This window comes from Pinus tabuliformis, chromosome 2_1, assembly GCF_031772625.1.
Source record: "Pinus tabuliformis cultivar Carrire ecotype Pingquan chromosome 2_1, CPIR1, whole genome shotgun sequence".
Lineage (NCBI taxonomy): Eukaryota > Viridiplantae > Streptophyta > Pinopsida > Pinales > Pinaceae > Pinus > Pinus tabuliformis.
In genome coordinates, this window is record NC_142299.1 from 472,977,900 (window position 1) to 473,049,988 (window position 72,089).

Consider the following 72,089-nt stretch of genomic DNA (forward strand, 5'->3'; position numbering starts at 1 on the left):
TAGTAAATAATACCCCTAATTTGACTACATATTGGAAAATACCTCTAAAAATCACATTATTTAACCCCCTACCAATATGAACCCAATATACCTTCCCAATTTAAAAAACTCCTACTTTCACTAGATATTGTAGGCATCCATTTTTTCATTAACATTTTTTATACCACTTTTTATTTTTCCATTAACTTTGAGCTTCATTATTTATACCTGCCAATATAAAAATCCTTTACCCCCTATATATCCCCCAATATATTATGTCATTTTTTCCTCAATATATATCCCCCAATATGAACCCATGTGGTATGGTATTGCTTCCCCAGTGAAACCCCCGTGTCCAACCTACACTATGGGCTAATTGTAATGGATGTATATGCAATGTATAGGTCTCCTCCTGCTTGGTAATTTTGAAGGTTGTTAGCTTATATTTTGTAAATAGTGGGAAGGATATTTGGAAAATTTGGTCATGTTAGTGAATTGTATAAGACATGCTTCAAATCAGGCGAGGGTTTTAACCTTGTTTATTTAAATAAAGTTATGCAGTTTTTCCTTTTTTTTTATGACAGAAAACATAAATTCTCTATTTGAATTTCTCACTCAAAAGAAAAGGAGAATAGAGAGTGGGATTTATGAAAATCCTAGTGGGTGCTCAACCAAATAGTCTTGTTGATGCATATTTATGGAATAGATCTAGTTAATCGTCAACTTCTTTAACATTTTTGACCACTTTTGAAGTCCCTTAGTTGTGAAACATGTAACAATACTAGATAACACTCATATTATTACAATTGCAACCCAATCTTGGAGAACATATTAACAAGAATGAAACAATTATTGATTTTTTTCCTTTTCAAGTTTTATATTTGATAACTTCTTTTCTGAGATTTATCAATGTTCAAGAATATGGGTATTTGTCATTCTATTGAGTTATAATTTCCAATGTTTCTTTCCTTACATTATTCCCTTGATTTACTATGTTTGATTATAGTGAAAATATGATATTTGAAATTAATGTAGCTATAAATTATGGATGCTTCATTTCTTATTTGTAAATAGGAAGAAAGGGTAGCTAGAATTTTTTATATAAATTCCTTATGCATCATAAGAGTAATGGATAATCATGCTTTCCATGAACAAGAATGAAATTTAAACAAAATAAGGAAAGACAAGGCATGCTAGATTTGGAGGAAATGTATACTCATTGTTTGTAGGGATTAAGAAATCGATTCAATTCCTACAAAGGTGTGATAGAATAGAACCCAAATCTAGGAGGGTATGTATAAAAGCTTCCTCTCAAATCTACCTTTTCATCGTCACAATACTATATAGAAAAAAAATATGAAAACTTCTCTTACCAACACTCAAGGTGATGTAGATAAGTTTGGTTATCATTTCCTAAAATTTCTAATGACTAACCATTTTTTGAAAAATATAATATCCACACAAGTACATACAGTTGGCATCTACACATATGTTATTATTCAATACTACCATGGATGAAACAACAATGACCAACATAAGGGCCACCTTCATTAAACCCTCGCTAAATCATTCACTAGAGTCCTACTTCAGTCGCTATAAGAAACACATTGTTTGGAGGAATCCTTTCATGATCTTTTGTAAATGTAGGTTATACATGTAAGGGACATGAATAAAGTGTGACAAACACAATAAATTCAACATAACCTACAATTCCAAAAGATATATGAATTAAGTAACCACTAGAAAAATCAATGATTGCACACTAAAATAGGAAGCATCCACCCCATAATTTGAAATATCGCATTTATATGAAAATGTGAGTCAAAGTGGCACAAAATTCATGCATGTGTTGACATCTTGCTTCCATGCTAATAGCCAACATTTAGGACTAGACTTATGCCTATTGTGAAAATAAACGTGTAGCCTTAGGAAAAAGAGGCTCAATAACTATGTCTCCACTCCTCCATTCTTAAAATGGTGGACTATTTTACGGAGAAAAAAAATTGTTTAATGATAAATTTTTAGCCAAGTCCATGATGTTTCTTCCCTAAAGGATGTAATTATATCACCAAATGATATTTTATAGGTTCAAGTGAGAAAGCATATTAAAAACGCTTCAAATGCATATAGTGTCATAAATGTAGATTGAACAACCCATTTCTTCTTCACGTTGCTTCCATGTAGACAATTTCGATATTTTCCTATGTCAAACTAGAACCTTAGTAATGGTAATGGCCATCACCACTTGCAATTGAATTTCTAATGTAAAATAGAAATACATACTCTATTACTAACATCCTCAATAATTGGTCCAAAATAAGTTGGAAATCCACAGTGTTAACCAACCAACCAACATAAGGATGCAAAGTTGTTAGATACCTAATAAATTTAATGACATAAATGACCAAGAAATAAGAAAGTCTTACCACACCAAAAATAGAAGAAAAACCAACACAAGGATGAACATCAAGATGATGAATCTATGTATAATAAAGGTCTAGTACTAGTTTATGTCTTCATAGTAGTAGCTATAAATAGTTCACTTAGTGTACATGTGATCCAACATGATTCATTCTCTCTCTACAAGATTATGATGTAATCCATTTTTCAAATTTAGAAAAAAACATGTCAAAGACTTTCAATTTGCATACATTCAAAGTGCACATTCTTCAAAGGAAAAAATGTGAACTAGACCAAATTCACATTGATATATATGAGAATGCCTTGAAAGTATCTCTAAATATGGTAGAACTCAAATTCAAAAAGAATAACTTTAAAAAAAGTCAACAAACCTTAATTGAGCAAAATAAGGCTAAGTTCAATGCTATGTAAACTAAGAAACAACAATTTAATAAAATATTTACTTTTATACCTCAATTACAACTTAGGTTGAATATAAATGGAATCTAAAGGAAAATATAAAAATTCAGAAACATATTCTCATGACAACTAAGAATTGAGAAAAACATATGCGTGAAATCTATTTTATGCTTAAAATGAGAAGAATCATATGTGCAAAATCTATTTTATACGTAAAATCATTCATTTTTGTTGGGAGACAATGAAAAGTAACATAACATCTTTATAAAAGAAATTACGTCAATTACCTTGTAATTTTGAGTGACTATCTATGTTATGAATGCATCCACCTCTAGATGTCCTAAATGCAAATAAAAGAAAATTAAAGTAATATATGCTATAAAACCAAAGAGAACAAACCATGTGTCTTTCCTCTCTGTTTTTGATAGCTTAGCACTAGACTTATGACTAAGAAGATTATTCTCAAGTTTCACATTGAAATGTATTATGCATTCATGACCTTCTTTATACAAAATTGTCATACCATGGGCTCCATAACTTGAAATACTATTAACATTTATGAAGAAGGGCCAACCGTCCATAGAGTGGCTCAACATGTATTCCTAAATGAGCAAGTGGTGGTATTTATTCCTTGTAGAATAAAAAAAGGTATGAAATGCTCGTGATCAAAATTTTCATGCCATATGGAAATGCAAGCACTCCTCATAAGTATCACCATAGATTGATTCAATGACGAAAAATTGAAGGCTTCTTATCATGCTTCTTTCTCATCAAATAATTGTCATCTTATCATGCTTCTTTTTCATCAAATAATCTCCTTTGACAAGAAAAATTTTAAGGGCTAACTTTCACCATTTGACTAACGTCCATTTTTTCCCAAAATTTTTTTACCAATTCCATTTTTTATTATAAACGATTTGCCTAAATTCTATAAGATATAATTATTTTTCTTCAGAAACCACTAAATTTTCTTTTAAAAATATATATAATTTTTTTAAATTATTAATCTTACAAAATTATACAAACATTTTATAAATGAGATATTAAAAATGAATTAAATTAACTAAATTTTTTAAATGAGATATTAAAAATGAATTAAATTAACTAAATTTTTTAAATGTATAGGTAATCATGGATACTTGAAATTTTTTAGCTCCTTTGATATAATAATAAAAACCATGTTTAAAGTAACCAATGCATTAATATCTAATTCTAATTATTTTGTAGTTTCAATTTTTAAAAAACTATTAACAGTGTTGGCACACATAGCACCTAAGAATTTTGTAGTTGTATTTGTCATGATTTGTGACTTGGCATACATAGTGTTTTTTTGTTTGTTTGGGGACATAAAATGCTAAAGAGCTTTCAAGACGATGCCTTGAACCCTTTAAATAACCATCCAACAACACCACTCTTCAAAAATGACAAAATCCCACCAAGGACATTATATCATAAACCACGTAATGGTCATTGTCCATTGTCTCATGAATATTAATGAGGGGCCAAAGGTTCCCTAAAAAAAAAGAGGAAAGGGCAAGGATGAGCACTATGTTTAGCACATTAAAGGGAGTGCATCGAATACCCATGAATGTGGTTTCAGTGCATTTTCTCATTGAGGCAAGGAGATCGACCATTAATCGTGCCAATCCTATCTTTTTGTGTATACCTAATACACATTATAATATACACTTCAAATAATGTGATGATGTACATTATAGAAAACATTATCATTAGTTTGAGAGATATCCAACTATTGGGTGGTGATGCACATGAGATTTTGACTTTTTTGGAACATGTTATGCCAATGAGATTTTGATTTTTTGGAACATGATGTATTTCCATGATTAGATTTATGTAAACTATTTTTTTTAATAGAAATTTTGGTGATTTTTTTTTATATTGAAAAATACATTTAATTATAAATAATTGATTTATAACTTGATACTTATTTTTATAAAAAAAAGATCAAATGTACGTATTAAAAGGTCATTTACTTGTACTTTTAGTTTGGACAATTATGATGATGACAATTAACATATACTAAGACTAATGTGGTCTATCGGATCTTAAGATAAGAGATGAATTGAGACTATTTAATACTTTACTTCTATGATCAAGAAAAAGAGAAAAAAGTGTTCCTATATCATTATAGTTTTGTTGGCTTAACAAGTCAAGAAGGTTGGTAGTGTGGCAAATATTTTGGAAATGAGAATGGATGTGAGTAAAAGTCGGACAATCCAAGATAAAGTGTTTTTCATGTTTAACCCTCTTAGTATCACAAAGGTGACGGGTTCTTTCATCCCAAGGCATTTTGGGAATAGACCAATGCCCGATTTCACTTCAAAGCTCATGATAATTAGTTCTAATCTTCACAATGTTCATTTTCTTCTTAACATTGGTCACAACATAAAAATAATCTTGGTTAGCAAGAATGGAGTTAGTCACCTCCTTATAATACCTTAGCTTCCTTTTCCGCTCCAACTCCTTATCATCCCATGACTTATATAATGCATATGTATAATATGTGCTATGCACTAACCTAAACACCTTTTTTATTTTTAACATTCTTCCTCTTAATTAATATACATGTATGTTGTTTAGTGCAATTTCCAAATTTTCTATATTAATCGAAATAATAATAATTAAACTCGAAATATCTATATAAAAAGATAATTATCTAAAAAATAATTTTTCTATTAAATAAAATTCATTAAATAAAAAATTAAAATAAATTATTTAAATAATTTAATATTATTTTTATTAATATATTATTTTCTACTCAAAATATAAATTAATTACTTAACATAATTTAATTCATATGAGATTACATATTCATATTCATCAAATCCCTTAAGAAAGATGGAAGATAAAAGTCAATTCTAAAGTTTCACTAACCAAATTTCACACCAATGTAATAACAACATTCTATTAGTAAACAATGTAATAACAACATTCTATTAGTAAACAAATTATTTTCTAATTGACCCTAACCTAAATACAACTTAATTAAAAATAAAAAACAAATAATTAACACTTATAATATTTATATATATATAACTAATACAACTAAATGCATCCAATAATAATAAAGGTTTTTTCAACTATAAGAATATAAAACGGAAAATTGCATGGGCTGTCCTTCCAAAGGTTATCTATTGGCAGATATGGCTAGAACGTAACAGAAGAATCTTCAGAAATACAAAGCAGAACCACAAGGCCTTAGAAATCAAGATCAAATGCCACATAAAGGAGTGCTTGACTGATATAAAAGACGACTCCAATCTCAGCCAACAGGACATCACTTGGGGATCAATTCTAGAACTACAATTTCAACCAGCAGTTAGAAATGCCCCTACCATTAAAGACTGGAAAATAAGGAAATTTAAAACTGACTTTCAATACTGGATGAAAATGCAAGCAAGGCACTCTCTTTTCTTTGATGGGGCAGCAAAGGGAAATCCGGGCAAAGCTGGTGAAGGAGGTGTTATTGTGAATAAGACTGGATGAAAATGCAAGCAAGACACTCTCTTTTTTTTGATGGGGCAGCAAAGGGAAATCCGGGCAAAGCTGGTGCAGGAGGTGTTGTTGTAAATCCAATTGGGGAAAAAATCCATTCCTATGCTTGGGGACTTGGATATTCTTCCAGCATTCAAGCGGAGGCCTTGGCCCTCTTTCAAGGCCTCAAGATCCTCAAAGAATTAAACATAAAAGAAGCTAATGTTATAGGTGACTCCCAGATCATTATAAATGCAATGGCTTCCAATTCCCCAGCTCTGGATCTTAAACTAGCAAGGCTGATAACTAGAATCAAAGGCTTGGAAAGCACTTTTCAGACCCTGAATTACTTCCATGTGCTGAGAAATCATAATAAAGAGGCGGACAATGAAGCCAACAAAGTTGCCCTCCTCTCTACAGACGAAGAAGAATCATGGGAACCCATTCCATAAGCTGACTGCTGCCATGTTTTACTGCTTGCTACTAAATAAATTTGTTTGTATTTTCAAGTGGGGGAAAATCTCCAAAATCGATTCCATGGATTTCTTATCAAGGAAGAAATCTTCAAGCTTCCGCTGCATCCTCACTCTTAGCAGTGAGAGGCAACAGGATAAAGAAATCTCCAATGTAATCAGAATTTCGACATTCATGCCAAGATGAATATAAACATCCCATAACCGTTTCTGTAGAAAATATATATATATATATATATATATATATATATATATATATATATATAAATAAAACAGAAAATTAAAATGAAATTAATGCAATCCAAAAAGCACTTACCTCATAAAGCTATTTTAAAAATATATATACTCTCCCCGAAAAAAAAAAATTAACATATCCTTAAATTTTATATTTGCCTTAATTACTATAAAAATATTTAACCAAAACAAGACAAGACTTTCCTTTCAAAATGTCTATAAAGTAACACAATTTGATTTTAATTTTAACTCTGATCTTTTCCCAAAAAAATATTTTATTAAAACCAGACAAGGCTTTCGGTTCAAAATATCCACTGAATGCGTATAAAGTAACACAATTTGATTTTATTTTATTTTTTCCTTCATGTATTTTTATTATTTATATTTAAAATAATTTAAATACAATAAAATAAAATAAGTTGAAAAATAATTTTTATTTATTTATTTTATTATTATTATTTATCTTTAAAAAATAATGATATATTAATTTAATAATATAAATAAAATAATATAATTCAAATATATATATATATATATATATATATATATATATTAATTTAATAATATAACTAAATTAATATAATTAAAATTTATTTTTTCATGAATTATGAATTAATCATTTTGAATGATATGATTTTATTTAATATCGATGAATTAACTTATATTTGTAAAGAACAATTAACCACGATTATGTTAGGTTTTGCTACCTTTAAAAAGAGAGAAAAAAATGAAATATTCCTCTTAAAAAAAAGATTAAATTGCTATGAAAATAACGTTGATTATGTATTAGACTATGTCGAGATGGCACTTGAAAATTCAACTTTAATAATAATAATATGAAATATTGAGTTTTTTAAAATATAATTTAGGTTGATATTATGAAATATTGATTTTTCTTAAATATAATTTAGGTTGATATTGTACAATGATAATATGGAATATTAGGTTTCTGGCTAATACTATTTAGATTAACATTGTGTTGAGAAACGTGAAGACATAACTAAAACATTATTTATTTAATTAAGATATCATTTCTTTAAATATAAAGAAATAGAGTAATTACTTTTAACTTAGAGACATTTTTTAATGGTAAAAGTTTGCTCTCTAAACACTTTAATTTTTTTTAATGTAAAGTGATTTTCCATAAATAAAACTCATGAATCAACTTACAAACACAAATCCCACCATCATTAAATAATTAAATTATCATAAATTGTACCACTTTTAAATAAAAATTAATAAAAATTTTATGGTTTTTTAATAAAAAATTAAAATATTTAAGCAAAATATTTTTAACCATTCAACCTGTTTTTAAGGCCCTAGTTTAGCTAGGCTTCCAATTTTATGAGAAAATCATTGAAATTCTGACAAGATTTTGATAAAATTTGGTAGAATTCTTTGTAAATCCAGGTGACAGCTGTCAAACTTACAGATTTTGGGTTTTTGTTGGTGAATCCATTTGCACCATTAAAACACGATTGGTTCTTACTGCTAGATTTTTTGCAAAAAAAATGCAGGATGTTAGCCATATTTGATCCTTGGGCAAATTTGCTGCCTCTTTAGACAAATCGGTTTTTAAGTGCATTGTTTCACTATTATATATTTTTTATGTAAACAACCTGGTTTTTAAGTAATATTTCACTATTATATGTTTTATTGGTTGGAATCTAACCAACCAAATTTTGGTCAAATTGTAATTTTCTGTTTTCTAAAATACTTATTTTGATTAGAGAAAAATCTTAAAAATTTAAAATTAAAAAAACTTTCCACTTAAACTTGTAATTCTAATAAATTTCTACTAAATTCTAGACAATTTAGACCCAAAATAATTATATATATACTTTAAAAAAATAAAAATAAATAAATAAACAAATTTCACCCCAAAAAAAATGCCAAAAACTTTAAAACTTCTATCCAGGAAAGTACAGCGTTTTCTTAAGGTGACCATCAAGCGATTTATTTGCGTGTACAGCCTGTGCACATTCACGCACTCAACTAAAGAAAAGATGCACACAATCTTCTTCTTCAGGGTTGAGGGTAGGATAGCATCGGTAATCGAATTTTCAACGCGGTTTTGAAACCCCACACGCTTTCAATTAAAAATAAGGTGCAGGTGGACCCCACACGCATGGCGCCGGTCATAACATTATTTAGGATTAAAGTGGAGGTAGATGGAAGGTGGACCCACACGCATGGCGTCGGTCATAGCGTTGGTTAGTGGATGCAGATGGACCCCACACGCATTCACATGCTCAAGCCCACCTCAATCTTTGTCGCAGGTCTCCATTTGTCTCTTAAAATACCACTCAAAATAAGAGAGATTTGAGCATGAGTATATCATTGGGATTATGTAACACTTAATAATAAATTTCGACGTTACCGGGGATGGTTTATTTCCACCATAAATAACTTCCAGATTTGACTCTTTCTTATAACATTTCACTTAAAAACTTAATATTTTTGTCGATTAAAGTAATAACATACTTTGTATTCGAGATGTTCAATGTTTATTAGTAGCCACTAAAGCAATTATTCTAATAACGAGTATTGTTGTGCAATTTATATGAGAAGATTTTTCCCTATATTTTTATTTATTTATTTATTAATTATATATATATATATATATATATATATATATATATATATTAATTTAAAATTAATTTAATATGTATTTATTTTTTTAATAATTTTTTAATAAAAATTAAAGTATTAAATGTTCTTGTTTTATGCAACTTGAGTATGATAGATGCTTATGTTTGTGGTTAAGTAATGAATCATTAATTAATTAATTTAGGTGGAATACGTATGAAATTGTTATTAAAATTTTTGAAGATTTTATTTTAAGTTAGGAAATTTATCTATTTAGGTGGATACCTATGAAATTGTTATTAAAAATTTTCAAGATTTTATTTTTAGTTAGGAATTTTTTCACCATAGTCACTCTTCAATTGGATATACGCGATGTTCTTGTGTAATAAATGAATGGTCATTACTCGTCAGTTATTGCTAATGCATCATTGTTTCATAAACATGTACATAAAGTTTTAGTTATCTTTATTATTTGTGTAATAAATGAATGGTCATTACTGGTGAGTTATTGCTAATGTATCACTCTTCCATAAACACGTACATAAAGTTTTAGTTATCTTTATTATTTTTGTTGTGAAAGAAATGTTTGTAGAAGAAATCAAGAGTTCAAAATATAATTTTACTTACGGTTTTAATTGTTGTGTGGCAAATCGATAAAGAATCTCCATAAATGTTAAGGATCGTAAGATTAAGTTATATAATAAGTCTTTGTTGAGTATTTTTTTTTCTTTGAAATTTTTTTCACCTCTACCTTGATTGTAATTTGGATTAGTTAATCAATATTTTTTTCACCTCTACCTTGAAGGATAAAAAATGACATTTTTCTTATAAAATTGTACTTAGTACAATTTATGCAACAATATAAAATAAACAAATGCCTATATTTATGGTAAATTTTGCCCAAAATCTAACAAAGATTTTTTGGAATCACAAGTTTGAGTTGTGTAGTCTACAAAATCAAAGTGTCCCAAACGGTTTTCAAAGTATTGAATCCATTTATACATTCAAAAATACATTTTAAATATTGAAAATCATAACCTTACCAAAAATTATATTGTTTAATCCCAATGAATAAATTATATTGTTTAATCCCAATGAATAAAAATCAAAACATAGAACCATTAGACTATGCCATAAACAAAACCATAGAATATTCTTTGTCATTATTTGTATTTCACTTATTCTTATTAGATATGCCATTAATCTTAATTAATTTTTGTCCTGAAAATGTCTTCTACATACAATCGATTTCCTTTTTAATAAGGATTATGTCAAACTTAAAACAAAGTTGGTAAAAATTGGTCTAAAATTATTTTAGGTACTCTCGTAACATATAGAACAACCTAAGCGAACACATAATGTCCAAACTGGTTAACCAATACATAGTTAGTATAAAAAACACATTATTTTGTTTATTTCTTAACTATGGTGAATCGGTAATTCATTGGAGTAAACTTAACACATAATGTCCAAACTTGTTAACCAATACATAGTTAGTATAAAAAACACATTATTTTGTTTCTTTTTTAACTATGGTGAATCAGTAATTCATTGGAGTAATATGACTTAAAATATCAATATGCACAATATCTGTATCTATTCATTAAAATAAGATTACATATATACAGAGTGTTGTCTCAAGATAGGGAGACTATTTTGGACACACAATGTGTTGGTTGAGGAAATCTCTCAACCACACACCAAACTAAGAAATGGATCCTAACTACTAGGAACAGAGTCCTTTACTTAGTGAGAATCACAACTAGAGACAAGTAGGAATTAGATATTCCAACACTCCCCCTTAATGAGTACTTATCTCCATATCAATCCGCAAAATCTAATTGTGGTCAAATATACCAAAAAAGAATACGTTGATGTCCATATAAAGGAGCAACCATCCACTGGAATGCATGGTTACTAACCGGTGCAACCGCCAGTCTTGTAGGATGTCCTTCGCATACATGGTTCTTCCAACCATTATAACTGCACACCTGTACTTGTACATGTAAATCCCCCTCCATCAGTGTTAACCTGGGTTTTGTCGGATTACCTGTAACCATGCTTTGGGTTTTAACGGATCACCCTCAACCATGCCACCAAGGGCTCTCAACTAGCACGGCTCAACTCAGCCACCAAGGCTCAACACAGCCACAAAGGCTCTTCATGTTAAAATGATACCATGTTAAAATGAGATACCACTAGGGCACTCCAGCCACCATGGGCCACAAACCTGCCGCTAAGGCACTCCAGCCACTCTGGGCCACAAACCTGCCACTAAGGCACTCCAGCCACTTTGGGCCACAAGCCTACCACTAAGACACTCCAGCCACTCTCGGCCAAGGGTTTTGTCAGTGAACCCTAAACCATGTTTACAGGAATCTCTGTCCCACTTCACTGTTACATGTGGTTTCTGGCTTACCACAAACTGACACTGCGAATACAAAGTGGTTTTTAGATCACCACGAACTATATGGGGATACACATGCCTTACAAGGCTTACATTTCACACTCCAACTTTGGAGTTACCAGGTACACAGTTTACAAAGACCACTACAAAACACACTAGACTTGCTTACTTAATAAAATGTGACTCATAAAATAACACGCTAGTGAGTCTATTCCAGAAACTCACACTAACTCACACAAACTTTAACCTAGTTGTCCATCATCTTTCAATCTTTGATGCAACTCCTCTAATGCCATCTTCATTGTCATGTCTTCATTATATTTGGTTGCTAAGCATTCCTGCAAATAAATTTGTCTATTGTTGGAATGGCCAATTCCAACATAGACATAAACTCGTAATAATAGTTGACCAGACTAAATGTCACAACAACAAAGTGTACCATTCTCTTGACCAGATTTACATTAATAACATGACCCATTCAAATTTAAATTCAAAGCTTTGAAGCCTTTCAATAGCTCCAATTCCACCACTCTAAATTTTGATGCTTCTACGAGAATGCATAAATGTTAGTAAGATTGGAGCCACTGCTGCACTGAGGTGTTTTAATGTGTGACCACTACTGACGTAATGATTAAATCTGTAAAGCTTCTTATCTGCTACTTCTGCAATTTCGGTAAAGAGCTTGAATTTGAACTGTCAAATCTACAATGCGCTGCCGAATCATCATAGCCATAGCCAATAAAAGCTCCACCTTTACGACAAAGAAGTTTCGTTCTCATACGCCAAAGACGCCAGGAATAGGGAGCACATTTAACCTCGTCAACCTGAGTGAACCTGCTTACATCAATGGACAAGAAAGAAATGATGCCTTTCTTAATGGCCTTGAGTACGTTGAACCAATATTTGAAATAGGGAGCACATTTAACCTCGTCAACCTGAGCGAACCTGCTTACATCAATGGACAAGAAAGAAATGATGCCTTTCTTAATGGCCTTGAGTACGTTGAACCAATATTTGATGTCATGCGGTTTGATGAGCTCAAATTCGAAGGATATCCGCAAGACCCACAACTGTAAGTACCATCAGTCTGTGACATAGTGCAACAGTCATGAGTCCATAACTTGATAACCACTATCAGCGGGAATGAGATCCGCCACAGCCGAGTCTCTTTCCACCCAATCGCACTATTCAACCAAGATTGTCCGCTCCTTGCGCCTCCCTACCACGTGAATATGCCTATGCCATGTTACATCTGTGAAGATCTTAATGATCCCCTTTATGTGATCCGATCATAACTCCTTACCTGCTTCTCAAAATTGACATTAACAACCTCTCGCAAAGCAGGCCCATTCAACGCTCCGCATCTCTTTCATGTCTGTACGGTCAGATCAAGCAGTTCAACTGTTTGATCTCGGAACCCTGAATCGATCTCCGGCGGAATGGATTCGTCGAAGGAGTTGTGAAATAGAAATAAGATTTCGAGTTTTTTTTTCTAACATCCCTGACTAGCACGACTCTCACGCTGGCTTCATTCCATCAGCGCTGAATAATCAATGCAGGGACGAACATGCCATTAGAACTTGCAGAGGCACGAATAGGCCACTCATTGGAGCTGTGGGCAGATCCAAGATCAGTCACGACAACTGCTCCAAGATCCAACTAATCGATACAATGTTCCACGCACAACGTTACACTCCCTCGACTCGATTGACAAACTAAAAATTAAATCAAAATATTCTCTGTTATTTCTCTCAGCCCAGGGCAGGCCAAGCCCACGAGTAACCAAGCCCTCAGGGCTCTGATACCAACTTAAAATATCAATATGCACAATATCTGTATCTATTCATTAAAATAAGATTACATATATACAAAGTGTCGTCTGAAGATAGAGACACTATTTTGGACACACAATCTGTTGGTTGAGGAAATCTCTCAACCACACACCAAACTAGGAAATGGATCCTAACTACTAGGAACAAACTCCTTTACTTAGTGAGAATCACAACTAGAGACAAGTAGGAATTAGATATTCCAACAATCTGGGGGAAGCCCAAGATCAAGCTTAACAGTTGCCACTATAACACCAACAGTATATCCAATAGCTCATAAGTTAATTATACCAAAAATTTATAACTTAACAAAAATTAAGACTCCAGACAAATTAAAAAAAACCTTATAAAGAAAACATATTCTAAAAGAAACTTCAAACTCTAAGAAATAGAATAGAAAAATCCGAAACCTCGGGAATTTATATGAAAATACATAACCAAATTGTAATATGACATAAAAATCTTCCATCGAAGTTCTTTATTCTTGGTTACTTGGCAACTCTTCTTGAAACAATCCTTGATAAAATACATATCAAGAAACCCGACCTCATCCACTAATCACTCTAGTAGTGGTATATCCAGTACCAACAAACTTGAACCAATAATACATTGTTCCTACAAGAGGAACAAGAGTAACTATACGTTTTGGACGAGAAATCCACACCTTTTTCAATTGCTGCAATTAAGTGGTGAAGGTAGCTATCAAAATGGGAATGAAGTTCAACGGCCAATAATACATACAACTCCTTGGTGAGTCCAGCCAAGCTAATCGAAGCATATATTTGTGTGTTATGGTGATGAAGAAACACTAATTTTCTTCTTTAATTTTCATGAAAATGCATAGAAAATAATATTTAATTATTTAAAAAAAATAGGTTTACTTACGGGTTCAACTAACTTTATTTGATGTTTCATTGCTTTGTGTGATTAAGAAATAGTTTGTTATGATGTTGAAATAGTTGTAACTTAGAGAATAAGAGGTTTGGTGAATAGGTGTGAGAGGCATAAGATAAAGTAAAATGATTTAGGATGGATCATAACGCTTCATGATTTTTAATGTTTTAATTCATTTTTATTTAATTTAATATTTTTAAATTGAGTTAAATATTTAAAAATAATAATTTAATTTAATTTATTGATTTTCAAATAATTTTTAATAAAATTATTTCTCAGTTAAATTTTTTAAATTATTTTCACAATTAAAAAAATAATTTATAAAATAAGTTTTTATAAATTATAGTGTTGTTAGTTTAGAAATTTTTGTTTCGTGACATTGTAGTTTAAAGAATACATTTCAAAGACATTATAGTTGATGTCTATTTTTGTAGTTACTTAGATACATATATTTGTTACTCTTTTAATATTTTTAAGTCCATGTCAACTTATTATACATGGTTTTCTCAGGATTTGTTATAAATTAGTATATTATAGAAAAAATAACAATTTTTTTTACAAGGGTGGGTTTGAAAATCAAATTCATCTAAGTTTTGAAATATTGAACATGTATTAGTAAGGGAAAATGACATCACTAGAAAACTCATAATGACTTTCATGTTTTCTAAAGGTCGGTTTAGGGATGTTTTATTGGCACAATTTGTTTTTAAGATATCCAAAACAAAGGTCCAACTAGGTAAATAACTTTGCTCCTTACAATTCATCTAATAGTTCGTAAATCACTCGAATAGGAAACTTATCTTTAATAGTCATTTTGTTGAGCTATCTATAAATCTAGAAACATAGGCCATGAGCCTTCCTTTTCTAAAAACTTGATCACTAGTAAAAAGTAAACACTTTGGCTAGGTTGAATGAAACCTTTTAACATTTGTTGAATTATATACACAATCTCACTCTTTTATGCATATGGGAACCTGTAAGGGCTAATTTGTATTTAATGAAGTTATGGGTACTACTAGAATCAATTAATACTAGAATCTCTTTCTTTATGATATATCCTCCTATCTTGAGAGTTTGAGAAGTGTTGATGCTTGCAAACACATAAAAAGATATGGTTCGAGTAGTTTCTTCTAATTCTAGATCTTGTGATGGTTTCAATTATTTATCTTTTTCATCTTCAAACTATGTAGAATAATTTCCTCTCACAAATTTATGCCCCTTACTATATTTTTTGTCACAATCTAAATAAAATCTCTCTATAGGAGAGGGAACATAATGTTCTTTATAGTTATTATTGCTTACCCTATTAGTAGCCATATTTTTACTTTCAGCTTTCCTTTCCATACTAAAAGAATGCTCCATGAGTTTAGGTTCTAAGAAGTACACCCCAAGTTGAATGTTGCCCTTTAAAGCTCCTATAAAGTGATCTAACAAATTTTCCTCTAGAATGTTCTTTACTCTGATGTTCGACTTTTGAAATTGCTAAATATGTGCTATAATTGGACCTCTTTGTTGGATATTTATCAACTATCTCAAGAATGTGTTGCTCTTAATATCCCCATGGTGTGTTAACAATATTTGTAAAAGTGGATCAAGAGAGAATAAAATATTCATTTCATTCACAAAGCTATTAATATTAGATAGACTGATCAAGTTATAAACAAAAGGATGAAATAGTTACCTTTTGTAAAGTAGGTAGTTGGTTACCTTTTGTAAAGTTGGAACTTTGTGTAGATCAAAGAATTGATCCATCTAGAATATCCATGTAACAATATCTTTACCATCAAACTTCCTCGTATATGTCTTGGGAATTAATTAGTTCCTTAGTCTTGAGTAGAATCTCGAATAATGCATATCATGCATCACAAATTTTCAATTAAAAAAATAGATCTTCTAATTGAAAACTAAGATAATTTCAAGTTAACATACCTAGAAAAATTGTAGTTTGTAGATTTTATTGTTTGCCAAAGTCCCTCATGAAAGGCCTCTAAAATTTTGGCCCTTGTGAGGTTAAAATTTTGATTTGTAGTAACCTAATACTTGTTCTTTGCAATTCCATAAGATGGGTGGAGATAAATTTACGGTAACTTCCCCAAAACTTATATTTTTAACCCTTTTCAAGAGAGAAAACTTATCCGAACCACCATGTGTGCTATTTTTCATATCAACTCCAGAAACTTGTACCCAAAAGTTATGTCATGTATTATTTTCAAACAATTTAGTGGCACTAATTTTAAACATTTAGGGCTTTAGATATGACAATTTTACCAAGAACACTTATTTGAGACTAGTTTCAAGACTAGTCCAAAACCCTAATTTCCACAACTTGTATGTCTAAAAGCAAAGTCAACTATATCCTAAAAATTTTACCATAGGTACTCGATAGGTCTCCTTAGTCTCCCCAAACTTTAAATATTTGAAACATCCTCGAGAAAATTCATAGAAACAATTCCTAGATGGCTCATTTGGGACTAAATTTAAGGTTAGTAAAAAACCCTAATTTCCATAGGTTATATCTTCAAAAATATAGAAATATTGAACTTGACATTTTGAAAACAAATGCTTTTCGTTAGGGGAAATTTCAAGTCTAAAATGTGTCTCCTAAGGAAAATAATAAAATAATAGTTAAATAATACACTAAGAGTTATTAAATTTCAAAGGAAGGAAATAAAAATACCTCTTTATATTTCAGTTTTTACTAAGTTATCTCCTTATAGGTTTACTCTAATTTCAAGTGTAGGACCTTGTTGGATGTGGAATTAAATTTTGCTTCTAATGGCTATCACTTTGCATATTTTTGTAGACCCACAATGAGTTAAATTAGAAATACATGAAAACAATCCTTCTTGAAATGTGTTTCTAGTTTTTCTCACAGTGAGTTTAACAAAAGTATACATAGTGGGTAGTTAGTCGATGCATAATTAAATTCCATCTCTAACAAAAGCCTGCATTTGAAATTTGAGTAAACCTATAAGGAGGTAAGTTGAAAATACAATTAAAAGAAGTAATTTATTCATTTTCCTAGAAAATGCATCTTGAATCCTATTGGTTCTTTTAAAGTTGATTTTGATAATATAAATTTTGTTTTGAGCCCAATTTTTTACCCCAAAGCTCTTTTAATGTTATGTCTTCTTAGGCTCCCAAAAATTTCCTAGTCTGAACTATCCTAAAAGAATGTTATAGTGAAAACACCAAGATGATTCATTTGAAGGAGCCAAACCCAAGGATTGTATGCTTTGAAACCAAATGGAGTGCACCAAACACTCAAATAGCATAAAAAGAGAAATATGAGTAAGTCCACGCCTTGAGAATGAGAAATAATAATGAATGTGAATCTTTTTTGAGGGAAATCCCCCTTTAACAATAGAAGAAATTTACAAGATGGGATGATTTCTAAAACTAGGTCTCCTTGGTATATATACGAGACAAAAGTTACAATTACAATTGAAGAGTATGGCTAACAATACTAATATAAAAATAGAATGCAATAAATCAATATCTAGAGCCTAAAAAAATAAAAGTTAAAAAAGAAAGAAGATGGACTTCACTAGCCATTGTAAGCAACAATAACATTTTCCCTTTCTCCAATAGTTAATAAATAATAAAAGAAAATATTGGAAACTCTCTACAATAGTGTTAATATCCATATTGTTTAAGCCATTGATCTTGAATCTGAAAGATAAACCAATAGTGTGCATTCTAAAATAGTTGGAATTCCTAGAAATCTAAAAAAAACCAACATTCAATGTGATTTCACTAGGTTCTTTATTTCTTCTATATGTGCAAATTATAACATGCTCAAGATGTCTAGTCCAATCTTAGTCTTCACATGGGAATTTGGATAGCAATTCCTCTCACTCTTAACAAAAAAACACCCATCTTCCTTTGGGGTGCAAGAATATATAAGAGAATAACTTAACCACTAATTTTTCTTTTAAAAATATATATAAATTTTACCAATTCCATTTTTTAATATAAACGATTTGTGTAAATTCTATAAGATATAATTATTTTTCTTCAAAAACCACTAATTTTTCTTTTAAAAATATATATAAATTTTTTTAATCATTAATCTTACAAAATTATTACAAACATTTTATAAATGAGATATTAAAAAAGAATTAAATTCACTAAAAATTTTAAATTTATAGGTAATCATGGATACTTGAAATTTTTTTAGCTCCTTTGATATAATAATAAAAACCATGTTTAAAGTAACCAATGCATTAATATCTAATTCTAATTATTTTGAAATCTCAATTTTTAAAAAACTATTAACATTGTTGGCACACATAGCACCTAAGAATTTTGTAGTTGTACGTGTCATGATTTGTGACTTGGCATACATAGTGTTTTTTGTTTGTTTGGGGACATAAAATGCTAAAGAGCTTTCAAGACGACGCCTTAAACCCCTTATATAACCATCCAAAAACACCGCTCTTCAAAAATGACAAAATCCCACCAAGGACATTATATCATAAACCACATAAGGGTCATCGCCCATTGTCTCATGAATATTAATGAGGGGCCAAAGGTTCCCTAACAAAAAGAGGAAAGGGCAAGGATGAGCACTATGTTTAGCACATTAAAGGGAGTGCATCGAATACCCATGAATATGGTTTCAATGCATTTTCTCATTGAGGCAAGGAGATCGACCAGTAATCGTGCCAATCCTATCTCTTTGTGTATAGCTAATACACATTATAATATACACTTAACTACAAATAATGTGATGATGTACATTATAGTAAACATTATCATCAGTTTGAGAGATATCCAACTATTGGGTGGTGATGCACATGAGATTTTGACTTTTTTGGAACATGTTATGCACATGAGATTTTGATTTTTTGGAACATAATGTATTTCCATGATTAGATTTTTGTAAACTATTTTTTTAATAGAAATTTTGGTGATTTTTTCTTTTTATTGAAAAATACATTTAATTATAAATAATTGATTTATAACTTGATACTTATTTTTATAAAAAAGATAAAATGTGCGTATTAAAAGGTCATTTACTTGTATTTTTAGTTTGGACAATTATGATGATGACAATTAACATATACTAAGACTAATGTGGTCTATCAAATTTTAAGATAAGAGATGAATTGAGGCTATTTAATATTTTACTTCTATGATCAAGAAAAAGAGAAAGAAGTGTTCCTATATCACTATAGTTTTGTTGGCTTAACAAGTCAAGAAGGTTGGTAGTGTGGCAATTTTTTTGGAAATGAGAATGGATGTGAGTAAAAGTGGGACAATCCAAGATAAAGTGTTTTTCATGTTTAACCCTCTTAGTATCACAAAGGTGACGGGTTATTTCATCCCAAGGCATTGTGGGAATAGACCAACGCTTGATTTCACTTCAAAGCTCATGATAATTAGTTCTAATCTTCACAATGTTCATTTTCTTCTTAACACTGGTCAGAACATAAAAATAATCGTGGTTAGCAAGAATGGAGTTAGTCACTTCCTTATAATACCTTAGCTTCCTTTTCCCCTCCAACTCCTTATCATCCCATAACTTATATAATGCATATGTATAATATGTGTTATGCACTAACCTAAACACCTTTTTATTTTTAACATTTTTCCTCTTAATTTAATATACATGTATGTTGCTTAATGCAATTTCCAAATTTTCTATATTAATCTAAATAATAATAATTAAACTCGAAATATCTATATAAAAATATAGTTAAATATATATTTATGTAAAAAATAATTTTTCTCTTAAATAAAATTCATTAAATAGAAAATTAAAATAAATTATTTAAATAATTTAATATTATTTTTATTAATATATTATTTTTTACTGAGATTGATCTCGCTGGCATTTCCGTTTCTCATCCTGCTAGCACAATCGTGCTGCCGCGATTGGACAGCACCCTGGCCGTGTGCAGATCTATCTCTGGGCGGGAGGTGCAGCTGCGGATTGACAGTTCCATGACCGTGGGCAGATCTGACTCGGTGCGGAAGGTCTGCTTGCGTTCCAATCCTGCGGCATCCTGTTCTCCCGAAGCGAGAACCTCGTCCTCTTCGCGTGGTCAAAGCATCGAGGCTTCGGTTCAACCTCTATACCCCAGCGCTGATGTTCAAACCCGTGGTCAAAGCATGGAGGATTCGGTTCAACCTCTGTGCCCCAGCGCTGGTGTTCAAACCGTTATCAGTCTACCGCATAAGGATATCTATGTTAATAATTTTATTAATAACGAATTTAATAATAAAAATAATAACTTATTTAACCATTTAAACAATAATAATATATATATATTTTTCTTCGTAAATACTAATTCTATTAAAAAAGGTGAAAAATTATATACAATGAGGTCAAGACCTCAGAGGAGGCCGAGGCCATTCCTCAACCAGAAACTCAGAGACATTACAGTTCAGGCCTTCAACCAAATTTACAGTACAGACTTCAAAATTTTGACTTTGGGCTCTGACATACTGAAATATTTTACCAGGACTGAAATCGTCATGCCCTTCATTGACCCAAAAAGCAAAAAAGCAACTAGCATAGCCATGTTTATAACAAAGAGTAGAACCTATATTGGCTGTTGCCACTGCCTGTAGCATGAGAATGAACCAGACACAGACATCTAACTTCAGAATCAAAGACACAAAACCAAAATTGCATAGCATATAGGCTAGAAGGCCACCCGGCAGATAGGAGACATGATTAATCTGCATGTTTTGGTGAAGCTGGCGTATCCTCGTTCACCTGGCTGGTAGAAGCTACCCAGGTCACGAAACCGTCTTCATCATATGCCGGTGCGCCTCCATCAGGAGTAGTTACCAGATTTAAAATACCAACTGCCCTTTGAGACGGCCCGCAGGCCAGAATATCACTCTGAGTCGGATCCACTGGCTGCTGAGGCGCTTCCGAAACAGGGGCATCCTCTTGCATGTGATCCGCATGGAACACCATCCCTGTCAAGTCCCCTTGAAGAACACTATCTTCCTGAGAGTGGGTGGAGATAGATGGAGTCGAGCTGAGCTGGTTGCTCTCCTCCTCAGAGACAATTATGGTAATACTTGCTGTCAAAACAGGCCTGTTGAGCCGACTTTGAAAGGTAAACCTGGAGGTCTGGAATGAATTGTTCGGGATAGGCCTAGCTTGATCCAGAGGCGGAGAAGAAGGGGGAGCTGAGGCGATAGGGGCAACATTCTGTGGAGCAGGGCGAGAAGGGCGACCTCTGTTCCCTGTATGGCTACCTCGACGTGGGATTCCTCGGCTGCGAGGCATAGTCAGAGAGGCAAATGTGCCGGGAGAGCGACTGAGGCAAAGCAGGCCAGAAACAGTAGGAGCGCGGAAAGTTTCAGGGAGCTTCCAAATCCAAGCTAACAGCCAGACTCGAAAGACCAAGCAGGGGTGCTGAAGCGGCTCTGCTTCATAATAAAAAGAGCCAGTAGCTGAGACAGGGGCATTGAGCGGATCCATGCCAATAAGCCAACTTGTTTGCAGTGCAGCCATGCTCGCATTAATGCCAGACCATATTCGAGACTGCTCGATATTAATTTCATCTGCCCTTAACTTAATTCGCCATCCTACGACGCGTATCCTACGGACCATCCGCCTGCCATCCGTCAGGCCAGATGTCTGATTTGTGCGGTTTGTCATTGATAATTGTTAATGCCACCCGCATCCGGGTGTGTATTCTTCATCTGAGATTTGTCCTGAGTGACAATTTCCTGGAATTTGGCGATTTGGTCCTCGGAGGCTAAGCTGGCGATAGTTCCTTCAAAGTAGCCTCCCTCAGCTTCCACTCCGAGATTGGCAAGAAAGTCAGCGAGCTTATTTCCTTCCCTTCTGGTGTGTTTGCATGAGATTGCTTGGTGCTGAGAAAGCCAGTTATTTATTAGCTCAAGCCTTTGGGCCATTCTCCAACTATTGCTGACTTTGTGAATGGGTGAACCATGCAGGAGATTTATGATCATTCTAATTATAATTTGCGAATCCCCTTCTATAATGAGTGGAAAAAATCTTCTTTCATGGGCTAGTTTGAGACCTCTCCATAATCCCTCCAGTTCTGCTGAGTTGTTGGTATCCCAGCCTATCGAGCCCATAAAGATGCATTGAGGATTGCCATTATGATCTCTGAAGACTCCCCCATACCCTGCTTTCCCTGGATTTCCTTTTGAGGCCCCATCAAAGTTAAGCTGGAACATGTTAATGGGCGGCGGAATCCAATTGCTTGATTCCTTTTCCTGCATTGTGGGGTTCTTTTTGTTGATTGTCTTTTGGTTTATCTGGATCCTCCAATTATCCCAGACTGTTTTTTCCTGAGGTAATGTGGGGAGGTCTTCTGAGTACCATTCTCTAATTGATAGAGACTCCATGATATTCTGATGAAGTTTAGTCCAAATTTGCTCTAGAGGCATAGTTTGATCCTTGAAAACTCTTCTATTGCGCTCTTTCCAGATGTTCCACATCAGTAAGCCAGGTATAATATGCCACAGAGTGTTAAGGAGATTACTTTGAAATGGCTTTTGATTCCAGTTGCGAATAGTGGCTTTGAGATCTCCTTGCACTCTGCCTTCTCTTTGACAGCGGAAAGCGACCTTCTCCCAAAGTTTTCTTCCAGTTTGACATGTCTGCATAAGATGTATGGTTGTTTCCTCCTCTTGCCTGCATATGAGACATATAGATGGGCCCGAGAAGCTTCTTTTCCTGAGATTATCCCAAGTTAGAATTTTATTGTGACAAAGGAGCCATAAAAAGGTAGAGACCTTCGGCCAGTTGGAAGTGTGCCAAATTTTATCCCATAAAGTGTCTTTGTTTAGCTGATCTTGGACTATTATCTTATACGCTTCCTTTGTGGTGAATATTCCTTTCTCTTCATAACCCCATCTTAGAATGTCCGATTCTTCTGAGACAGTTATTTGCCTCTTTTGTAATTCTGTATTGAGATGTTGCTGAGTTTGTTCAGAGCTGTTCAATAAAATTTGATTTGCATTTTTCCATTGCCTATGTTCTTGAGTTGTAGATGAGCTCCAAAATTGACTGACCTTGGCTAACTGATTGATCTCCTGCTCTGGTATTGGATGATCTTGGAGTATGTCTCTTATTTTTGGTAATTGCTGCCAGGAGTCTTCCCAAAATCGAGCAGTTGTTCCACTCTTAACTTCCCAGAAACTGTGCTCTTGTATGAGACTTCTGTGTTGTATAGCCGAATTCCAGATTACCGATCCCGTGCTTAGCTCCGTCATTCGTATTCTTTCTTCCATGGGACAATTGCTTGCATATTTAGCTGTCCAGAGAGAGGCCCATGGAGTGTTAGGATGGGCTAGCCATCTCCACCAGATTTTTGCGCCCATTGCTCTGTTGCTATGCTCAGGATCTCTTAGCCCAATACCCCCTGCTTTCTTAGGAAGACATACTTTATCCCATTTAACTAGAGCCCATTTTCGATTGTGGCCTGAGCTTCCCCATAAAAAGTTGCGCTGGAGATTCTTAATTTCTTTGAGTACCCATTTTGGGGCAGCAAGGATGGAGAAGAGATACAAGGGCATGGAATGAAGGACAACCTTGATAAGAACAAGTCTGCTAGCCATATTCAGAGCTCGGTAGGTCCATAGGGAGAGTCGAATCTCCAGTTTTTCCAACAGTTGCTTCCAAGAAGAGTGTTTGAGAGCTGAGGCCATTAAAGGGGCTCCAAGGTATTTGGAGGGCAAGGAGGCAGTCGTGAATCCCAGAATTCGGCCGATAGCTTTTTGGGTGGGAACAGGGGTGTTAAAGAAAAAAATTTGGGATTTACAATAATATTATTATTAATAATAATGTATGTAATAATAATAATAACGATTTTAATAATATAAATTACTATTTATTTAACCATGTTAATAATAGTTTGTTTATCGATAATAATGTGTTTAATAATAGTAATTTATATAATACGTATAATAATATTAATAATAATTATGATTCGAATACTCATAAAAATAAGGACATTAATAATGGTAACAATTTATTTAACAATTTTAACAACAACAATAATTCATGTAGAGACTTTAATAACAATAATGTATTTAATAGTGATAATGGCGTTAATAATAATAGTAATAATGATATTCTTAGTAATAATATTAATGATAATAGTAATAATAGCATAGTAGGAAATAGTAATGATAATATTAATGATAGTAAGGCAAATAACTCTTATTTGGTGGATAATAAAATAGTAAATAATGTTAACAATTGTTTAAATCCTTGTTCTAGTTTAATTCCCCCTCCTTCTCGTGGTAACAATAAATTTATTAACCTTTCTAGTTTCGTTTTCCCCCTGCTGTTTTTAAAGTCTTGGGGAAAGGTTTAAATTTTGCCTTAGCCCCTAAGAGGATTCTTGTTGACGATATCATCTGTGATGTTGAGTTTGGGATCAGAGGTTTACCTGATAAGATTAAGGACACTATCAGGCAAGATTGTGCGGTGGTCTTAAGAAAGGCCAAACCCCCTCGGAAGAACCTCAGCAATGATGAACTCATTGCCCTTAGATCCTTAAACCAGAACAATGATATCGTAGTTCTGAGAGCTGACAAAGGAGGGGCTACGGTCATCCTTAACAAGGATGATTACCGCAAGAAGATGTTGGATCATCTTTACAATAGTGGCAGTTATAAAAAATTGCCCAAGAACCCTCTTAAGAAGATTTCCAGGACGGTGGCTCTCGCTATCAAGTCTAGTAGCTCTGCGAGTTCGCTTTACCATAAGCTCATTGAGAGCAGTCCAATTACCCCTAGGATTTATGGGCTGCCTAAGATTCATAAAGAAGGGACCCCCCTGAGGCCTATTGTCAACACCATTGGTGGTCCGACCTACCTTCTAGCCAAGTTCCTTGCCCTTAAGCTCAAACCCCTGGTTGGCCATATAGAGTCCTTCGTAAAAGACTCTGCTTCCTTCGTTAAAGAGCTTAAGGACATAAAGCTTGACCCAAAAGACATTCTCGTGAGCTTTGATGTGGTCTCCCTCTATACTTGTATCCCTATAAAGGAAGCCATGGCAGTGATCTATTGCCTAACAGATCCTGACACTATGCATCTTGTTGAAATCTGTCTCACTTCCACCTTCTTCTGTTTTGAGGGTGAGTTCTTTGAACAAACCTGTGGTGTTGCCATGGGCTCTTCCCTATCCCCTATTGTTGTGAATCTTTTTATGGAAGATTTCGAAACCAGACCTCAACTCTTCTCCTTCCTAAGCTATGGAAAAGGTATGTGGATGACACTAATGTCATCTGGTCCCATGGCTCGAAGGAGTTTGATCTCTTCTTCAACCACCTCAACTGTTAGTCCTCTGCCATTAAGTTCACTATGGAAAAAGAGGTCAATGGTTGCCTCCCTTTCTTGGATATTCTTATATCGAGGAATAGTGACGGTTCTCTCTCCCACTCAGTATTCTGGAAGAAAACGCATACTGAGCAGTATCTTCATGCAGATTCCCATCATTTCCCTGCTCAAAAGTTGGGTGTTCTTAACACCCTCGCTACTCGAGCCCTGAGGATTTCTGATAGGGAGAGCTTCGATAAGGAGAAATCCCATCTCCTTAATGTCTTTATGGAGAATGGCTATAGTAGGCACCTAGGTCAGAAGGCGTTCCTAAAAGCCTCTAAGATCTCGTTAATAAAAAAAGAACCTAAAGATCGCCGGCTAGGGGTCCATCTTCCCTATGTCCAGGGAACCACTGACAAGATTGCTCGGATTCTTAAGAAGTATGATATTCCCTCAACCTTCAGGCCCCTCAACACTATTCGCAAATCCCTCCGATCAGTGAAAGATCCCATTGATCCTAAAGATATGAAGGGTGTCTACTTGATCCCTTGTTCTTGTGGGACCCCCTATATCGGGGAAACGAGGCGCTCCATCCATCAAAGGATTAGCGAACATGCAGCGGACCTAAGACATGGAAGAACCAAGTCTTCAGCGTTAGCAGAGCATGCAGAGAAGACCAAGCATCAAGTGTGTATTGAGGAGGCCAAGGTTATTGCCAGGGTTGCTCAGTTCCATCACCGTAAATTCAGGGAAGCTATTGAAATTGAAAGAAGGCCGAGCAATCTCAATAGAGATGACGGCTGGAAGATCAGTAGCTGCTGGATCCCGGCCCTTTCCTCCTAGTCTTACCTTTTCTAGCTTTCGTTGGTTCCCCCTTTATTTCGCTGTTTTTTTCCTCGGAGCCTTGTCTTTTCCTTCCTCCTAGTGTTACTCCTTATATATATATATATATATATATATATATATATATATATATATATATATATATATATATATATATATATATATATATATATATTTGGTATATGTCGCTCGCTTGATTTATTTATTTATTCAATTTTAAATTTTTATTAGTATTATGAATTTATTTATTTATTTATGTATTTATTTATTTATTTTTGAATATGACGCTCGCTTGATTCATTCATTAATTTATTTATTCAATTTTTAATTTTTATTAGTATTATTATTATTATTATGATTTTTTTTTAATAGTCTTTTTTTTAAATGTATTATTTATTTTATTTTATTTTTTAATTAAACTTTATATAATATTATTTTTATGTATATTCCAATTTGTATTTTTAAATTATTTTCTCGTTCCAATAAGTTTCTAACTAACCTTTGTACATATTTCTTTCTATATATATATATATATATATATATACACACACACACTTTAAGTCCCATTTAAATAAGGAATTATAATTTTTAATTATTAAACAATACCTTTTTAACTAACCTTTAACAACTTTTAAATTAATTTATATTTATATATTCACATTTCCATTAAATCTTGACTCTGGTCCTAAAGTCAAAATTAGCCGTTACTCAAGATAGCTGTCCGTTGGAGTCTCTGCTCATACTATTTAACTTGCTAAGCTGGATTTGTTTCTTCAACTTGTCCTGACGATGAACCACACTTGTTGGTTCAAAACGCGTCGACAAATGATTTATCTTGTGATTTACCCCGAAAAAATTCTCTTAAACTTGATATGGATCACATAAGCCTCAATTCAACAAGTAAATTAATTAGTTTATATAATTTAATTCATACGAGATCACATATTCATATTCATCAAATCCCTTAAGAAAGATTGAAGATAAAAGTCAATTCTAAAGTTGCACTAACAAAATTTCACAGCAATGTAATAACAACATCCTATTAGTAAACAAATTATTTTCTAATTGACTCTAACCTAAATACAACTTAATTAAAAATCAAAAACAAATAATTAACACTTATAATATTTATATATAAAAAAACTAATACAAATAAACGCATCCAATAATAATAAAGGTTTTTTCAACGTATAAGAACATAAAACGGAAAATTAAAATGAAATTAATGCAATCCAAAAAACACTTACCTCATAAAGTTATTTTAAAAATATATATACTCTCCCCGAAAAAAAATATTAACATCTCCCCGAAAAAAATATTAACATATCTTTAAATTTTATATTTGCCTTAATTACCTTAAAAATATTTAACCAAAACAAGACAAGACTTTCCGTTCAAAATGTCTATAAAGTAACACAATTTGATTTTAATTTTAACTCTGATCTTTTCCCAAAGAAATATTCTATTAAAACAAGACAAGGCTTTCGGTTCAAAATGTCCAGTGCATGCGTATAAAGTAACATAATTTGATTTTATTTTTTCCTCCATATATTTTTATTATTTATGTTTAAAATAAATAAATAAAATAAAATAAGTTGAAAATTAATTTTTATTTATTTATTTTATTATTATTATTTATTTTCATGAATTATGAATTAATCATTTTAAATGATATGATTTTATTTAATAATGATGAATTAACTTATATTTGTAAAGAACAATTAACCACGATTATCTTAGGTTTTGCTATCTTTAAAAAGAGAGGAAAAAATGAAATATTCCTCTTAAAAAAAGGGTTAAATTGCTATGAAAATAGCGTTTATTATGTATTAGACTATGTATAGATGCCACTTGAAAACTCAACTTTAATAATAATAATATGGAATATTGAGTTTTTTGTAAATATAATTTAGGTTGATATTGTACAATGATAATATAGAATATTAAATTTCTGGCTAATACTATTTAGATTGACATTGTGTTGAGAAACGTGAAGACATAACTAAAACATTATTAATTTAATTAAGATATCATTTCTTTAAATATAAAGAAATAGAATAATTACTTTAATTTAGAGACATCTTTTAATAGTGAAAGTCTGCTTTCTTATAAACACTAATAAATTTTTTTAATGTAAAGTGATTTTCCATAAATAAGACTCATGAATCAACTTACAAACACAAATCTCACCATCATTAAATAATTAAATTATCATAAATTTTACTATTTTTAAATAAAAAATTAATAAAATTTTTATGGTTTTTTAATAAAAAATTAAAATATTTAAGTAAAATATTTTTAACCATTCAACCCGTTTTTAAGGCCTTAGTTTAGCTAGGCTTCAAATTTTCAGAGACAATCATTGAAATTCTGACAAGATTTTGATAAAATTTGATTGAATTCTTTGTAAATCCAGGTTACAGCTGTCAAACTTAAAGATTTTGGGCGTTTCATGGGTTTTTGGTGGTGCTGAATCCATTTCCACCATTAAAACACGATTGGTTCTTACTGCTAGATTTTTTGCAAAAAAAAAATGCAGGATGTCAGCCATATTTGGTCCTTGGGCAAATTTGCCGCCTCCTTAGACAAATCCGTTTTTAAGTGCATTGTTTCACTATTATATGTTTTCTCTGTAGACAACCTGGTTTTTAAGTAATGTTTCACTATTATATGTTTTATTGGTTGGAATCTAACAAACCAAATTTTGGTCAAATTGTAATTTTCTGTTTTTTAAAATACTTGTTTTGACTAGAGAAAAATCTTAAAAATTTAGAATTGAAGAGACTTTCCACTTAAACTTGTAATTCTAATAAATTCCTACTAAATTCTAGACAAATTAGACAAAAATAAATAAATAAATACGCTTTTGACTTTTCTTTAAAAAACAAATTTTGACCCAAAAAAATAGGAGTAGTCTACCTAGGCGGTAGAATGGCCCGTTTTCCGTCACCGGCCGGAAAATCGTCCGGCTCCGGCCACCGGCAATCCCTCCGCCCTCAGCCACCCTCCCTAGCTCTGCCACCCTCCTTCTCGGCCACCCTCCCCTGACAATCCTGACATTCCCTGACAAAATATCCGATGGGGGCCGGCAATCCTGACATCGCGTCCGAGCTGGAGAGTTATTGCCATTGGAAATTCGAAATTACGATCCCGCGGGCTGCTCACTCACCTTCCTCCTCGACTCGGCGCCTCCCGCTCTGCAATTCCTAAACTCTGCAGCTCGCCAAACTCTGCAGCTCGCCACCCAGGTACAATTCGGATGAACCTCCGACTCTGAAAACCCCACACCAGCTACATTACTGGTATTGTTATTGCTGATCGAAGACGGGTGAATCAGAAGAAGTAGCGGATTGAAATCTAATCGATTACAGAATGGAAGACGCGAGTGGAAGAAGGATATTAGTTGCAGTGGACGAAAGCGAAGAGAGCATGTATGCTTTAAAGTGGGCTGTTGATTATCTACATCTTGATTCCACCGACACTCTCATCTTGTGCCATTCCAAGCGCCTTCTCGGAGCTTATGAAGGGCTCGGAGGTCCTGGTATGTAAGGAATTGTTCTAATTATTTAGTTATTTTATGATTTTGTTTGTGAACAGAGTAATTCTTTTGTATTTCTAGCGTTACCTAGATTCTGCTTGTGCCGGTTTGCCCCTTTCTGCAATTTCACTTTCTTCTGTGGCTGTGGCGCGGGCAACTGCTGGCTTTCAAAGTGCCTCGTTGCTTAATGTAGCGAGGGTTTGGTTGATTTATTTAAGCACCTCTTGGCTGACGCTAGATTGATCAGAGAAAGAGGATCAAAGCCAACCTGGTTCAATTCATTTAAATACTTGTTAGGGTTTATACCTTGACTATGATTCATCATAGGATTTTTATCTTATCCATGTTAAGGTGTTAGTTTCATTTTTTTGGTTGCTAATATGCCTGGCTGATAATACCACAAAGGAATCCCCTGGGATTTTGATCTCGTGCTTGCAGTGAACAGTTCCAAGCTCACCAACTAAACTATTTAGTAATATTAACTTCTAAACATTATATAATAAAAAATTTGTTAGTCAAACTCTAAGAGTGATAGAGGACCAATCTTCAAACAGGGAAAGTGTTACAGTGTTGTATTCAGTTAATTAACATTTCTACTCATTTTACTGGAAAGTGTTCTCTTCAATTAATTAACCTTTCTACTTATTTTACTGAAATTTATGTGATTATTGTATTCATTTTTAATATCTGTTCTAGTTTTCTACCTACATGAAAACTTTGATGTAACCAATTTCTGTAGTGTTTTCATTGTTGCGAACTTCTCAACCATGTTCTCAATCATGTTCCTGTTCCCATTCGTATAAACGGCTGCCATGGTGTCAATGAGAAAAACAATCAAATATTTCCTTATAAGAATAACCCCACCCTAAACCGGGTCAACTCCTGCAAATTCCTCTTTACAGACTCTACACTAAGCAGAGTTACGGTAACTTCATGGTGAATGTAATGTTAACTTGCCTCATTTATAAGGGTAAAAGAGTGGGTTTAGTTCTTATTAAGTTTTAGGTTTAAATTTGATGGGAAAGAATCGAAGATGTAAATTATTTTTGGGGTTAAACTATTTAGGAGTATCTATCCCAACTTTACTGGTAATGAAATCCTCTGATGATAACATCCTACTGTGAGTAAATAGTTCTTCATTCCATAGATAACTGACCTGAAACTAAACTCAAAATAATGAAAAAAAAAGGCAAGCAAAAACACTTTACTCATTTATTTAAATGCATCTGGAAGCTAGAAAATTGTCATCTAAGGCCAGGAATGATAAATAAATGCATCTGGAAGCTACAGAAAATTGTCATCTAAGGCCAGGAATGATTCTTTTGGTTCTACAGTTATATTCGTGTTGTTCTTATTATTTTATTCATTGTTTTGTGACTGTGATGAGAGCAGGCTTTGTACTTACACCGGAAGTTGTAATAGCTTTGGAGAAACATCAAGACCATGTTGCCGAGGCCGTCATGCAGAAGGCGAGGGATATCTGCAGCGGGACTCCGGTGCGTTTTCTGTACATTTTATATCAATTTAATGGGTTCTTAAGAAAAAAAACATAAAGGAGGGTATGCAATCATTGCAGTGAAAGATTAATTTGAAGAAAATACTATGGAAGAAAGCATCCAAGGTTAAAGGTGTTCTGGTCATTGTGTTTTGCAGGCGAAAGTGGAGGAGAAGATTGTAAAAGGAGATGCGAGAGATGCACTGTGTGATGCAGTGAAGAAGGTGGGGGCAGATTTTCTCGTCATTGGCAGCCATGGTTATGGCACTTTCAAAAGGCATGTCTGCAAACACCATCAAGTTATTATCAGCTACTGTTTGTTTGCAAAGCTAGGGGATCTTGGTGGTGCATGGTAGGGGATTTTGGGTGGAAAGTGTTCAATAAGATTTGATGTTTTTTACTGGGTTCAATTTCCATAAATGATAGGTTTCAAGTCATTTAAATTTTGAAGAAATTTGATTCTTTTCTAGATTAGTAAAAAGTGACAAATTAGATTTCCTTGTGTAATTAGATTAGGAGAGTGCAATTCTTGTGTATGGATAGCTGTTTTTGTTTTTGATTTTTTACAAGTGGGGAGCTGTTTTTTAATATGTATGTTTTCTCCTTTTGTTCTTTATGTTTTCATGGTGGATCCTTGATGTTCTAATTATAAGGTGTTTTGGGAGCATGATTGCAGAGCATTTTTGGGAAGCGTCAGCGACTATTGTGCCCACCATGCAAAGTGTGCTGTAATGATCATAAAGAAGCCTCACAGCTGATCTGCAATTTAGCTCCTGGAACACTCTGTTTTGGCTCTGCTTTGGAGAGTATAAACCATCCAAGGCATTTTGATGGTCTCCCTGTAAAGAATAAATCGGTTATCTCTTTTTCTTTCGTTATTTCAAGGCTTTGGACAGAGACCATAATTTCATTTTCGAATCCAATACCAGATTTTCTTCAAATAATAACAGGGTTTTGTAATTACACCTACATGCTTCGTTTTTCATTCAGTGTGACATTGGGCTGTTTGTATCATCGTCAGCTGCTAATGGGATTTTCTTCAGAATCCTTTATCCCTAACTCTTGTAGTTGTCCAGGTCAGAAAAACAAGACAAGCCCAATTATGGGTTTTGTAACATCAATAGAAAACTCTTCAATTATGTATCTCCCCACCAATAATAAAATCGTGCAATTTTTAGATAAAGAATAACATAATGACCAAATGTGCAGTTTTCATATTCATAAAGAAAAAAGAAATCCTTATTTGTCATAGAAGATGATCCATGCAACTAGATTAACACAAGCAAATTCCATGCCATGACTACTTTTGAGAAAAATATCAACCTATTTGTGACTACTACTAAAAATATTTCAAAATATTTTGTGGAAGATAAATCCCTACCATCCATGGAATAATTATTGATAATTAAATTTAAATTTGGAAGCCCTATTCCAAAACAAACATGCCTATAGACATAATTAATGGGTAACAAAATGAATTTTCAAATTACCTTTCCATTATATATATATATATATATATATATATAATTTCATAAAATTAATCACTATATTGTATCATATATTAAATAAATATCTCAAATTTCACATTCTTGCATTTATATTTTATTTTTCGTTATTTTTAATTTTGACAAGAAAATTAACCACAAGATAACTTTACATATTATGACGTTCATATTTCCTCTTATTTTATATTTACATTTTATTTTCATATTTCCTTGCTTTCCATTTTTAATAAGGGAATCTAATTTTATTTAATTAATCTCTTTTGAAACAAATTAAAATACTTTTAATATATATATATATATATATAAGAGTTGCAATCAAACTATTTAATATATTAATACATAATTTTTTAAACAAATTCCCTGAAAATTATAAAGTTCTTAAAGATTTCAACAAAATTATTATATTCTAGAATTAATTTTAGGGTTTTAGCAATAGAGGCCATTTGATTTATACATAACTTAATATATTGTCTTATCAAAACACCATCTTACAAAACATATGAATTTGAAAGATTATTGGATCTATATCTATGGAGGGTATTTTGTTTGCTTCCAACCTTTGACAAGAGATTGGTTCAAATATGCTTCCATCACTAAGAGATTGGTTCAAATGTGCTTCCTTGTCACTATTATTTGGTCAATTCCAATAAAACCAATAAAACTAATAAAGGGATTTTCTCTCCTCCCAAGGCTGATGCACTTCAAACATTTGGTGGATGGTTGAGTTTTGACTTCATCCTTCTTTTTGCTTGGTTTTTTCCTTTATCTAGCTTTCAGGCCGACTCTGTTGTATTGCTGGATTTATTTCCATTCACTGATGTTTTTGACATTGTTTCTTCAAGATATGTCACGCAGGACCATGCTAGTCCATCCATTTCACCTTCTCAGCGACTCCTTGATAATTTTTTGACATTTTGATTCTTGATCGCCCTCGGCACACCTTTCCAATTCGTGGACATTTTTATAATGGAGGATGATATTGGGCTCACAATTCATAGAAACAAGACTATGTAACTCCTCTTTAATCTAATTAATGAAGGATGTCTGTTTTTTTTCTTTCGAAAAAAAAAACTTCATTAATTCCTCATATCCCAACTCTTGTTTCAATTCTAGAAATTCTAACATCGAACACTCATTTTCTCTTCAACTACCTTTAATGTCTCAATGCCACTGTCCTTCCTAATTTCCAACTACTTTTAAACTTTTCAATATATGTCGTTGTGTTAATTTTGTCTTTGCATCGTCTACAGGACGCCTTATTTTGTCTCGCACTAATCTTTCTTCCGTCCCTCTCATTTCCTCTCATACAAAGAAAGTCATTCTTGGACTTTATCACAATAACTTGCACTTTTGTGAATTCCTTTACAAAAGTTAAAATTTTCACAAACCACTTGAAAAACTACAAAAAAAACTATAGCATCTCAAATTTCATGCCTTTTAGAAACTTCATATCCAACGAAGTAGAACAACAAAGAATGTAGGAGAATTGAGCTCCAAATTGTTATATGCATAAAACCACAAACTTTCAACCATATCATCTTACTAAAATAAGATGACAAAATTAAAATGAATTCAAACTGGTCACAATGTATATGAGAATATATAGAGACTCTAAATTATTAATATCTCATTAACCATCTTCCACCAATTAAGCTTTTGCAAAAACAAAAAACTCACAATGTACAAAGTAAAACAACAAATAATGTTAAGAAAGTTCAGTTCCAAATTGCTACATGTATAAAATCATATGCTTTAGACCATGTCACTTACCGAAATTAAAATATATTCTTCTGATTCACCCGTCTTCGATCAGCAATAACAATACCAGTAATGTAGCTGGTGTGGGGTTTTCAGAGTCGGAGGTTCATCCGAATTGTACCTGGGTGGCGAGCTGCAGAGTTTGACGAGCTGCAGAGTTTAGGAATTGCAGAGCGGGAGGCGCCGAGTCGAGGAGGAAGGTGAGTGAGCAGCCCGCGGGATCGTAATTTCGAATTTCCAATGGCAATAACTCTCCAGCTCGGACGCGATGTCAGGATTGCCGGCCCCCATCGCATATTTTGTCAGGGAATGTCAGGATTGTCAGGGGAGGGTGGCCGAGAAGAAGGGTGGCGGAGCTAGGGAAGGTGGCTGAGGGCGGAGGGATTACCGGTGGCCGGAGCCGGACGATTTTCCGACCGGTGACAGAAAACGGACCATTCTACCACCTAAATAGACTACTCCAAAAAAATATGCCAAAAACTTTAAAACTTCTATCCAGGAAAGTACAACGTTTTCTTAAGGTAACCATCAAGCGATTTATTTGCGTGTACATCCTGTGCACAATCACGCGCTCAACACAATCTTCTTCTTCAGGGTTGAGGGTAGGATACATCGGTAATCGAATTTTCAACGCGGTTTGGAAACCCCCACACGCTTTCAATTAAAAATAAGGTGCAGGTGGACCCCACACGCATGGCGCCGGTTATAACATTATTTAATTTAGGGTTAAAGTGGAGGTAGATGGAAGGTGGACCCACACGCATGGCGTCGGTCAGAGTGTTAGGTTAGTGGACCCAACACGCATTCAGATGCTGAAGCACACCTCAATCTTTGTCGCAGGTCTCCATTTGTCTCTTACCAGAAGACACGATGGGAAACGTTTCAGACCTTTCAACCTCCAAAATACCACTCAAAAAAATAAGAGATTTTTATTTAAAGATAAGAGAGTTTTGACCATTAGTATATCATTCGGATTATGTTTACCGGGGATGGTTTATTTCCACCATAAATAACTTCCAGATTTAACTCTTTCTCATAACATTTCACTTAAAAACTTAATATTTTTGTCGATTAAAGTAATAAGATACTTTGTATTCGAGATGTTCAATGTTTATTAGTAGCCACTAAAGCAATTACTCTAATAACGAGTATTGTTGTGTAATTTATATGAGACGATTTTTCCCGATATTTTTATTTATTTATTATTATATATATATATATATATATATATATATATATATATATATTAATTTAATATGTATTTTTTTTTAATAATTTTTTAATAAAAATTAAAGTATTAAATGCTCTTGTTTTATGTAACTTGAGTATGATAGATGCTTATGTTTGTGGTTAAGTAATGAATCATTAATTAATTAATTTAAGTGGAATATGTATGAAATTGTTATTAAAAATTTTCACATTTTATTTTAAGTTAGGAAATTTATCTATTTAGGTGGATACCTATGAAATTGTTATTAAAATTTTTCAAGATTTTATTTTAAGTTAGGAATTTTTTCACCATAGTCACTCTTCAATTAGAGATACGAGATGTTTTTGTGTAATAGATGAATGGTCATCACTGGTGAGTTATTGCTAATATATCATTATTCTATAAACATGTATATAAAGTTTTAGTTATCTCTATTATTTGTGTAATAGATTAATGGTCATTACTGGTAACTTATTGCTAATGTATCACTCTTCCATAAACATGTACATAAAGTTTTATTTATCTTTATTATTTTTGTTTTGAAAGAAAAAAATATTTGTAGAAGAAATCAAGAGTTCAAAATATAATTTTACTTACGGTTTTAATGGTTGTGTGGCAAATCGATAGAGAATCTCCATAAATGTTAGGGATCTTAAGATTAAGTTGTATAATAAGTCTTTGTTGAGTATTTTTTTTATCTTTGCAATTTTTTTCACCTTTACTTTGATTGTAATTTGGATTAGTTAATCAATAGAAAGAATTGAGTTTGAGTTGAGTCAACCTTGGTAGATTTATAGAGTGAGGTATCAATGTTGAAGGATAAAAAATGACATTTTTCTTATAAAATTGTACTAAGTACAATTTACGCAACAATATAAAATAAACAAATGCATACTCTAACTTTTCTATATTTTGGTCTTTTTCTGGGTATATTTATGGTAAATTTTGCCCGAAATCCAACAAAGGTTTTTTGGAATCACAAGTTTGAGTTGTGTAGTCTACAAAATCCAAGTGTCCCAAGCGGTTTTCTAAGTGTTGAATCCATTTATACATTCAAAAATACATTTTAAATATTGAAAATCATAACCTTACCAAAAATTATATTGTTTAATCCCAATGAATAAAAATCAAAACATAGAACCATTAGACTATGTCATAAACAAAACCATAGAATATTCTTTGCCATTATTTGTATTTCACTTATTCTATTCTTATTAGATATGCCATTAATCTTAATTAATTTTTGTCTTGAATATGTCTTCTACATACAATTGATTTCCTTTTTAATTAGGATTATGTCAAACTTAAAACAAAGTTGGTAAAAATTGGTCTAAAATTATTTTAGGTACTCTGGTAACATATAGAACAACCTAAGCGAACACATCATGTCCAAACTTGTTAACCAATACATAGTTAGTATAGAAAACACATTATTTTGTTTCTTTTTTAACTATGGTGAATCGGTAATTTATTGGAGTAATCTGGGTGAAGCCCAAAATCAAACTTAGCAGTTGCCACTATAACACCAAAAATATATCCAATAGCTTGTAAGTTAATTATACCAAAAATTTATGACTTAACAAGAATTGAGACTCCAAAAATAAAATAAAATAAACTTATAAAAAAACATATTTAAAAAAAACTTCAAACGCTAAGAAATAGAAAAATCCAAGATTTCATATGAAAATACATAACCAAATTCTAATATGACCGAAAAATCTTCCATCGCAAGTTCTTTATACTAACTTTATTTGATGTTTCATTGCTTTGTGTGATTAAGAAATAGTTGGTTATGATGTTGAAATAGTTGTAACTTAGAGAATAAGAGGTTTGGTGAATAGGCATGAGAGGCATAAGATAAAGTAAAATGATTTAGGATGGATCCTAACGCTTTATAATTTTTAATGTTTTAATTCATTTTTATTTAATTTAATATTTTTAAATTGAGTTAAACATTTAAAAATAATAATTTAATTTAATTTGTTGATTTTCAAATAATTTTTAATAAATTTATTTTTGAGTTAAAATTTTTAAATTATTTTCACAATTCAAAAGGAATAATTTATAAAATAAACTTTTATAAATTATAGTGTTGTTAGTTTAAATTTTTTTGTTTAATGACATTGTAGTTTAAAGAATACATTTCAAAGATATTATAGTTGATGTCTATTTTTGTAGTTACTTAGATGCATATATTTGTTACTCTTTTAATATTTTTAAGTCCATGTCAATCTATTATACATGGTCTTCTCAGGATTTGTTATAAATTAGTATATTATAAAAAAAATAACAATATTTTTTATAAGGGTGGGTTTGAAAATCAAAATCATCAAGTTTTGAAATATTGAAGATGCATTAGTAAGGGAAAATGACATCACTAGAAAACTCATAATGACTTTCATGTTTTTCTAAAGGTTGGTTTAGGGATGTTTTATTGGCACAATTTGTTTTTAAGATATCCAAAACAAATGTCCAAATAGGTAAATAAGTTTGCTCCTTACAATTCATCTAATAGTTCATAAATCACTCGAATAGGAAACTTATCTTTAGTAGTCATTTTGTTGAGCTATCTATAAATCTAGAAACATAGGCCATGAACCTTCCTTTTTTAAAAACTTGATCACTAGTAAAAAGTAAACACTTTGGCTAGGTTGAATGAAACCTTTTGACATTTGTTGAATTGTATACACAATCTCACTCTTTTATGCATATGGGAACCTCTAAGGGCTAATTTGTATTTAATGAAGTTATGGGTACTACTAGAATCAATTAATACTAGAACCTCTTTCTTTATGATATATCCTCATATCTTGAGAGTTTGAGAAGTGTTGATGCTTGCAAACACATAAAAAGATATGGTTGGAGTAGTTTCTTCTAATTCTAGATCTTGTGATGGTTTCAGTTATTTATCTTTTTCATCTTCAAACTATGTAGAATAATTTCCTCTCACAAATTTATGCCCCTTACTATATTTGTTGTCACAATTTAAATAAAATCTCTCTATAGGAGAGGGAACATAATGTTCTTTATAGTTATTATTGATTACCCTTTTAGTAGCCATATTTTTACTTTCAGCTTTACTTTCCACACTAAAAGAATGCTCCATGAATTTAGGTTCTAAGAAGTACACCCCAAGTTGAATGTTGCCCTTTAAAGTTCCTATAAAGTGATCTAACAAATTGTCCTCTAGAATGTTCTTTACTCTGATGTTCGACTTTTGAAATTGCTAAATATGTGCTATAATTGGACCTCTTTGTTGGATATTTATCAACTATCTCAAGAATGTGTTGCTCTTAATATCCCCATGGTGTGTTATCAATATTTGTAAAAGTGGATCAAGAGAGAATAAAATATTTTTTTCATTCACAAAGCTATTGATATTAGATAGATTGATCAAGTTATAAACAAAAGGATGAAATAGTTACCTTTTGTAAAGTAGGAAGTTGGTTACCTTTTGTAAAGTTGGAACTTGGTGTAGATCAAAGAATTGATCCATCTAGAATATCCATGTAACAATATCTTTACCACCAAACTTCCTTGTATATTTCTTGGGAATTAATTAGTTCCTTAGTCTTGAGTAGAATCTTGAATAATGCATATCTTGCATCACAATTTTTCAATTAAAAAAATAGATCTTCTAATTGAAAACTAAGATAATTTCAAGTTAACATACCTAGAAAAATTGTAGTTTGTAGATTGTATTGTTTGCCAAAGTCCCTCCTGAAAGGCCTCTAAAATTTTGGCCCTTGTGAGGTTAAAATTTTGATTTGTAGTAACCTAATACTTGTTCTTTGCAATTCCATAAGATGGGTGGAGGTAAATTTCCAGTAACTTCCCCAAAAATTATATTTTTAACCCTTTTCAAGAGAGAAAACTTATTCAATCCACCATGTGTGTTATTTTTCATATCAACTCCAGAAACTTGTACCCAAAAGTTATTTCATGTATTATTTTCAAACAATTTAGTGGCACTAATTTTAAACATTTAGGGCTTTAGATATGACAATTCTACCAAGAACACTTATTTGAGACTAGTTTCAAGACTAGTCCAAAACCCTAATTTCCACAACTTGTATGTCTAAAAGCAAAGTGAACTATATCCTAAACGTTTTACCATAGGTACTCGATAGGTCTCCTTAGTCTCCCCAAGCCTTAAATATTTGAACCATCCTCGAGAAAATTCATAGAAACAATTCCTAGATGGTTCATTTGGAACTAAATTCAAGGTTAGTAAAAAAACCCTAATTTCCATAGGATAGATCTTCAAAAATATATAAATATTGAACTTGACATTTTGAAAACAAATGCTTTTCGTTAGGGGAAATTTCAAGTCTAAAATGTGCCTCCTAAGGAAAATAATAAAATAATAGTTAAATAATACACTAAGAGTTATTAAATTTCAAAGGAAGGAAATAAAACTACCTCTTTATATTTCATTTTTTACTAAGTTATCTCCTCATAGGTTTACTCTAATTTCAAGTGTAGGACCTTGTTGGATGTGGAATTAAATTTTGCTTCTAATGACTATCACTTTGCATATTTTTTGTAGACCCACAATGAGATAAATTAGAAATACATGAAAACAATCCTTTTCGAAATGTGTTTCTAGTTTTTCTCACTGTGAGTTTAACAAAAGTATACATAGTGGGTAGTTAGTGGATGCAGAATTAAATTCCATCTCTAACGAAAGCCTACATTTGAAATTTGAGTAAACTTATAAGGAGATAAGTTGAAAATACAATTAAAAAAAGTAGTTTACTTCATTTTCCTAAAAAATGCATCTTGAATCCTATTGGCTCTTTTAAAGTTGATTTTGATAATATAAATTTTGTTTTGAGCCCAATTTTTTACCTCAAAACTCCTTTAATGTTATGTCTTCTTAGGCTCCCAAAAATTTCCTAGTCTGAACTATCCTAAAAGAATGTTATAGTGAAAATACCAAGATGACTCATTTGAAGGAGCCAAACCCAAGGATTGTATGCTTTGAAACCAACTAGAGTGCACCAAACACTCAAATATCATAAAAAGAGAAATATGAGTAAGTCCACGCCGTGAGAATCAGATATATTAATGAATGTGAATCTTCTTTGAGGGAAATCCCGCTTTAACAATAGAAGAAATTTACAAGATGGGATGATTTCTAAAACTAGGTCTCCTTGGTATATATACGAGACAAAACTTACAATTACAATTGAAGGGTACAACTAACAATAGTAATATAAAAATAGAATGAAATAAATCAATATCTAGGGCCTAAAAAAATGAAAGTTAAAAAAGAAAGAAGATGGACTTCACTAGCCATTGTAAGCAACAATGACATTTTCCCCTTCTCCAATAGTTAATAAATAATAAAAGAAAATATTGGAAACTCTCTACAATAGTGTTAATATCCATATTGTTTAAGCCATTGATATTGAATTTGAAAGATAAACCAATAGTGTGCATTCTAAAATAGTTGGAATTCCTAGAAATCTAAATGGAAAAACCAACATTCAATGGGATTTCACTAGGTTCTTTATTTCTTCGATATGTGAAAATTATAATATGCTCAAGATATCTAGTCCAAACTTAGTCTTCACATGGGAATTTGGATAGCAATTCCTCACTCTTAACAAAAAACACCCCTCTTCCTTTGGGGTGCAAGAATAAATAAGAGAATAACTTAACTAGCGGCTTATCCAAGTGTCCACAAGTCTTCATTTCCCTCAAGTCTAGGTTCGAATTGTCCTCTTTTGTCCTTTTTTTTCTCAAATATATTTGAGAAACAATTTCTAATGTTTTTATTTTTTAAATGCACATTTTTTCTCTTGTTTACATCTGTGTGTGTGTGTTTTCTTTCCATTCATCATGCATACATTCATAATATTGTATTAATGTAGATTTGAAAAAAATACTAAACTAGCTACTACAAAATAAGAGAGAAGAGAGAATAAAACAAAAAAGAAAATTGACTAAAAAAAGAGACAATTTGAATTACTCATGAAACTTTAATTTGATATTATTGTCGAACATGAATATAATAAATAATGTTTCCATGAGAGAAACACAATTCGAATGAGGTTTGGGTTCCCTTATGGATGCACTTTTAGAAAGTAATAGAAATTTAGTACTATTGATCTATTCAAACTGAAAACAAGAGATTACAAATTTCCTCTACTATTTCATGGAATGGAAATCATAATTTAGAAAAACATGTATTGACATGCAACCATTAAAATACCACAAGAACACAATGATTTACAAGGGAACCCAACTGGGGAAAACACCTTCTCTTCTTTTCATTATCATATGAGAGTGATAAACTATACAATGTCTTGCTTCGATCTGGGCACACAACGTGAGTTGTAAACTTGTTCTCCTACTCACTATACTACTATGGTAAACACTTCTCCAATTCAAGGCCCCAACTTTCTCCTATTTCCTTACGAAATCCTCGCGGAACTTAGCTCCTAAAAGATAGGAATTTTCTCCTATTTTCTTGCACAATTCCCAAAGAATTATTCACTTGCTTAACTGCCAAGCCTACACATTCAACTAGTATACAATTGATAATTACAATGTGCCTTTTCCTCCACTCCAGCTAGGCAATTCAAATTTCGTGCATGTCAGAGCTATTTTTAGCTTATTGACTGGTTTAACTAAGAGATCCTTGAGTTAACAACAATTTTACTACTCAGCTGACCATCAACTGACTCAACTTAGTACTTGTGCTCAATTAACTGAGTCAAACTTGCATAGATTGCTAAATTTTAGAAATCACTTCATGCACTACTCTACTTCTAGCCTCTAACTCGAATTTATTAAGTGAACTAGAAGACAAAAGCCATGTCACACAAGTTAACTGCAATCCAAGTCATCCTATTGATGTGGAAAATCAAATTACTAAATTTTACTAAGGCACAAGTCAAATTTAGCCTTTCTTTCTACGTTTCTAACACTCCCTCTTATCAAGAAAGGGATTCTGCACTGCCCCTATCCTGCACCTATGGAATACAAATTTGCCTCTTGAAAATGCCTTTGTTAAGATATCTTCATCTTGCTCCTCAGTTGGAATGTACTATAGCATCATAATTCTTCTTTATACTCAATCTTGCAAGTGATGGTATCTAATATCAATGTGCTTGGACTTGTCATGAAATATTGGATTCTCAAAAAGTTTGATACAACTCTGATTATCACAATGAATCACTATCGGATGCATCTCCTGACTGAAAACACCCACAAATATTTTCCTCATCCATATGGCCTCACATGTTGCTTGAATTGCAGCCATGTATTCAACCTTTGCCGATTTGACTGCCACAAACCTTTGTTTCCTACTATCCCAGGAAATAGCTGCAGACGCAACACTAAAGATAGAACTTGAAGTAATTTCTTGTCTAATGGACTCCCTACCCAATCTGCAGTGAAGCCTTGGAGCTTCACTCTCTCTTCCCTTTTGTACCATAATCCATACTCGATTGAGTGTATGAGGTACCTCAACGCATGCTTTTCTGCCTTCCAATATAACTTGGTAGGATTCACAATGGATTGACTCAATTGATTAAATGCATAGCATATGACAGGCCTTAAATTTACCATATACATCAAGGATACCACAAGCTATTTGTAGATGGTGGCATCTACTTCCTCTCCTAAAGAGGCACTCTCTCCATTTTGTAGCTAGAGGTGTGTCCATAGGCTTGCAGTTCTTCATGTGAAATCTCGGAAGTATTTAAGAGGCATAATTCCCCTGACTCACAAACAACTCACCATCGCCCTGCCATACTTCCAACCCAAGGAAGTAATGCATGAAGCCCATGTATTTCATCTCAAATTCTCTCGCAATGTCCTCCTTCGAAGAGAGGATCAACTACTCATCCCTTGTAAGTATCAATTCATCAACATATAAAACTAATATTAGCAAATTTCCATCTACCACAATGTGATAGAGATAGGCATATGCTTCACTTTTGGTAAAGCCCAATCCATTGAGATATGTGTCAATCTAAGTGTACCATGCTTAGGGAACCTGTTTTAGAACATACAAGGTTCTCCTAAGTATACATATATGTGTCTCCCCATCATATGTCTCAAAACCCTCTGGATGCTCTATGTAAATTTCTTCCTCAACATCACCATTGAGAAATGCAGCCTTCACATCCATCTGATGGATCTTCCACACCATCTACGCAACTAATTCTAGAATGGTTCCGATGGAGGAATATATTGCCACTAGGGAAAATGTTTCCTCATATTCCACTCCCTATACGTGAGAGAAGCCTTTGTCCACAAATCTGGCCTTGTACTTCTCGATGTTCCCATCAGTTTCATGCTTCATTTTTAGATCCATGTGGAACCAACTACTGACTTGTTCTCTAGTCTTGGCACTACCTCACATACATTGTTCTTCATGATTGAGTCATACTCCTCAACCATGGCATCAACCTACACTGGTTGAGAAATTTCTTCCTCAAATGAAGAAGGCTCCATCTCAATGAATTCTATCATGAGATCCATACACCAAGTGTATTTTTCTAGTGACCTCCTCTTCCTGTGCCGAGATGAAAGAGCTCCTACATGCTCTTGTGCATCCTGCACCAATTTGTCATATTCTCTGGTTCTCTTCCTCCCCTCTTAGGAAGATTTTGGTTGAGTGGGTGGCTCCACTCTGCCTCCTATCTACTCCTCTACATGTGGCTACTCCACAACATCCTAAATATCTGTTTGAAGCTCCTCCTTTGGAGCTAACAACTACTCCTTCTTTGGGATACTCAATTCTCACTCTAGAGAGCATCTCATAGCCTTCTCCTCATCAAATTTGACATCTCTCCTCACTATTGTTACCATGAGTGAGGGAAAATACACCCTATAGTTATGTGGTGTCTCTGTGTATCCTACAAAGACTCCCATATCAAATGTAGGCTCAATTTTCTTCCTGTTATCCTTGGAGACTTGGTGATACAAAGTAACTCAAAAAATCATGAAATAAGATACATCTAGATTCCTCCTAGAGAAAGCTTCTTCGGATGTCATCATGCCAAGTATTCTATGAGGGATCTTGTTCTGCAAATAAATTGCGGTATTGCATGCTTCTGCCCATATATGTAATGGAAACCCCTAATCATGCAACATGGCTCTTGGTGCTCCCACTATGCTTATGTTCTTCCTTGCAACTGCCCCATTTTGCTATGGGTTATAGGGAGTTATCAGTTCCCTTCTAATGCCCTCTTTGGCATAAAATTCCTTGAAGGTCCTAGAAACATTTTCTCCTCCATTATTACTTCTCAGGGCTTTCATTTTATGACCAGTCTCCTTTTCAACAATTGCTTTGAATTCAATTTTTTTTAGAAAACTTCATCCTTCTTCCACATGAAGAAGATCCAACATTTTCTTGAAAAGTCATCAACAAAAATTACATAATACCTATTTTTTGCTATAGAGGCTGTAGAAAATGGTCTACATACGTTAGAGTGGACTCGCTTCAATATTTCTCTAACTATGCTATCTCATCCCTAGAAGGTGGATTTGACATATTTTCCCAATGTGCATCCCTTGGAGACATCATGCTGGTCAAGGGTGCATTTTGGGAGACTGGTGGTAATTTGCTACATGATCTTAAAGGCCCCATGGTGTAAGTGTCCCATGTGTCTGTGCCAGAGTTCTCCTATATCTCGACTCTACACTTCTCCTGCCTTGCTACTCAGTGAAACACAAGCTTCCACCTCAACTTTTTGAAGATTATTCACTTGAAATCTAATATGTTTCATCTTCCTGGTAGCTACATGTCTTAGAAAGGATTTCCCCTTACTGAAAACAACATCATAGACAAGATCCTCCAATACAACTAGAAAGATCAAGTTCTTCTTCAACCCAAGTACCTACAAGACATCTTTCAGATGAATATGGGAGTCTAACTCTCTCTTAAAGGATACAGTTCCAATTCCTTCGGTATTGTACTGCCCATCATCCTCGAGTTCTATGGGCATATGGAGATCCTTCTACTCTAGGCTACTGAAGAATTCTTTGTATCCTATCATATGGAATGAGGCACATGCATATAGATACAACACACCCCCCATTAAAGTTCTTGCCATGCATGCAATTAGGGTGAAATCTCATTCAAATTTTGAGACAAGTGCTTCACCTCCTACTCCTCATGAAGGCTTCTTGTTAGAATTTTTGTGCATGCATGTTTTGCATAGTGCCTGAATTCATGGCAGCGATTTTTTTTTATCTTTCTCAAGTCCTTCTTCTTGCCATTTTTTTGGCTAGTCCCTGGATTTTTTGGGGCCTTCTTGCCCTTACTCTTCTTTCCCTTCCCAACCAAGGAAAAATTATCTTCGTCCTCATATATTAGATGTTACTCCGTCTCCGGTGTTCTGCCGAATTCCTTCATGAACTAGATCAGACCAGAGTCTCTCCCAATTTGGAAATTTTCCCTTCCATTACAAAGTTCGGGTAGCAGTGCTAAGATTTTGGAAGGCCTAGGAGAGGTAGGTTCACTAGTTCTAAAGAGGGAATATTTTCTCCAACTCCTCCAAGATCGTCTCGACACTGAATGAATCTAGAGAGGTAATGTCAAATGGTTTCTCCTTTATGCATGCAGATGTTTCTGAGCTTGTCCCTCAATGCCAATTTCTTGGAATCACTACCATTTTTTAATAGCTTAGTGAGGGACTTCCACATATAAAAGGGAGTCTCCTTGCCATGTAAATTCGAGACTATGTGGTTTCTCACACCCTCCAGGATGGTTCTTCTAGATTTTGTGGTATCCTTCTTGCACTTGGCTAATTGTTGTGCATCTGATATTGTTGGATTTGGAATGTCAGTTTGGGTGTACTCCAACACACCATTATCATCGAGAACTACTTCCATCCTATCATTGTAGGCTATGAAATTTGAGGTTCCCTCAAGGGCATACTTCAATTTTAATCCGTTGAAGGACATTTTCTCGCACAAAAGAAAAATTGCTTCACTGAATTTGCAAATTTAACTCTCTAAAGGAGAAGATCTATTTACTGGTTTCTAGTGTGGTTTCTACTCTGATACCATGTAGAAATTAATAGAAATTTGATACTGCTGATGTATTCGAACTAAAAACAAGAGATTTCAAATTTCCTCTAATGTTATCCAGAATGGAAATCACAATTTAGAACACATGTAATGGCATGCAACCATTAAAACTCCATAATAACACAATGATTTATAGGGGAACCCAACTGAGAAAAACCCCTCCGCTACTTTTCATTAATCAGATGAGAATGAGAAACTATTACAATGTGTTGCTTCGATCCTAAAGCATAAACTGCATTGTAAACCTGTTCTCTTATTAACTGTCCTGCTTTGGCCAACACTTAGCAAATTCAAGGCCCCAACTTGCTCCTATTTCCTTAAGAAATCCTGGAGGAAATTAGATCCTAAAATATAGGAATTTTGTCCTATTTTCTTGCCAATTCGCAAGGAATGATTCACTTGCTTAACTACCAAGCTTGTACACTCAACTTGCATACAATTGATAATTACAATGTTCCTTTTCCTCCACACCATCTAGGTAATTCAGATTTCATGCATGTCTGGGTTATTTTTAGGTGATTGACTAGTTTAATTGAGTGATCACTGAGTTAACAACAATTCTACTACTCAATTGACCTTCAAATGACTCAACTAGGTACTTGAGCTCAGTTACCTGAGTCAAACATAAAATAACTGAACTGGATTGCTAAATTTTAGCAATCGCTTAATGCATAACTCTACTTATAGCCTCTATCTCTAATTTGTTGAGTGAAGTTGTAGAAAAAAATGATGTCACACAAGTTAACTGCAATCCAAGTCATCTTGCTGATGTGGAAAATCAAATTACTAAATTTGACTAAGGCACGAGTCAAATTTAGTCTTTCTTTCTACATTTCTAACAACACTCAGTTAACTAGTTAGCATTCCTAGAATATTTAGTAAGTCAAAAATGAAGTGGTAGACCCTAAATTGAAAAAATATCTAATGATAGGATTAGCTGAAAGTTACAAGAGAAATTTATTACACAGAATTGAAGTGTAAACTCTGTCATGCTACTCCTAACTTAGATATAGCTATAAACCTCCAAAAATAAATTTGAAAGTTAAAGGATAAGGTTGGTAGGTGAGTGGATTATGTTGTGGATAAAGTAGTCTCCTCAAATAAGAAAGGGATTTTGTATTAGTGACCATAGGTATGAAATAATGTAGAGGAAATCATCGAGATTTATCAGAGCTCTACAACCCTAATGGTGCAGCAACCATGAGAATTGAACCGCGACCCAAAAATCTGATGACATCTGCAAAGCTGCAAACCAAGAGGCTGGTAACGAGGTCAGAATCACAGAGTAGGAAGGTGGGGGGGGGGGGGGGGGGTGGAGAGGTCCCCTCCTACCAAGATGCGGCGGCAGGGGATTTCGGCTAGGATACAAGTAATCTGAAACTAGCAGGAGATACCAACAAAATGTCAGGACCTGTCCTCAGGGCGCAATGGAAGGCAGGTAGCAGAGGAATTTTTTTACCATGTGCGATGAAGAAACCGAGATTCATCATTCCGATGAAAAAAATGGAGTGATACACAAGCTACATGAAATACCACGTGCTAATATGTAAGTTCATCAGAGTTTGGCTGATGGAGAAGGACCTCACCAAATGGATACAACACAAATGGCAACCTAAAGGTCATATCAAGCTCAAGCTAGGAGCTAGAGGCTTCTTCATGGTAATATTCTCGAACCTGCAAGACAAAGAAAATGTATTTGAAAATGGTCCTTACATTCATTATAATGCTGGGTTGTTTATGAGATACTAGGAAGAATGCTACGACCCAAACAAGGAAAAATTTCTGGCAGCCCCGGTTTGGGTCAGGTTATTCAGTCTCCCAATGGATTTCTGGAACCCAAAAATAATGGAGGGCATTGGAAATACGATAGAAATATTTGTCAAAATAGCAGAAACGACAAAAAAGGAAGATACACTTCATATGCGAGAATATGTGTATACATGAACATAGCTGAACCTATACCAGACTCAGTGGAACTAGAATATCATGAAGAGGTATGGTAGCAAACCCTAGACTATGAACACACCCCGTTCAGATGCAGTAGATGTCATGAGTATGGTAACCTATTTAAGGAGTGTCCAATGAACATAGAGGAGGGAGAGAACATGAACAAACAACAACGGAAACATCAAGAAGATAAGGAAGGATTTCAAGAAGTGAAAAGCAAGAGAAGACAAGCAAAAGAAAACCCCAACATAGGGAAAAAAGAATATCAATCTCATCCGAGTAGAACGAATAGCTTTGAAGCGCTACAGGGAGAAGAATAAGAAGAAAATGAGGCCCAAACTATGGACTACCAGGGAAAAGGAAAGGAGACAGATCGATTCAAGGCAAACCAAACCCCCAGAGGAAAGCCCAAAGAGAGCTGACAGAGGAAGAGGATGAGGAAGATAGGGAGAAGAAGGAAAAAAACACAATGGAAATCGACCCAAGCAAGGGAGAGGAATTAAGCATGGAAGAAGAGGTGCTGAAGAAACTGTTGAATGAATGGAGACACCTAGACAATAGATTTATACCAGAAGACCAAAAAAGACTATACAGAGAAACATTCCAACAATATCAAGCTAAACAGGGACAGGGATAGGTGGAGATGGCAGAACAATTGGGGATGCATTAGGACAACTCCCAAGAATATTCAAATAAATGAAAGGAGGAAAGAAAAGAGGCCGGAGGAACCTACAGGAATCTATACAGATTATGGGAGAAATGTTGGTGGATATAGGCAAGGTGGTACTGCTATCAGCGGTATACCAACAAATAAAAAAAGTATCCCAATGATAAATATATCCTGGAACATAAGAGGCCTCAATAGTAGAGGCAAATAGAGACATTTAACTCAGAGACTAAGAAAAGAAAAACCTCAACTCATGCTGCTACAAGAAACAAATATTACAGGAGGGAAAATGGAAGATATATTAAGTAAAATAAAACCAAGGTATGAATGCATGACCATAGATGCGAGAGGTAGTGTGGGTGGAATAGCAATATTTTGGAACCCAACAGTGATCACAATGGACTACTGGATAGGTATGAAGAGAATCCTCACAGGGTAGTTTTTCCTGATAGGAAATAAATAATGGCTCCTAGCCTCTGCAATATATGACCCTCACATTCTAGTGGAAAAGGAAAATTTCCTCCAGCAAATAAAGAGGTTTAGCCAACTACACAAAGAAAAACTATGGCTGGTAGCAAGGGACTTCAACTTAATAACAACAATAGAGGAGAAAAAAGGGGGACTACGAAGAGAAGAGCTGGAGATGGAGAAATTTAGAGATTTACAAGAAGAACTAAAATTGGTGGACATCCCAACAATAAATGGAAAATATACGTGGAATAATAGAAGGGGAGGGAGCACACAAATAGCCTCTCGACTGGACATATGCTTGGCCACAGAACACTTCATTAGCAAAGATGTATACTATGAGGCATCAATTCTACTGTGTCTAGGGTCGAACCACTGGCCTATTAAACTCGAAGTAGAAATGAAACAAGGAAACCGAAACAGACCTTTTAGGTTTGAGGCATTTTGGCTAAGAGAACCGACCCTCATAGAAAAAATGAAGGAGTGGTGGAATGAGAGCGAGATAGTAGGGAGAAACCTGATGCACACCTTTCAACTCAGACTTAAAGATCTAAAAGGAAAAATAAAGAAATGGAATAAGGATGAATTCGACAACATACAGAAGGAACAGGAGTTGATCCAAACAAAGATGAAGGAAGTACAATAGAAAATAATCAACGAAGGCAGAAGTGAAGGGTTAGCAGAGGAGGAAGGGCATCTGATTAATAAAATGGAGGAAAGGAGACAACAAGAAGAAATACTATGGAAACAGAAATCCATAATTCAATGGTTAAAGGAAGGAGAACAAAATACAAGGTTTTTTCACAAAGCAATGATCTATCATAGGCAACAGAACAAGATATTCTCCCTAGTAGATCAGCAAGGCAATTATCTTACTCAAAATGAAGACATGGAGAATCTATTAGTGTAACACTTCAAAGGGTTGCTGACGGAACCAAACATAAGAAGGGAGGAGAATATAAACAAAATCATACAGCACATCCCCAACCTGGTGAGCAAAGATCAGAACATGGCCCTACTAAGAGAAATATCTAAAACAGAGGTAGAATAAGTCATTAGGAATATGGCGAGAAACAAAGCACCAGGGCCAGATGGATTCACAGCTGAATTCTTCCAGGCGACATGGCCATTCATGGGTGAAGACATAGTGAAACTATTGGAGGAGTCCAGGTGCACCAAAAGAATGCACCCGGCCCTGAATTCCACATTTCTAGCCCTGATCCTGAAGACAGATCATTCGGAAGAACCGCAAGGGTTCAGACCAATGGCACTTTGTAATGTCATATACAAAATTATGGCTACAATTATGGTTAATCATTTAAAACCTATACTACCTAGGTTGATATCTCAAGAACAGACATGGTTTGTCAAAGGAAGACAAATAACAAATGGCATAGTGGTGGCACAAGAGGCAATTCATTCATTAAAAACAAAAAAAAAACCAAAGGAATGCTGGTTAAATTAGATTTGTCAAAAGCCTATGATCGACTGAATTGGGATTATTTACAAGGAATATTGAAGGCATTCAGCTTTGATGCAAGATGGATAAGTTGGATAATGTCGATGGTATCAACTCCAGTTCTGTCAATTCTACTCAACGGATCACCCACAGAGGCGTTTAACACAACTCGAGGGCTCAGGAAAGGCAACCCGCTTTCCCCTTTTTTGTTCATCCTGGCAGCGGAAGGCCTCGAAAGGTACATAAAGGAGAAAGTTCGAAGTGAACAGTACACTAGACTCATACTATGGGGGAATGATCTACCATTAACTCACTAGCAATTTGTAGATGACATAATGATGTATGGACAGGCATCGCTCAAGGAAGCTAGGAAAATAATGGAAATTCTCACAGACTTCACTAGTGCTTCAAGGACGGAGATAAACAAAGAGAAGTCTGATATATTTTTCTTCAACACAACAACACCCTCACAAGCTTTCTTAGCAAGAGTAATGGGATTCAGAATAGGAAATTTCCCCTCGAAATACTTAGGAGTCCAGTTAAATGATCAACAAAACAAAGAGGCAAACTGGAAACCCCTGTTGGGAAAAATCCAAAGAAATATGTAGAACTGGACATTCAGGGCACTGAATATGCCAACTCGCATAATATTATTGAGATCATTATTACAATCTATCCCGATTTACCAACTAACTAGTCAAGTGACTCCTAAAATAGTATGCCAAAAGATGATAGACATATTCAAAAAGTTTTTATGGAAAGGGCCTAGAACGGAAAGAAAAAAAATATGGGCTCTTCTATCATGGAATTAGCTCAGTAAACCCCTAAAAGAAGGAGGACTAGGACTCCGAGATCCTTATATACTCAATCAGGTCATGGGGGAAAAGTTATGGTGGAGATGGATCCAGGGAGGGGTAGACCTATGGAAACAATTATGGGAGAGGAAGTATGACATGCCTAGATCAACAAAAGGAAAGCTGAGACTCCAAGACAACAAGAAAGGTTCATCAATATGGAACCTAGCCTTAGATAACAGAAATTTGATCAACAACCATAGTTTCTGGGAAATCAGAGGAGGTGACAAAGCCAATTTCTAGGAAGAAGCGTGGAAACAGAGAGAAAAACTAATTAGTAAGCCTAAGCTTGAAGAAGTCCACCAATATACCAACATCCATGGGAAAAAACAGTTAAAAACTTCTACAGCATAAAACCTGGAGAATACTAGAGAAAGTGGAAACAAAAACAGGACTGGCCAGGTGCACCAGAAACAACCAAGTGGAAGATATATGAAAATGAAATGGCAACCCGGAAAATCGCAAAAGCAAAAGGGTGAGACATGCTAAGATGGGGTTACAGGATTAAAGGGATGTTCATAATTAAAGAGGGTTATCAACTACAAGCAGAACATCTCAGGCATCAAGAGACAAATATCTGGGAAAGAATATGGCAAGAAAAGATATGGCCGAAGGTCACCTTCTTCATGTGGATCCTTCGCCACAGGCACACGCTTACATGGGATCAACTACAAAAAAAAGGGCTGCAAGGACCCTCAATATGCAACTTATGTAAAGAACAAGCAAAAACAATGGAGCACATGACCAATACATGCAGATACAGTGATAACCTATGGAAAAAACATAATCAACTCTTCAAAGATAGTGATAGGAATCCAAACAACATGAAGACAACTATAGATAATTGGCAGAAAAAGCCTTACCAAAACAAAATCCTAAACCGAGCCTGGAGAATTTCATTAGGGTTCGTCTTGTGGGCAATATGGAAGGAAAGAAATGACCTGATCTTCAAAGAAGAAAGAAGAACTGAAGCAGAAAAATGGAATCAGATAATCCAGAACATAAGAGAGACAATACTGGCAGAGAAATGGTATGAGGAGGATTGGAAAAGCAATCCACAACAAGAAAGAATTATGAAAGGCCTGATCTTGAAACCTAGTATGCTAAACGCATCCTCGTGGAAGCACCATACCCCCAATGGAGAGTCTGAAAATTGCTATAAATGGCCTGAGAAAGAATTTATCAAATGTAATTTCGAAGGAGCTGCAAAAGGGAACCCTAGTGCGGTAGGGACAGGAGGATTATTCAGAGATGACAAGGGGAAAACGCTCATAGTTTACGCTATGGACTGCAGAAATGTGACCAACAATGAAGTAGAGCTTCATGCTATGAAAAGGGGACTGGAAATTGCGATAAGAGAACGATTCCAAAGACTGCAGGTAGAAGGAGACTTGAAAATGGTGATAGAAATGGTGAAGAAGCTACAACAAGGAACACAGTGGGAAAGAATCAACCAAAGCTGGATGACTACATGGCTGGTCCAAGAGATCAGCAAGCTAATTCGACAGATAGGATACATTATCCCAACACATGTCCGAAGGATGGGCAACATGGCAACAGACAATCTGGCAAACTGGGATGCGGCTAGGTAGGAAGAAACTTAGATATAAAAGTAGAAGAGTTATTACAAATGGAGGAAATGAAGAAACTAGTGGAAATACTAGAAAAAGACAAGGAGCATAAGGAGAACCCCTGATCGGGGTGTGGCAGAGAAGAGGAGGTGGGCCAACGGTGATGGGAAGTGGAGATGTTAGATATCATCCACACGAGCGTAAGGACAGAGATCTCTTCGGGATGTGGAGGAAGAGGACAACAGGAAGGGCAGGTGGAAGGACAGGGTAGGGAGGGAGAAAGCCCCGAGAGGAGGCAGGTGGAGCCAAGAAGGGAAGGCAGAGAGGAAGGCATGGGAGCCAGCGGGAGAGCAGGCAGAATGATGCCAGCAAGTGGCATGATAATGGAGAAGGACTCACGGCAGGAGTAGCCAGATGCACAAGGGAGTTAATGAGAGTTAGAGCGGGAAGGGATGAAGGGCCATCATTCCGAGGTGAAGGAATGAGGAAAAGGGCGACGAGTAAATTAGAAGGAAAGGTGGTAGGTACGTCGAAAGGAAACAGGGAAAGGGAGGTAAAACAAAAGGGAAGAGAGATAGATGTTAGTTTCATAGAGAATGTGAGAGCAAGAGTAGGAGCAGAGAAAGGTGGTGGATGCAGGATTCCAACACAGACCCGGGGAAGCAGTTGTGCCAACTCTGGTCAACAGTACATTTTTCTCCATTTCCTAAACCACAGAATTATAGTTATGTCAAATTCAATAGTATTTGAGAAAGAGACCGAGAAATATCTAGACTCTGAAAGAGTTGAAACCAGGATCTCCTAAAACACCACCTGGGTCGAGAGTGAGGACGAAAAGGTGAGAGAAGCAAGAGTTAAAATTCTGGCCCTGAAGAAGGCATACACAGAGAAGGAGGGAGGTCGGGGAGAGAAGAGCGAACCTGGCAAGGGAGAAGGTCTGAGGAATTCCACTCTGGCCAGGTGGCTCCTGAGGCTTGGAAGAGATTTTGTAGGTAACTGGAATAGGGAGGAATCCACTGTAGAGACCTCAGGAGATAATACAAGGGATAGTGCGACCTCTGAGATTTAAATGCACATTTTTTCTCTTGTTTACATCTGTGTGTGTTTGTTTTCTTTGCATTCATCATGCATACATTCATAATATTGTATTAATGTAGGTTTGAAAAAAATACTAAACTAGCTACTACAAAATAAGAGAGAAGAGAGAATAAAACAAAAAAGAAAATTGACTAAAAAAAGAGATAATTTGAATTACTCATGAAACTTTAATTTGATATTATTGTCGAACATGAATATAATAAATAATGTTTCCATGAGAGAAACACAATTCGAATGAGGTTTGGGTTCCCTTATGGATGCACTTTTAGAAAGTAATAGAAATTTACTACTATTGATCTATTCAAACTGAAAAAAAGAGATTACAAATTTCCTCTACTATTTCATGGAATGGAAATCATAGTTTAGAAAAACATGTATTGACATGCAACCATTAAAATACCACAAGAACACAATGACTTACAAGGGAACCCAACTGGGGAAAACACCTTCTCTTCTTTTCATTAATCATATGAGAGTGAGAAACTATTACAATGTCTTGCTTTGATCCTGGTGCACAACGTGCATTGTAAACTTGTTCTCCTACTCACTATACTACTATGGTAAACACTTCTTCAATTCAAGGCCCCAACTTGCTCCTATTTCCTTACGCAATCCTCGAGGAAATTAGCTTCTAAAAGGTAGGAATTTTCTCCTATTTTCTTGCACAATTCCCAAAGAATTATTCACTTGCTTAACTGCCAAGCCTACACATTCAAATAGTATACAATTGATAATTACAATGTGCCTTTTCCTCCACTCCAGCTAGGCAATTCAAATTTCATGCATGTCTGGGCTATTTTTAGCTTATTGACTGGTTTAACTGAGAGATCCTTGAGTTAACAACAATTTTACTACTCAGCTGACCTTCAACTGACTCAACTTAGTACTTGTGCTCAATTAACTGAGTCAAACTTACATAGATTGCTAAATTTTAGCAATCACTTCATGCACTACTCTACTTCTAGCCTCTAACTCGAATTTATTAAGTGAACTAGTAGACAAAAGCCATGTCACACAAGTTAACTGCAATCCAAGTCATCCTATTGATGTGGAAAATCAAATTACTAAATTTGACTAAGGCACAAGTCAAATTTAGCCTTTCTTTCTACATTTCTAACACTCCCTCTTATCAAGAAAGGGATTCTGCACTACCCCTATCCTACACCTATGGAATTCAAATTTTCCTCTTGAAAATGCCTTTGTTAAGATATCTGCATCCTGCTCCTCAGTTGGAATGTACTATAGCATCATAATTCTTCTTTAAACTCAATCCTGCAAGTGATGGTACCTGATATCAATGTGCTTGGACTTGTCATGAAATATTGGATTATGAAAAAGTTTGATACAAATTTGATTATCACAATGAATCACTATCGAATGCATCTCCTGACTGAAAACACCCACCAATATTTTCCTCATCCATATGGCCTCACATGTTGCTTGAATTGCAGCCATGTATTCAGCCTTTGCTGATCTGAGTGCCACAAACCTTTGTTTCCTACTATACCAGGAAATAGCTGCAGACTCAACACTAAAGATAGAACTTGAAGTAATTTTCTTGTCTAATGGACTCCCTACCCAATCTGCAGTGAAGCCTTGGAGCTTCACTCTCTCTGCCCTTTTGTACCATAATCCATACTCGAGTGAGTGTATGAGGTACCTCAACGCATGCTTTGCTACCTTCCAATATAACTTGGTAGGATTCACCATGGATTGACTCAACTGATTAAATGCATAGCATATGTCAGGCCTTATGTTTACCATATACATCAAGGATCCCACAAGCTATTTGTAGATGGTGGCATCTACTTCCTCTCCTAAAGAAGCACTCCCTCCATTTTGTAGCTAGAGGTGTGTCCATAGGCTTGCAGTTCTTCATGTGAAATCTCTAAAGTATTTCAGAGGCATAATTCCCCTGACTCACAAACAACTCACCATCACCTTGCCATACTTCCAACCCAAGGAAGTAATGCATGAAGCCCATGTATTTCATCTCAAATTCTCTCGCAATGTCCTCCTTCGAAGAGAGGATCAACTACTCATCCCTTGTAAGTATCAAGTCATCAACATATAAAACTAATATTAGCAAATTTCCATCTACCACAATGTGATAGAGATAGGCATATGCTTCACTTTTGGTAAAGCCCAATCCATTGAGATATGTGTCAATCTAAGTGTACCATGCTTAGGGAACCTGTTTTAGAACATACAAGGCTCTCCTAAGTCTACATATATGTGTCTCCCCGTCATATGTCTCAAACCCCTCTGGATGCTCTATGTAAATTTCTTCCTCAACAACACCATTGAGAAATGCGGCCTTCACATCCATCTGATGGATCTTCCACCCCATCTACACAACTAATTCTAGAATGGTTCCGATGGAGGAATATCTTGCCACTAGGGAAAATGTTTCCTCATATTCCACTCCCTATACGTGAGAGAAGCCTTTGTCCACAAATGTGGCCTTGTACTTCTCGATGTTCCCATCAGTTTCATGCTTCATTTTTAGATCCATGTGGAACCAACTACTGACTTGTTCTCTAGTCTTGGCACCACCTCACATACATTGTTCTTCATGATCGAGTCATACTCCTCAACCATGGCATCAACCTACACTAGTTGAGAAATTTCTTCCTCAAATGAAGAAGGCTCTGTCTCAATGAATTCTATCATGAGATCCATATACCAAGTGTATTTTTCTAGTGACCTCCTCTTCCCGCACTGAGATGGAAGAGCTCCCACATGCTCTTGTGCATCCTGCACCAATTTGTCATATTCTCTGGTTCTCTTCCTCCCTTCTTAGGAAGATTTTGGTTGAGTGGGTGGCTCCACTTTGCCTCCTATCTACTCCTCTACATGTGGCTACTCCACAACATCCTAAATATCTGTCTGAAGCTCCTCCTTTGGAGCTAACAACTACTCCTTCTTTGGGATACTCAATTCTCACTCCAGAGAGCATCTGATAACCTTCTCCTCATCAAATTTGACATCTCTCCTCATTATTGTTACCATGAGTGAGGGAAAATACACCCTATAGTTATGTGGTGTCTCTATGTATCCTACAAAGACTCCCATATCAAATGTAGGCTCAATTTTCTTCCTGTTATCCTTGGAGACTTGGTGATACAAAGTAACTCAAAAAATCATGAAATAAGATACATCTAGATTCCTCCTATAGAAAGATTCTTCGGATGTCATCATGCCAAGTATTCTATGAGGGATCTTGTTCTACAAATAAATTTTGGTATTACATGCTTCTGCCCATATATGTAATGGAATCCCCTAATCATGCAACATGGCTCTTGGTGCTCCCACTATGCTTATGTTCTTCCTTGCAACAACCCCATTTTGCTATGGGTTATAGGGAGTTATCAGTTCCCTTCTAATGCCCTCTTTGGCATAAAATTCCTTGAAGGCCCTAGAAATATTTTCTCCTCCATTATTACTTCTCAAGGCTTTCAGTTTATGACCAGTCTCATTTTCAACAATTGCTTTGAATTCAATTTTTTTAGAAAACTTCATCCTTCTTCCGCATGAAGAAGATCCAACATTTTCTTGAAAGTCATCAACAAAAGTTACATAGTACCTATTTTTTGCTATATAGGCTGTAGAAAATGGTCCGCATACGTCAGAGTGGACTCGCTTCAATATTTCTCTAACTATGCTATCTCATCCCTAGAAGGTGGATTTAACATATTTTCCCAATGTACATCCCTTGGAGACATCATGCTGGTCAAGGGTGCATTTTGGGAGACTGGTGGTAATTTGCTACATGATCTTAAAGGCCCCATGGTGTAAGTGTCCCATGCGTCTGTGGCAGAGTTCTCCTATATCTCAACTCTGCACTTCTCCTGCCTTGCTACTCAGTGAAACACAAGCTTCCACCTCAACTTTTTGAAGATCATTCACTTGAAATCTAATATGTTTCATCTTCCTGGTAGCTACATGTCTTAGAAAGGATTTCCCCTTACTGAAAATGACATCATAGACAAGATCCTCCGATACAACTAGAAAGGTCAAGTTCTTCTTCAACCCAAGTACCTACAAGACATCTTTCAGATGAATATGGGAGTCTAACTCTCTCTTAAAGGATACAGTTCCAATTCCTTCGGTATTGTACTGCCCATCATCCTCGAGTTTTATAGGCATATGGAGATCCTTCTACTCTAGGCTACTGAAGAATTCTTTGTATCCCGTCATATGGAATGAGGCACATGCATATAGATACAACACACTCCCCATTAAAGTTATTGCCGTGCATGCAATTAGGGTGAAATCTAATTCAAATTTTGAGGCAAGTGCTTCACCTCCTACTCCTCCTGAAGGCTTCTTGTTAGAATTTTTGTGCATACATGTTTTGCATAGTGCCTGAATTCATGGCAGCGATTTTTTTTTTATCTTTCTCAAGTCCTTCTTCTTGCCATTGTTTTGGCTAGTCCCTGGATTTTTTGGGGCCTTCTTGCTCTTACCCTTCTTTCCCTTCCCAACCAAGGAAAAAGTATCTTCATCCTCAGATATTAGATGTTACTCTGTCTCCGGTGTTTCACCGAATTCCTTCATGCACCAGATCAGACCAGAGTCTCTCCCAATTTGGAAATTTCCCTTTCCATTACAGAGTTCTGGTAGCTGTGCTAGGATTTTGGAAGGCCTAAGAGACATAGGTTCACTAGTTCTGAAGAGGGAATATTTTCTCCAACTCCTCCAAGATCATCTCGACACTGAATGAATCTATAGAGGTAATGTCCAATGGTTTCTCCTTTATGCATGCAGATGTTTCTGAGCTTGTCCCTCAATGCCAATTTCTTGGAATCACTACCATTTTTTAATATATTAGTGAGGGACTTCCACATATAAAAGGGAGTCTCCTTGCCATGTAAATTCGAGACTATGTGGTTTCTCATACCCTCCAGGATGGTTCTTCTGGATTTTGTGGTATCCTTCTTGCACTTGGCTAATTGCTGTGCATCTGATATGGTTGGACTTGGAATGTCAATTTGGGTGTACTCCAACACACCATTATCATCGAGAACTACTTCCATCCTATCATTGTAGGCTATGGAATTTGAGGTTCCCTCAAGTGCATGCTTCAATTTTAATCTGTTGAAGGACATTTTCTCGCACGAAAGAAAAATTGCTTAAGTGAATTTGAAAATTTAACTCTCTAAAGGAGAAGATCTATTTACTGGTTTCCAGTGTGGTTTCTACTCTGATACCATGTAGAAATTAATAGAAATTTGATACTGCTGATGTATTCGAACTGAAAACAAGAGATTTAAATTTCCTCTAATGTTATCTAGAATGGAAATCACAATTTAGAACACATGTAATGGCATGCAACCATTAAAACTCCATAATAACACAATGATTTATAGTGGAACCCAACTGAGAAAAACCCCTCCGCTACTTTTCATTAATTAGATGAGAATGAGAAACTATTACAATGTGTTGCTTCGATCCGGAAGCATAAACTGCATTGTAAACCTGTTCTCTTATTAACTGTCCTGCTTTGGCCAACAATAAGCAAATTCAAGGCCCCAACTTGCTCCTATTTCCTTAGGAAATCCTGGAGGAAATTAGCTCCTAAAATATAGGAATTTTGTCCTATTTTCTTTCCAATTCGCAAGGAATGATTCACTTGCTTAACTGCCAAGCTTGTACACTCAACTCGTATACAATTGATAATTACAATGTTCCTTTTCCTCCACACCATCTAGGTAATTCAGATTCCATGCATGTCTGGGTTATTTTTAGGTGATTGACTAGTTTAATTGAGTGATCACTGAGTTAACAACAATTCTACTACTCAATTGACCTTCAAATGACTCAACTAGGTACTTGAGCTCAGTTACCTAAGTCAAACATAAAACAACTGAACTCGATTGCTAAATTTTAGCAATCACTTAATGTATAACTCTACGTATAGCCTCTATCTCTAATTTGTTGAGTGAAGTTGTAGAAAAAAATGATCTCACACAAGTTAACTGCAATCCAAGTCATCCTGCTAATGTGGAAAATCAAATTACTAAATTTGACTAAGGCACAAGTCAAATTTAGTCTTTCTTTCTACATTTCTAACAACACTCAGTTAACTAGTTGGCATTCCTAGAATATTTAGTAAGTCAAAAATGAAGTGGTATACCCTAAATTAAAAAAATATCTAATGATAGGATTAGCTGAAAGTTACAAGAGAAAATTATTACTTGGAATTGAAGTGTAAACTCTGTCATGCAACTCCTAACTTAGATATAGCTATAAACCTCCAAAAATAAATTTGAAAGTTAAAGGATAAGGTTGGTAGGTGAGTGGATTATGTTGTGGATAAAGTAGTCTCCTAAAATAAGAAATGGATTTTGTATTAGTGACCATAGGTATGAAATAATGTAGAGGAAATCATTGGGATTTATCAGAGCTCTGCAACCCTAATGGTGCGGCAACCATGAGCTAAATTGAACTGCGACCCAAAAATCTGAAGACATCTGCAAAGCTGCAAACCAGGAGGCTAGTAACTAGGTCAGAATGACAGAGTAGGAAGGGGGGGGGGAGGTCCCCTCCTGCCAAGACGCGGCGGCAGGGGATTCCCGCCAGAATACAAGTAATCCGAAACTAGCAGGAGATACCAACAAAATGTCAGGACCTGTCCTCGGGGCGCGATGGAAGGTAGGTAGCAGAGGAAATTTTTTACCATGTGTGATGAAGAACGAGATTCATCATTCTGATGAAAAAAATGGAGTGATACAGAAGCTACATGAAAGACCACGTGCTAATATGTAAGTTCATTGGAGTTTGGCTGACGGAGAAGGACCTCACCAAATGGATACAACACAAATGGCAGCCTAAAGGTCATATCAAGCTCAAGCTAGGAGCTAGAGGCTTCTTCACGGTAATATTCTCGAACCTGCAAGACAAAGAAAAAGTATTTGAAAATGGTCCTTACTTTCATTATAATGCTGGGTTGTTTATGAGATACTAGGAAGAATGCTATGACCCAGACAAGGAAAAATTTCTGGTAGCCCCGGTTTGGGTCAGGTTATTCAGTCTCCCAATGGATTTTTGGGACCCAGAAATACTGGAGGGCATTGGAAATACGATAGACATATTTGTCAAAATAGCATAAACGACAAAAAAAGGAAGATACACTTCATATGTGAGAATATGCATATACATGAACATAGCTGAACCTATACCAGACTCAGTGGAACTAGAATATCATGAAGAGGTATGGCAACAAACCCTAGACTACGAACACATCCCGTTCAGATGCCGTAGATGTCATGAGTATGGTCACCTATTTAAGGAGTGTCCAATGAACCTAGAGGAGGGAGAGAACATGAACAAACAATAGAGGAAACATCAAGAAGATAAGGAAGGGTTTCAAGAAGTGAAAAGCAAGAGAAGACAAGCAAAAGAAAACCCCAACGCAGGGAAAAAATAATATCAAGCTCAGCCGAGTAGAACGAACAGCTTTGAAGTGTTGCAAGGAGAAGAAGAAGAAGAAGAAAATGAGGCCCAAACTATGGACTATCAGGAAAAAGGAAAGGAGAGCACATCGAGTCAAGGCAAACCAAACCCCAAGAGGAAATCCAAAAGAGAGCTAACAGAGAAAGAGGATGAGGAAGACACGGAGAAGAAGGAAAAAAACACAATGGAAATCGACCTAAGAAAGGGAGAGGAATTAAGCATGGAAGATGAGGTGCTGAAGAAACTGTTGAATGAATGGAGACACCTAGACAATAGATTTATACCAGAAGACCAAAAAAGACTATACAGAGAAACATTCCAACAATATCAAGCTAAACAGGGACAAGGATAGGTGGAGATGAAAGAACAATTGGGGATTCATTAGGACAACTCCCAAGAATATTCAAATAAAATGAAAGAAGGAAAGAAAAGAGGATGGAGGAACCTACAGGAATCTATACAGATTATGGGAGAAATGTTGGTGGATATAGGCAGGGTGGTACTACTATCAGCTGTATACCAACAAATAAACAAAGTATCCCAATTATAATTATATCCTGGAACATAAGAGGCCTCAATAGTAGAGGAAAATAGAGACATTTAACTCAGAGACTAAGAAAAGAAAAACCTCAACTCATGCTGCTACAAGAAAAAAATATTACAGGAGGGAAAATGGAAGATATATTAAGTAAAATAAAACCAAGGTATGAATTCATGACCATAGATGCGAGAGGTAGCGTGGGTGGAATAGCAATATTGTGGAACCCAGCAGTGATCATAGTGGACTACTGGATAGGTATGAAGAGAATCCTCACGGGGCGGTTTTTCCTGATAGGAAATAAATAATGGTTCCTAGTCTCTGCAGTATATGACCCTCACATTCCAGTGGAAAAGGAAAATTTCCTCCAACAAATAAAGAGGTTTAGCCAACTACACAAAGAAAAAACTATGGCTGGTAGCAGGGGACTTCAACTTAATAACAACAATAGAGGAGAAAAAAGGGGGACTACGAAGAGAAGAGCTGGAAATGGAGAAATTCAGAGATTTACAAGAAGAACTAAAATTGGTGGACATCCCAACAATAAATGGAAAATATACGTGGAATAATAGAAGGGGAGGGAGCACACAAATAGCCTCTCAACTGGACATATGCTTGGCCACAGAACACTTCATTAGCAAAGATGTATACTATGAGGCATCAATTCTATTGTGTCTAGGGTCAGACCACTGGGCTATTAAACTCGAAGTAGAAATGAAATAAGGAAACCGAAACATATCTTTTAGGTTTGAGGCATTTTGGCTAAGAAAATCGACCCTCATAGAAAAAATGAAGGAGTGGTGGAATGAGAGCGAGATAGTAGGGAGAAACCTGATTCATCCTTATTCCAAAAATGGAATAAGGATGAATTTTACAACATATAGAAGGAACATGAGTTGATCCAAACAAAGATGAAGGAAGTACAACAGAAAATAATCAACGAAGGCAGAAGTGAAGGGCTAGCAGAGGAGGAAGGGTAGCTGATTAATAAAATGGAGGAAAGGAGACATCATGAAGAAATAATATGGAAACAGAAATCCATAATTCAATGGTTAAAGGAAGTAGAACGAAATACAAGGTTTTTTCACAAAGCAATGATCTATCATAGGCAGCAGAACAAGATCTTATCCCTAGTAGATCAGCAAGGCAATTATCTTACTCAAAATGAAGACATGGAGAATTTATTAGTGCAACACTTCAAAGAGATGCTGACGGAACCAAACATATGAAGGGAGGAGAATATCAACAAAATCATACAACACATCCCCAACCTGGTGAGCAGAGATCATAACATGGCCCTACTAAGAGAAATATCTAAAAGAGAGGTAGAATAAGTCATTAGGAATATGGCGAGAAACAAAGCACCAGGGCCAGAAGGATTCACAGCTGAATTCTTCCAGGCAACATGGCCATTCATGGGTGAAGACATAGTGAAACTATTGGAGGAGTCCTGACACACCAAAAGAATGCACTAGACCCTGAATTCCACATTTCTAGCCCTGATCCTGAAGACAGATCATTTGAAAGAACCGCAAGGGTTCATACCAATGGAACTTTGTAATGTCATATACAAAATTATGGTTAATCGTTTAAAATATTTTGAGTACTACATTACTCTAAATGGATCATCTGATTGATTCTTCACTGAAAATCATCTTCCTCACTGCTAGCCTTCTGTAAAAGTTTCACAAGCGGAACTGCAAGACATGTCGGAAAGACTATGTCAATGCCATAAACTAGTTCAAATGGAGACATACCTATGGACTTCTTTTGGCTAACCCTGTCTACCCACAAGGAATTAACTAACTTTTTATGCTAGCCCTTCTTAATTTTTTCTAGCAGCTTCTTAATGATGTTCACCAATGACTTATTGGATGATTCAGCCAGACCATTACCTTGCGGATAATATGTTGTAGAGTGAACCAAGGTAATCTTATACTTGCTACAAAAATCGATCATATTCTTGGATTTGGATGTAGCTGCATTATCTGTGATGATTTTACTAGGACAACCAAAATGAGATAAAATATTTGATTCCAAAAATTGAATGATTACCGTATCTGTTACCTGTCTGGTTGGGATTGTTTCAATCCACTTGGTAAAAGATTCGGTTGCTGTTAGGATCCACTTGTGTTGAGCCGACGATGTTGGATGGATTTCCCTGATAAAATCGAGTCCCCACTGCTGAAAAAGGTGCATTGACTTCAACCAGTTTCAAAGGAAGAGGCAACAATTTTCTTTTACCTTAGACCTAACATTCATGACAACTCATGACTATTTTGTAGACATCTAAAAATAAGGTTGGCCAGTAATAACTTGCTCTCAATATTTTGTTTGTTGTTGTCTTCCAAAAAAAGTGACCACCACAATAACCCTTGTGAAAGTCACTCATCACTTGCTAGGCTTCATCTTTAGTTAAACAGTTCAGCAAAACACCGCTTGAATCTTTCCAATAGAGGGCATTATTCAAAATGCAGAATTTAGTAGCTTTAAGTTTGAGAGTTTTACCTTTGTTCTTTGTCATTCCTAGAGGTGGTGAGAGGTGCTGAAGTACATACACCATGTCTGAATACCATGGTGACTGAAGGAACATTTCAGACACTTGAATCAGGGAGATTTCTTCTTCATCTTCGGACATGGCTGCAATAAGATTTATATCTAAAGCATGCAAATTTGATTCTGCCATTAGCCTTGCTAGGCCTTGTCCTTTGATCAACTTTGTAGGCTTGATCTCCAAATCATACTCTAACATTGCTGCAATCCATTTTCCTCGCCTTCCTTTCGGATTAGTTTGTACCAGCACATCCTTAACTGCTGCATTGGAAACGTATGCTAAGATGTGTGAGTGCAGAATATACACTCTGAAGTCCTTCAAGGCTTTGACCAGAGTAAGAGCCTGTTTCTCAATTATGTTGTACCACAAAGCAGCATCTCTAATGGTCCTGCTAAAAAATGCAATGGGATTTTCTAGCCGATCTCTCTTTTGCATTAAAACTACTGCCATGGTGTGCTCGAATGCAAATGAGAATAAAATGAAATCTTGTGTATAATCGAAACTAATCGAAACCAGGACTGTAGATAAAGCATACTTTACCAAATTAAATGACTTCATAGCATCCTCCATCCATTTTACCACGCTATCCTTCTTTAACATATTAGTATTTTCTCTCAAATGCTTAGCTAGATTGGGTACAAATCTTCGTAAGAAATTCATCTTACCGTTAAATGCTTGTATCTCCTTATTATTCCTGGGAAAATCAATTTGCTGAATTGCTTTTACCCTTGAAGGATCAATTCAAATTACTTCCTTTGAGATAATATGGCCAAGGAGCTTCCCTTCATCCATAGCAAAGAGACTTTTCTTCGGATTGAGTGATATCCCAAATTTCCTACATCTCTAAAACACAATCCTCAAATGGTGAAGATGCTCATCATATGAATTTGAAAACACTGTCAAATCATCTAAATACACAACTAGAAATACATCTTTTTCATTGGCAAAAGGGATGTCCATTGCACACTGAAATGTGGCTCCAACATTTTTCAATCCAAATGGCATTTTAGCATAATGAAAAGTTCCCCAAGGGGTGGTAAATGCAGTCTTATCTCGGTCATCTTCATGCACTAGAATTTGGTTATACCCTGAATATCCATCGAGTAGTGACATGCGCGATTCTCCAACCACTCTTTTGAAGATATGATCCATCTTCGGTAGCGGGTAGTTGTCCTTCAATGACACTTTATTTAGATTCCAGAAATCGATACACAATCTGATCTCCCCGGTCTTCTTTCTCACAGGGAAAAGATTCGAAATCCAATCAGAAAATCTGATTGGGACAATTATACCAGCCTTGTATAATCTGTTTACCTATTTTTCAATGGAAGGAAACAACTTAAGATTGATTCTTCTCAACTTCTGTCGGAATGGCTTCTAATTTGGCTTGATGGGAATAGTGTGCTGAATTATGTCTTTGTTATGCACCTTTAAATCTGAATAATTCCAAGCAAACACATCAGCAAATCTAGATAACAATCTAATATATTTAGACTTTACCTCAGGAGACAATGTCTTTGACAATTTCATAAACATGGGCTTATTCTTTGTTCCAAGATTAACATCCTCTACTCCTTTGTCTGTAGGCACCAAGCTTGGCTTCCTAGCCACACCATCTTGATCAAAAAGTTCTTCTAAAGGTATGAGACCTTTAGGGATAACGTTATCCTTCAGCTGCAATATTTCCATCTGATTCACCTCAATTTCCGATTCATCGGTATCATAGTCAACATCTATGGAAGCATCCTTGTAGTTCCTTTCATTCTGCAAAAAGGTATTGATCTCCTTATCATCCCAAAACACTTGCCAATACCTTAAATTGTTTGGAATAGTAGGGCAGTGCTTGACATGAATCTCAAACTTGTTGTTGGAATTCATTGAAATATTCAAATTACTTGCAGCAGTGGCAAGAGAGTCTGCAATGACATTTTGAGCACGAGGTACTGTTGTCAAGGTATAATCTAGAAACATCCTTAATATATCTAAAACTGCATTTCAGTAGGCTCTCATCCGTGGATGTTTAGCTTGATATTCTCCCTTGACTTTCTTGATTATTAGCTCCAAATCTCCATAGACAGATATCCTTTTTGCATTTAGTTTTTTGAGAATTTTCAAACTTGCAATCAGCGCTTCGTACTCGGCTTCATTGTTAGAACAGTCAAGGGCCAATTTATATGAACAAATTCTAACATTTCTAGGGACTTTATTTGGCTAGAAAACAGGGCTGCGAATCCAAATCCCTATGCCGACACCATCCTTATCCACGGCTCCATCAAAATCCATGCTCCATAGACCCGCTTCCTCTTCTAAATGCTAAAATTCTGTTTCATTCTCTTTCTTACTTTAACTTCTCTCTTCAATTTGCTACTGTTCATTACCTTTTTGTTGCTGCTGGTATGTGGACTACTCAGAGGTACTTGCCATTTTGTGTCTTTCTTGATCAAGGACTGTTCTGATATTTTTGAAATCTTTGGCACATCTTCTACTTCAACTAACTGACTATCAACATCATTCAAACCACTATCTGAATATAATACAAATGACTCTAAATATGTATGTACAACATTAATTGGATGATTAAGCAGTTTCTCTTTGCTTGTAATCATGTATTTCATTTTCTTTTCCCTATATAGTTTTCTCAATTGGCCAAACACGGGAATGGTAGCATAGGAGAAATCTAGTTGTAAAGTCCCTTTAAGCTTTGAACCCCACGATCTGGACAAAAGCATACCAAACCGTGGTGGAATGTCCGCAACAACCACATCCATGAGAACATTCTTGGCCGGGATTTGGTCTAGAGACACCACCAATTCTTTAATAAGACTAATACAATGGACCCTACCAAAATCAAAAGAATAGAGGTCATGATATTTTCGAGTAATCTCAAGGCCCAATTTATCCATAATGGATTTTGGCATCAAATTATGGGAAGCTCTGGAATCGAACATGGCATTGTGGAGGACATACTCGTGTAGTCTAAGGCTTATATAGAATGGAGGGACTTCACTATCCTTAGACTGACCTTCTAAGGCAGGGCCAAAGATGAGCTCGGGGTGATCGTCTTCTACATTAACCATATTAGATAAAGGATCTATGTGCAAAATTTTGGACACCTAGTGTTTATAGATGTTGTTCTTCATCAACTCAGTGAAAGGAATTGAAACTTTTAATTTAGCAGTCTCATTTTCTAAACTAAAAGCTGAAACTTTATCTATCTCTTTGACTGGAGGATCCTTCTTTTCGAATTTTTCTTTTGCTGCACTTTGCTGATTATTCTTCTCGTTTGCAATACTATTTGTAGCTGGTCCTTTGCTGGAAGTCAGATCAACATGCTCTTTCCCTTTCTTCTGAATGTTTGAGGAGTCATTTTTGGGTTGCGCTTCCTTTCTCTTTTGAACCGAGCTAACTGGTACATCTCTACTTCTCAATGAATATTGTTTCTGCTGTGCTATCAATGCATTCATATATCATCACTAATAATAATCTAACTCATCCTCCAAAACCGCCTCATTTTCTAGTATGTAATCTTCATCCTTTTGAACATCAGGGATCTCTGAATATTCTTCATCTTCCGTGAGAAAAATGGGCAAACTATCAATAGTAAAGAAATGATTTTCCTCCACCACCGGATCATCATCATCTTCACTCTCTATTCCATGAACATAGTTTTGCTACAAAGGAGTTTTGACCAGCTACTGCGATGACTAATCTTGTGCCTTCTACTCCCTTTTTTTAATCTTGAACCGAGGTTGCTGCTGTCCTCTGAAGTTTGGATTTCTGATTGTAGTTTTAGGCTTTTCTGCAATTGTCAACCGATCAAAGATCTTTTCAATTTTCCAGAGAATGTTATCTGCCTTAACATCTGAGGAAGATGCTTCTTCCTTTATGGTGACCTTCTTTTCAATTTTCATCCTTTCTCTTTTGTCTAGTAGATTTTCCTGTACACTCACTGCGTTCTTCTGCATATCTTCAAGTGTGGTAGGATCTCTTTCTCTCAACTAATATGCCATATCAGCATCGAAGCCATCTGGAAATTTGATCAATGCTAACCCCATCAGTGGTTTAATGTCAGCTGGAATAGCATTATAAACTACATTGAACCTTACATAGTAATCTTGCACAATTTCACCTACATTTCTTTTTATATTTTCATACTCAGATAGAATTTGGAGTGGATTTTTCTTTACCTCCCATCGGTCCAATAATTGTTTGTGGAGAACCAACAAAGTATTGATAGATCCCACTGGTAATGCTCTGAACCACTTTCGAACCTCACCTCCAAAGCTCTGTATAAATAATCTCGTGGAAACATTTTCTGCATCTACCTCATGAAGATCAAAGAAGTCATTCATCCTATCAAAATGCTACTACGCTGTAATACCTTGAGTGGCATCGAACAGAGGTATCTTACTTTGGTAATCAGTGGGCATATCATCCAAATTCTGACGCAGAACGAGAGGTGCATATCTGGCCTCCATGACTCGAGGTGGATTTGAAACTGGTGTTGGGGAAACAAGGGGGATTTATTACAACAAGGGCAGTTGATGTAACAAAGGTGATGGGCGTTTGAGGGGTAATGATAGGTTGTTGAGGGAGTGACGGTATGAATGGAGATGATAGAAAATTCTCTAAAATATGAGGAAATGATGATGAGGCAAACGATGTTGAAGTCGAATCAGATAGCTCAGGGATTCTATCAGCGTTGAGAGATGACTGAGGGGAATTCCGAAGATTTCGGTCACCTAGCAATTTGGCCTTTTTGATTTCAAGCTCTTTGGTGAATTCTGGGTCTGAGACTATATCCAGCAATTCACTATCAGATGTGGTTCTAAATAGGGATAGACCAAAATATTCGTCGAAAGGAAGATCTTCAAGGAACAACCACTCTACTAGGCATGAATGAGATATGAACACCGGTCTAGGACTTGATAAACTTTCTTGTCTAAGTATCTGCGGAATGAGATTAGGATTTTCAAATATGGGAGGAGGATTGGGATCGGGATTGGACCTGGTGTATCTTCTTGAAGCCAGTGTGTTCAAAGTTCTCAAGATTTTTTATATTGCTTTACAACTTTCCACTTTTTAGCCTTATGAATTCCAAACTTATCATCCAAAAGTTCAGAACTTCTTAAGAGTACTAAGGTGATTTTTATTTCTTCCCTAGTATGGTCGCCACTATGTTAGAGCCTAGATTGACCTCAGGCTGAAGGGAGGTAATCCCAGGATAACCACAAACCATGCTTAACCTGGTAGCTAGCCCTACCAGGTCGGGAGATGGATCTCTCCTTATGAATCTCAGTCAAGATGACTAGATCAGATATGGATTTTAGGCTAGGTATAGTAGCTCTAGAGTTTTTGATTGATTTTGCAGGTTTTGCTGGATCAAATGGAGTAGGCAACTTTGGGTCTGGGAAATGAAGTTAGGATGCAGGGTGTTCTATGGGGCAAGGTGGGTAGATGTTTTGGCACTTGGAATTCAGTGAGATGAGAGGTCTAAGTGATCCGGATTTAAGCAGGAACGCAATAGATTACAGAGATAACCATAAATATAGAGATGTGATAACCATAAAAACAGAGATAACCATAAACATAGATATGCAGCAGGAATAACACTTTACTTCATTAATGTAGAATACTGAAATATGCTTACAAATAGTAATGGAAACAACCCAGCTAGGGCGATGGTAGCTTATCTCTGAGAAGAGATGTGGTGGCTACATGCCTCTGAACTGTCTTACAATGAGGCTCGAAGGCCTATTTATTGTTGAGAAACAATGGAAAAACCCTTAAAATTCCAAAACCTAACCCTAGAAGATGAAACGCCAAACTATGGGCCCCGTTTGGGGTAAGTTGGTACATCAACTTCCCGGGGTCGTAACTTTGGCATACGATCTCCGTTTGACGCATACAATAGCTCGTTAGAAAGATCTATCCGAGCACTACCATTGTTGGAACGGGCAACATCGGTCCATTCCATGGACCCATGTTGCCCCCAGATTCCCCAAAAAACGTCGTTTAGGGCCTCAAAACGGCTCCGGAAGTTCAGGACCCGAAAAACTGCTAAAAATAGTAAGTTGTGC

At 35.0% G+C, this 72,089-nt stretch overlaps 1 protein-coding gene across 1 annotated transcript; it reads left to right on the top strand.

The window, feature by feature from the left end:
- The first annotated feature begins 30,103 nt into the window (after positions 1–30,103).
- Positions 30,104–32,836, top strand: LOC149200969 (universal stress protein PHOS34-like). The gene is made up of 4 exons (XM_089402835.1): positions 30,104–30,375; positions 31,765–31,868; positions 32,026–32,144; positions 32,544–32,836. Exons 1-4 carry the CDS (start codon positions 30,207–30,209, stop codon positions 32,623–32,625), a joined length of 474 nt encoding a protein of 157 aa, XP_089258961.1. The 5' UTR covers positions 30,104–30,206; the 3' UTR covers positions 32,626–32,836.
- Positions 32,837–72,089: the final 39,253 nt, after the last annotated feature.

What these genes read in the sequence shown, in the direction of transcription:
- LOC149200969 (XM_089402835.1), top strand. Translation starts at nt 30,207, where the DNA reads ATGGAAGACGCGAGTGGAAGAAGGATATTAGTTGCAGTGGACGAAAGC. An exon ending in TGAAGGGCTCGGAGGTCCTG is followed by an intron (nt 30,376 to 31,764) that starts GTATGTAAGGAA and finishes TGATGAGAGCAG; the next exon opens with GCTTTGTACTTACACCGGAA. An exon ending in GGTTATGGCACTTTCAAAAG is followed by an intron (nt 32,145 to 32,543) that starts GCATGTCTGCAA and finishes GCATGATTGCAG; the next exon opens with AGCATTTTTGGGAAGCGTCA.